At 47.4% G+C, this 71,801-nt stretch overlaps 1 protein-coding gene and 1 non-coding gene across 2 annotated transcripts; both read left to right on the top strand.

Moving 5' to 3' along the window:
- The first annotated feature begins 18,162 nt into the window (after window positions 1-18,162).
- RNF180 (ring finger protein 180) lies at window positions 18,163-71,521 on the top strand. Its single transcript, XM_038765742.1, has 5 exons — window positions 18,163-18,187; window positions 20,556-21,518; window positions 57,459-57,684; window positions 60,490-60,615; window positions 71,162-71,521. The coding sequence occupies exons 1-5, from the start codon at window positions 18,179-18,181 to the stop codon at window positions 71,359-71,361; spliced, it is 1,524 nt and encodes a 507-aa protein (XP_038621670.1). The 5' UTR covers window positions 18,163-18,178; the 3' UTR covers window positions 71,362-71,521.
- TRNAL-CAA lies at window positions 26,119-26,225 on the top strand. Its single transcript has 2 exons — window positions 26,119-26,156; window positions 26,180-26,225. It is a non-coding gene; the product is annotated as a tRNA-Leu (tRNA).
- Window positions 71,522-71,801: the final 280 nt, after the last annotated feature.

The raw sequence follows: 71,801 nt of genomic DNA, 5'->3' as shown, positions 1-71,801 counted from the left end.
TTGGGCTTCCCTTGGACTGAGCCCAGGCCAGAACTCTCTACTGACTCTGTTTTCGTAACCTTCCTCATCTTCCCGGCCCTCATATCTCTCTGTGAGGTAGCATGGCCTAGGGGAGAGAGCAAGGGCATCTGAGTCATAAGGACCTGCTTCTAATCCCAGCTCCACTTCCAATTTTTTTTTGAAGTTATTTAACCGGTTACAATGTGCCAGGCACTGTACTAAGTACTGGGGTTGATACAAGCTAATAATAATGATGGTATTTGTTAAGCTAGCTCTCTTCCTCCCTTCAAGGCCCTACTGAGAGCTCACCTCCTCCAGGAGGCCTTCCCAGGCTGAGCCCCCTCCTTCCTCTCCCCCTTCTCCCCCCTTCATCCCCCCCACCTTACCTCCTTCCCTTCCCCACAGCACCTGTATATATGTATATATGTTTGTACGTATTTATTACTCTATTCATTTTACTTGTACATATCTATTCTATTTATTTTATTTTGTTAATATGCTTTGTTTTGTTCTCTGTCTCCCCCTTCTAGACTGTGAGCCCACAGTTGGGTAGGGACCATCTCTATATGTTGCCAACTTGTACTTCCCAAGCGCTTTGTACAGTGCTCTGCACACAGTAAGCGCTCAGTAAATACAATTGATTGATTGATTGATTACGATTGATTAAGTGCTTACTATGTACCAAGCACTATTCTAAGTGCTTAGAACAGTGCCCAGCGTGTAGAACAGTGTTTTGCACATAGTAAGCGCTTAATAAATGCCATTGTTATTATTATTCTAAGCTCTGGATCAGGTTGGACCTAATCCATGTCCCTCCTGGGGCTCACAGTTTTAATCTCCATTTGACGGATGAGGTAACTGAGGCACAGAGAAGTGAAGCAGCTGTCTCATGGCAGACAATTGGAGCTGGGATTAGAACCCACATCCTTCCGACTCTCAGGCCCATGCTATACCCACTAGGCCATGCTGCTTCTTTCTGCTTTGTGACTTTGGGCAAGTCACTTAACTTCCCTGTGCCCATTGCCTCATCTGTAAAATGGGGATTAAGCCTGTGAGCCCCAAGTGGGACGTGGACTATGTCCAACCTGATTTGCTTGGATCTATCCCAGCAGTTAGTACAGTGCTTGGCACCTAGTGAATACTTAACAAATGCTAATAAAAAAGGAGAAAGACGAGGAGAGCTGTCAACTTGTCTGTCAAAATCTGGAGCCTCACGCTCAGATGCTTGGTGAAAACTCCGTTCACAGCTCCATTTGAGGGCCCCAGTCAGTGCCCCCTCCATCATCATCATCAATCATATTTATTGAGCGCTTACTATGTGCAGAGCATTGTACTAAGCGCTTGGGAAGTACAAATTTGCAACATATAGAGACAGTCCCTACCCAACAGTGGGCTCACAGTCTAAAAGGGCAGCTCCTGAGCTCCACCCCAGAGCTCAGGAGCTGCCCACCTTCCCTGAGTCCTCCAAACTCCGGCTTGGCAGTTTCCTGCAGGGTCTGACCAATCCTGGGACCATCGACAGGGTAGGGAGGGGTTACCCTCTCAGTGATGGGACTGTCACTGCCAGACGTGCCAGCAGCCCGTGTGTTTGTGTTTCCCTTCTAGACTGTGAGCCCGTTGTTGGGTAGGGACCGTCTCTATATGTTGCCAACTTGTACTTCCCAAGCGCTTAGTACAGTGCTCTGCACACAGTAAGCGCTCAATAAACACGATTAAATGAATGAACGAATGGAGGGTCAGGCAAAGAAAGCCCGTCAGTGGTATTTGAGAAGCAGCGTGGCCTAGTGGATACAGCATGGGCTTGGGAGTCAGAAGGATCTGAGTTCTAATCCCGGCTCCGCCACTTGTCTGCTGTGGGACCTTGGGTAAGTCACTTCACTTCTCTGGGCCTCAGTTACCTTATCTGTAAAATGGGGATTAAGACTGTGAGACCCATGTGGGACAGGGCCTGTGTCCAACCTGATTACTTTGTATCTACCCCAGCACTTAGTACAGTGCTTGCCACACAGTAAGCACTTTATAAAATAATTACCAAGTACGACCCCCGGCCCACGTCATCCCCCGGGCCTGGAATGCCCTCCCTCTGCTCATCCGCCAAGCTAGCTCACTTCCTCCCTTCAAGGCCCTATTGAGAGCTCACCTCCTCCAGGAGGCCTTCCCAGACTTAGCCCCTTCCTTCCTCTCCCCTTCATCCCCCTCTCCATCCCCCCCATCTTACCTCCTTCCCTTCCCCACAGCACCTGTATATATGTATATATGTTTGTACATATTTATTACTCTATTTATTTATTTATTTTACTTGTACCTATCTATTTATTTTATTTTGTTAGTATGTTTGGTTTTGTTCTCTGTCTCCCCCTTTTAGACTGTGAGCCCACTGTTGGGTAGGCACTGTCTCTATGTGTTGCCAATTTGTGCTTCCCAAGCACTTAGTACAGTGCTCTACACACAGTAAGCACTCAATAATAATAATAATAATAATAATAATGGCATTTGTTAAGCGCTTACTATGTGCAAAGCACTGTTCTAAGCGCCGAGCACTGTTCAAATACGAGTGATGATGATGATGATGACTGAATGTTTGGGAGAGAACCACAGAAGTAAATACGATTGATTGGTTGATTGATTGATTGAAGGAGAATACCCGTCCTGCCCCATGGAGGCAGGGATCTCCTACTTGGCCGGCCAGTCAGCTGCCAAAATCCCAAGATGGTGCTTCAGAGGGGCTGCTTCCAGAACCGTGGTGGGTTACTAACAAAGATCCGGAGGCCACTCGTCTCACCCCTTCCCACTTCCACTGGTCTTCCCCCGTCCCCTCTCCTCCAAGTCCCCCAGAAGGGAGCCTCCTCCCAGATAGATGGCTCTCTGGGCCCTTTTGTACCTGCTTCCCTCCGCCCTTTCGTGGGCACCGAACATGAGCAGAAAACCCTTTTATCTTCCCCTTCTTGACGGTTCTTTGATGCACTCCAGAGGTATAGCCGAGGGTTCCCAGGACTCTCCTCCCCTGCTGGGCCTCCACCCAGGCTTCCCCATCCACTCAATCTATGTGGTCCTTCTGGCTCCCCTGCCCTGGGCCCCCCAAAAGTCATGTGACCGCAGGACCAGGGTCGTCCAGCTAACCCTCAGGACCTGCTATTCTTGTGCTTACTTCCCCCCGAGTAGCATCTTCACATGGAAAGCTCTCCCAGTGGAAAGGATGCCTTGCCCAGTGATGTGTGATTGGGAGATTGGGCCTAGTCATGGTGATGATGATGATGATGATGGTATTTGTTAAGCGCTTACTACGTGTCAAGCACTGTACTAGACACTGGGGTAGATACAAGCTAATCAAGTTGGACAGTCCCGGTCCCACATGGGGCTCACAGTCTTCATCCCCATTTTACCGATGAGGTAACTGAGGCATAGAGAAGTTAAGTGACTTGTCCAAGGTCACACAGCAGACAAGCGGGATAGAACCCACATCCTTCTGACTCCCAGGCCCGTGATAATAATAATAATAATAATGGCATTTATTAAGCGCTTACTATGTGCAAAGCACTGTTCTAAGCACTGGGGAGGTTACAAGGTGCCCAGGTTGTCCCACGGGGGACTCACAGTCTTCATCCCCATTTTACAGATGAGGGAACCGAGGCCCAGAGAAGGTAAGTGACTTGCCCTAAGTCATACAGCTGACAATTGGCGGAGCCGGGATTTGAACCCATGACCTCTGACTCCAAAGCCCGGGCTCTGTCCACTAGGCAACACTGCTTCTTATGATTAGTCATAAAATTTATCGAGTGTCCATTTGGTACAGTACACTGTACCAGGGGCTTGAAAAGTAGAAAATAAAGGGTGACACATTTCCTGCTCTCCTGGAGCTTAAACTCTGATGAGATCGTGATCTGTTACATCTGCTAAATGGTAAACTCCTTGAGGACAGGGATCATTATAATAATAATAATGGTATTGTTAGGTGCTTACTATGTGCAAAGCATTGTACTAAACACTGGGGTGGGTACAAGGTATTCAGGTTGGACATAGCCCCTGTTTCTGGTCATACTTGTGCCTAGCACATACTAAGTGCTTAACAAATACCACAGTCATCATCATCATCATTATTATTATTACTATTATTATTATCAGAGTTGGTAGGACTGTTCCGTGCCCACAAGGAGGTTGCAGTCTAGACAGGGAGGCAGACATTAAATAAATTATGGATAGGTACGTTAGTGCTGTGGGGCTGAGGGTGAGCTGAATAAAGGTTGCAAATCCAAGTTCAAGGGTGACACAGAAAGGAGTGGGAGAGGAGGAAATGAGGGCTTAGAGGAGGAGATTCATTAATTCATTCAATCATATTTACTGTGTGCAGAGCACTGCACTAAGCACTTGGGAAAGTACAATGCAGTAATAAAGAGAGACAATCCCTGCCCACAACAAGCTCACAGTCTAGAGGGGCTGTTCTCCTAACAAGGCTTTGAAGGTGGGAAGAGTGATGTTCTCTTGGATATGAAGGGGGAGGGAGGTCCAGGCCAGAGGCAGGGCGTAGGCAAGGGGTTGGCAGCAAGATAGATGAGATTGAGGTACAATGAGCAGTTTGGCATTAGAGGATTGAAGTATATGGACTGGGCTGTAGTAGGAAATCAGAGAGGGAAGGTGGGAGGGAGCAAGGAGAAGCTGCATGGTTTAGTGGAAAGAACACAGGCTTGGGAGTCAGAGGACATGGATTCTAATTTTGGCTCCATCACTTGTCTGCTGTGTGACCTTGGGCAAATTGCTTAACTGCTCTGTGCCTCAGTTACCTCATCTGTAAAATGGGGATTAAGAGTGTGAGCCCCACATTGCACAACCTGATTACCTTGTATCTGTCCCAGTGCTTAGAACATTGCTTGACATGTAGCAAGCGCTTAACAAATACCATAATTATTGTTATTGTTATTAAGGTGACTCAGTGCTTTAAAGCCAATGGTAAGGAGGTCCTGCTTGATGTGGCGGTGGATGGGCAACCACTGGCAGTCCTTGAGGAGTGGGGAAACATGGATTTGAATGGTTTTGTAGAAAAATGATCTGGGTAGCAGAGTGAACTATGGCCTGAAGTGGGGAGAGACAGGAGGCAAGGAGGTCAGCAAGGAAACTCGTGTGATAGTCGAGGCAGGTTAGGATAAATGCTTGGACTAACTTGGTAACAGTTTGGATGGAGAGGAAAGGGCAGATTCTAGAGATGTTTTGAAGGTAGAACTGAATAAGGTTTCATGACAGATTGAATATGTGGGTTGAATGAGAGAGATGAATTGAGGGTAATGCCAAGGAAAAGGGCTTGTGAGACTGAGGATGGTGGCTGTTCACAGTGATGGGAAAGTCAGGGGGTGGACAGGGTGGGAAGATGAGGAGTTTTGTTTTGGACATGTTAAGTTTGAGGTGTTGACAGGATATCTACGTAGAAATGTCCTGAAGGCAGAAGAAATGTGAGACAGCAGAGGAGGAGGAGAGAGATCAGGGCTGGAGATGTAGATTTGGGAATCATCTGCAGAGAGATGGTGGTTGAACTCGTGGGAGTGAATGAGTTCTCCAAGGGAGAAAATGTAGTTAGAGAATAGAAGGGGAACCAGAACTGAGCCCTGAGGGACTCCCACAGTGAGAAGCAGAGGAGGATCCCGTGAAAGAGACTTCAGGAAAGGTACTATAGAATAGGAAGAATAATATCCGCTCTTCTGTTCCTCACAGGGATGTCATGAAGGAATGATCTCCTCTAGACTGTAAGCTCATTACAGGCCAGAAGGTGTCTTAATTCTGTTGTATTGCACTCTCCCAAGTGCACAGTAAAGTGCTCTACTCATAGTAAGCACTCAATAAATACCATCGATTGATTGATTCATCATCACCGTGAAAGCACTTCAGAAAAACAGAATGGGTTCAAATGCAAGGTATTATTGCTATTGCTAGAATAGTATTGTTCTATTGTGCTCTCCTGAGCATTTAGTACGGTGCTCTGCACAAGGTACGTGCTCAGTAAATTCGATTGATTGCTATTTCTACAGGGGAATTGGGTTGTTCATAAGGAAGGAGTACACTGGCTTCTGAGTGGTTAAGCACTTCAGAGACCTCTCAAAGAAGCTCGTTTGTCCTTGAGGAAAGAAGAGACAACCATTTGCCCTGAGTTGTTTGAGTGTCCTTGTCCTGAAGGTTTGGGTCTGGACCGGCTGACCTTTCAAAATCCCTTTTAGTTCTATGAATTTAACACTAAAGGATAGGATGTTAGGATTGGTTTTCTCTCCAAATTAAGAAAACTACCCCTTGGGTTGGGACCGGCTACTTGCCGTGCTGCCCAGGCTAACGAGGGTCGTATTAGTGGGGTTAATGGGAAGAGGAGCAAAAAGTGCATTGCACTCGTGGCTCAGAGGAAAGAGCATGGGCTTGGGAGTCAGAGGTCATCATCATCATCATCATCAATCGTATTAATTGAGCGCTTACTTTGTGCAGAGCACTGTACTAAGCGCTTGGGAAGTACAAGTTGGCAACATATAGAGACAGTCCCTACCCGACAGTGGGCTCACAGTCTAGGTCATGGTTTCTAATCCTGGCTCTGCCACTTGTCTGCTGTGTGACTTCGGGCAAGTCACTTAGCTTCTCTGTGCCTCAGTTCCCTCATCTGGAAAATGGGGATTAAGTCTGTGAGCCCCATGTGGGACAACCTGATTACCTTGTATCCCCCAGTGCTTAGAACAGTGCTTGGCACATAGTAAGCACTTAACCAGTGCCATTATTATTATTATTATTATTATTACCATCCATTGTGCTTAGACAAGTGCCCAGTGAACACCATTATGACCACTCTAGGTGCTCACCTGCTCCTCACCAGCTTTGATTAGCCCCCTCCTCCAGCCAAGTTCCCCAGTGGGTGGTAAGCAAGCCGTCCAGAGGGCAGTGGGGACTGAGCCCTAGAGTGTACCGTGGGCTGACTGGGAGTGAGGGAGAGAAGATGTGGGGTGGATGGGAGGTGGGGGGGACCCTGCTGTGAAGAGGTTCTGGGTTCAGTTGGCTACCTAGGGAAGTTTCCCCTAGATCCAGGTAAGTGTAGTTAGTGCCAGGGAGACTTCCCCTAATAATAATGAAGGTATTTGTTAAGTGCTTACTATGCGCCAGGCACTGTAGTAAGCACTGGGGTAGATACAAGCAAATCGGGTTGGACACAGTCCCTGTCCCATGAGGGGCTCACAGTCTTAATCCCCATTTTACAGATGAGGGAACTGAAGCACAGTGAAGTGACTTGCCCATGGTCACACAGCAGACCAGTGGCAGAGTGGGATTCAAATCCATGACCTTCTGACTCGCAGGCCTGTGCTCTAACCACTACACCATGCTGCTTCTCCAGCCCTAGAAATGCTCAGGACCATTGGTGCCCTGCAGATGTGTCTGAAGGGCAATTCCCTTCCTCCTCCCCTCTCTCCTCCTGCTCTCCCTTCCTCCTTTATTCCCCTAGACCAGCCCTGCAGGACCATTTCTGAGCCATTCCTCTATTGCCTGCCTTGAGGCATGCCTGAGCAGCAGGAGCTGAGCTAAATGCCCCTTGAGAGATCAGGCTGTGGGTGAGATTCCACAATGCCCTGTAGTGTCCAGGGGCAGCCCAAGGCAGAACTAGGCAGAGGGAGGCTTCACACTGCCCAGTTCCCAGCTTCGAGGCACCCTGAGATCCATCCCAGATGGAGAGGCCGCAGGCCAGTCGGGCAAGGAGGTGTCTTCCTTCCCTACCGGGCTTCTAGCCGGCCAGCCAGTCAGTCCATCCAGGGGTGAGCTATTAAGCAGGTTCTCAAGTATCGCGGGCCACCCTCCTGACCCAAGAGTGTGGATGAGATCTGCGGCCACAGAGATTTTAAAGCTGTTGGAAAGTTAATAATAATAACAATGATGGCATTTGTTAAGCGCTTACTATGTGCAAAGCACTGTTCTCAGCGCTGGGGAGGATACAAGGCGATCAGGTTATCCCACGGGAGGCTCACAGTCTTCATCCCCATTTTACAGATGAGGGAACTGGGGCTCGGAGAAGTTAAGTGACTTGCCCAAGGTCACACAGCAGACATGTGGTGGAGCCAGGATTCGAACCCATGACCTCTGACTCCAAAGTCCGTGCTCTTTCCACTGAGCCACGCTGTTCCTCTCTGGACGCGTCAGTGACTGCGCATTTCTTCCACAGAAGGGAGATGTGCGGGAAAATGAGAACCTCTTTATTAATGGGCACGAACCACCCTGCCAGGAGAGAGAGAGCTGGGGGTGGCGGGGGCACAGGTGTTTCCACTCCAAAAAAGCAAATTGATAATTTGCCCAAATGTGTGTGGTGCTTTGCTAGGCTCTCATCATTAGTCATCAGGGGATAGGTTTAGATGTGTTAGGGCTGAAGAGGCAGCATTTGAAAGGGTATACTTAAAGTGTTCCAAGTGCAGTTGTGGGGGATCTCACCTGGGGGGACCAATCCGTCATATTTGTTGAGCATTGATTGTGTACAGAGCACAGTACTAAATGCGTGGGAAGTCTCTATCGTTGACAAAGCGACTTCCAACCACACACTCCCTACACCCAGGCCCTGGTTGCATGGAAGTGCTGGATAATAATAATAATTATGGTTTGTTAGGCACTTACTATGTGTCAGGCACTGTTCTAAGCACTGGAGTAGATAAAAGCAAATTGGGTTGGACACAGTCAATCAATCAATCTCATATTTATTGAGCGCTTACTGTGTGCAGAGCACTGTACTAAGCACTTGGGAAGTACAAGCTGGCAACATATAGAGACAGTCCCTGTCCCACATAGGGCTCACAGTCTCAATCCCCATTTTACAGATAGGGAACTGTGGCACAGTGAAGTGACTTGCTCAAGGTCATACAGCAGTTAAGTGCCAGAGCGGAGATTAGAACCCATGACCTTCAGACTCCCAGACCTGTGTTCTGTCCACTCTGCATGCTGCTTAATAATAATAATGATATCATTTGTTAAGCACTTACTATGTGCAAAGCACTGTTCTAGTTATTTTATTTTGTTAATATGTTTTGTTTTGTTCTCTGTCTCCCCCTTCTAGACTGTGAGCCCACTGTTGGGTAGGGACCATCTCTATATGTTGCCAACTTGTACTTCCCAAGCGCTTAGTACAGTGCTCTGCACACAGTAAGCGCTCAATAAATATGATTGAATGAATAAGCGCTGGAGGGGGATACAAGGTGATCAGGTTGTCCCACGTGGGACTCACCCTCTTAATCCCCATTTTACAGATGAGGTAACTGAGGCACAGAGAAGTTAAGTGACTTGCCCAAGGTCACACAGCTGACAATTGGTGGAGCGGGGATTTGAACCCATGACCTCTGACTCCCAAGCCCGTGCTCTTTCCATTGAGCCATGCTGCTTCTTAAGGGTCTCTCTTTCCCACAGGTAAAAGGAGTGTTCGTACCAGGTGGTAGATGCCAAACCAAGGAGAGGCAGCTGTTCTTCAGTGCAGGAAATGTGGACAATGTGTTGCAGGTCCTGGTTGCAGCCCGCAGTGTTTTGGAAGCCACTTGGTTGCGGTAAGGATGGCTGTGTTGGACAAAGTCAGTATTGGGTGAAATTGAGGAACTTGTGACCTAATGCAGCAGTTACCTCATCCGTAAAATGGGGATTGAGATTGTGAGCCCCATGTGGGATGGGGACTATGCCCAACCAGATTAGCTTGTATCTACCCCAGTGCATACTGCAGTGCTTGGCGCATAGTAAGCGCTTAACAAATGTCATTAAAAACACCAAAAACCCATAAGCTTCATGACCTAACGAAGCAACTCCCCAGGAAGTCTTTGAGTTCGGACCTTGGGAGTAACCTCAGGGACCTAGTGTCCTTTCCTATTTTTAGGTGTGACAGGGAGCTGTCTGGGGTCTAGTCTAATTGTGCATCCCAAAAGTGGCCTAGTAGCCTCTGCCACCATCCCGTGGCTCTTGGATTGCCATATGGGGTGCAATCCTGAAAGACCCGGAAACCCCTAGGAGCAGCGTGGCTCAGTGGAAAGAGCACGGGCTTTGGAGGCTGAGGTCATGGGTTCAAATCCCGGCTCCGCCAACTGTCAGCTGTGTGACCTTGGGCAAGTCAGTTCACTTCTCTGTGCCTCAGTTACCTCATCTGTAAAATGGGGATTGAGACTGTGAGCCCAGCGTGGGACAAAGACTGTGTCCAACCTGATTTGCTTGTATCCACCCCAGCGCTTAGTATAGTGTCTGGCACGTAACGCTTAACAAATGCCATAATTATTATCTTGCTGGCCCTACCCATCCCGGACTGGCTGCCGATGTTGGTTTGGAGCAACACCAAGAGCCCACTCCTCCATGTCTTAGAGGGTCTCCAATAAACAGGGTCCACACAAACAGTCCATGCTGGCACAGTTTGGTTCAGTCAGTCAATTGTATTTATTGAATACTTACTGTGTGAGAGTTCTGTACTGAGCACTTGGGAGAGTACAGTATAACAATATAACAGACACATTCCCTGCCTACAACGAGCTTACAGTCTAGTGGGGGAGAGAGGCATTAATATAAATAAATAAATTACAGGTATATACATAAGTGCTGTGGGGCTGGGAGGGGGGATGAATAAAGGGAGCAAGTCAGGGCGACACAGAAAGGAGTTGAAGGAAAGGAAAAGAGGGAAGGCGGAAGAAGTGTGTCTTCAATAAGGTTTTGAAAGAGGGAGAATAATTGTCTGTTGGGTTTGAGGAGGGAGGGCGTTCCCGGCCAGAGGCAGCACGTGGACAAGAAGTCAGCAATAAGATAGAAGAGACTGAGGTACAGTGAGTAGGTTAGCATTAGAGAAGCCAATTGTGTGGGCTGGTTGTAGTGGGAGAGCAGCAAGGTGCAGTAGGAGGTTTCATCAGTCAATTGAGCAATGGTATTTATTGAGTGTTTACTGGGTGCAGAACACTGTACGAAGCAGTTGGGAGAGTTCAGCCGGGTTGGTATACACTCTCCATGCCCACAAAGAACTTACAGTCTAAAGGGGGAGACAGATATTCAAATTATAGATATGTACACAAGAGCTGGGGGCTGAGGGTGGAGTGAATATCAGGTGCTTAAATGGTTCAGATTCCAAGTACAAGGGTGACATGGAAGAACTGATTTCTAATCTCCTGTTTTCAGCATTTCTGGGACACTTTTTTTTTAATAGTATTTGTTAAGAGCTTACTATATGCCAGGTACTGTTCTAATTGCTGGAGAAGATACAAGCGAAGCAGGTTGGACACAGTCTGTGTTCCACATTAATTAATTAATTCATTCAGTCGTATTTATTGAGCACTTACTGTTTGCAGAGAACTGTACTAAGCGCTTGGGAAGTAGAAAACATCAACATATAGAGACGGTCCCCTACCCAACAATGGGCTCACAGTCTAGAGACTCCTAGACTGTGAGCCCGTTGTTGGGTAGGGACCATCTCTATATGTTGCTGACTTGTACTTCCCAAGTGCTTAGTACAGTGCTCTGCACACAGTAAGCGCTCAATAAATATGATTGAATGAATGAATGAGACAGACAACAGAACAAAACAAGTAGGCAGGTGTCAATACCATTGGAATAAATAGAATTATAGCTATATACACATCATTAAGAAAATAAGTAGAGTAATATGTACAAATATATACATGTGTTGTGGGGAGGGGGGAGGTTGGGGGGGTGATGGGGAGGAGGAGGAGGAGAGGAAAAAGGGCGGCTCAGTCTGGAAAGGCCTGGAGGAGGTGAACTCTCAGTAGGGCTTTGAAGGGAGGAAGAGAGCTAGTTTGGCAGATGTGTGAAGGGAGGACATTCCAGGTCAGAGGTAGGAGGTGGGTTAGGGGTCAACGGCGGGATAACAAGGCACAGTGAGGAGGTGAGTGGTGGCAGAGGAACGGAGTATGCGGGCTGGACTGTAGAAGGAGAAAAGGGAGGTGAGGTAGGAGGGTACGAGGTGATGGAAAGCCTTGAAGCCGAGAGTGAGGAGTTTTTGCTTGATTTGAAGGTTGATAGGCAACGACTGGAGATTTTTGAGGAGGGGAGTGACATGCCCAGAGTGTTTCTGTAGAAAGATAATCCGGGCAGCAGAGTGAAGTATAGACTGAAGTGGGGAGAGACAGGAGGATGGGAGGTCAGAAAGGGGGCTGATGCAGTCATCCAGTCGGGATAGGATGAGAAACTGAACCAGCAAGGTAGTGGTTTGGATGGAGAGGAAAAGGCGGATCTTGGCGACGTTGCGGAGGTGAGACCAGCAGGTTTTGGTGACGGTTTGGATGTGTGGGGTGAATGAGAGAGTGGAGTCGAGGATGACACAAAGGTTGTGGGCTTGTGAGACGGGAAGGATGGTAGTGCCATCCACAGTGATGGGAAAGTCAGGGAGTGGACAGGGTTTGGGAGGGAAGATAAGGAGTTCTGTCTTGGACATGTTGAGTTTTAGATGGCGGGTGGACATCCAGATGGAGATGTCCTGAAGGCAGGAGGAGATGAGAGCCTGGAGGGAGGGAGAGAGAGCAGGGGCAGAGATGTAGATTTGGGCGTCATCAGCGTAGAGATGATAGTTGAAGCTGTGGGAGCGAATGAGGTCACCAAGGGAGTGAGTATAGATGGAAAACAGAAGGGGACCAAGAACTGACCCTTGAGGACCCTTACAGTAAGAGGATAGGAGGGGGAGGAGGAGCCCATGAAGGAGACTGAGAATGAACAGCCCGAGAGATGAGGAGAACCAGGAGAGGATGGAGTCTGTGAAGCCAAGGTTGGATAGCGTGTTGAGGAGAAGGGGGTGATCCACAGTGTCAAAGGCAGCTGAGAGGTCGAGGAGCATTAGGATAGAGTAGGAGCCATTGGATTTGGGAAGAAGGAGGTCATTGGTGACCTTTGAGAGGGCAGTTTTGGTGGAGTGTAGGGAGTGGAAGCCAGATTGGAGGGGGTCTAGGAGAGAGTTGGAGTTGAGGAATTCGAGGTAGCGAGTGTAGATGACTCATTCTAGGAGTTTGGAAAGGAAAGTTATGAGGGAGATAGGGTGATAACTAGAAGGGGCAGTGGTGTCAAGAGAGGGTTTTTTTAGGAAGAGGGACACGTGGGTATGTTTGAAGGCAGAGGGGAAGGAACCAGTGGAGAGTGAGCCGTTGAAGATGGAAGTTAAGGAGGGGAGGAGGGAAGGGGCGAGAGTTTTCATAAAATGAGAGGGAATGGGGTCCAAAGTACAGGTGGATGGTGTGGCACTTGAGAGAAGGGAGGAGATCTCATCTGAAGATACTGCTGGGAAGGATGGGAAAGTAGTGGAGAGGGTTGAGAGCAGGGGGGGATGGAAAAGGGGGAGGGGTGACTTTGGGGAGCTCAGACCTGATGGTGTTAATTTTACTAATGAAGTAGGAGGCCCGACCTTTGGGGGTGAGGGATGGAGGAGGGGGAGGAACAGGGGAGTTAAATGTCCAGAACAGCTGACGGGGATGATAGGCATGGGTGTCAATAAGGGAAGAAAAATAGTTTTGCCTGGCAGAGGAGAGGGCAGAGTTAAGGCAGGAAAGGATACATTTAAAGTGAACAAGGTTGGCTTGGTGTTTAGACTTTCGCCACCAGCATTCAGCAGCTCGAGCATAAGAGCGAAGGAGGGGGACAGTGGCAGTGATCCAGGGCTGTGTGTTAGTGGTACAAGAGTGACGAAGGGAAAGGGGAGCGAGTGAGTTGAGTTAAGTAGAGAGGGTGGAGTTGAGAGCAGTAATCTAGTTATCAAGATTGGGTAGAGAGGATAGGGAGGCGAGGTGGGGTGTGAGGCGCTCAGAAAGATGGATGGGGTCGAGAGAGCAGAGATCTCTGTGGGGTAGTAATACAGATTTACCGGGGGAGGAGTGTGAGTGAGAAGGTTGTGATCAGAGAGAGGGATTTCAGAGTTGGTGAGGGTGGAGATAGTGCAGTGGTAGGAGATGAAGAGGTCGAGGGTCACAGTCTTAATCCCCATTTTACAGGTGAGGTAACTGAGGCATAGAGAAGCCAAGTGACTTGCCCAAGGTCATACAGCAGATAAGTGGTGGAGTGGGGATTAGAACCCAGGTCCTTCAGACTCCCAGGCTTGTGCTCTATCCACTAAGCCACACTGCTTTGCTAAGCACTTGGGAGAGTAGACTACAACAGAGTTGGCAGATGCATTCCCTGCCATCCACGGGGTCTCCCCTGGTAATAATAATAATAATAATGATGGCATTTGTTAAGTGCTTATTATGTGCCAGGCACTGTTCATTCATTCATTCATTCAATTGTATTTATTGAGTGCTTGCTGTGTGCAGAGAACTGTACTAAGCGCTTGGGAAGTACAAGTCGGCAACATATAGAGACGGTCCCTACCCAACAACAGCCTCACAGTCACTGTTCTAAGCGCTGAGGGGGATACAAGGTAATCAAGTTGTCCCACATGGGGCTCACAGTCTTAATCCCCATTTTACAGATGAGGCAACTGAGGCACAGAGAAGTTAAGTGACTTGCCCAAAGTCACACAGCTGACAGTTGGCGGAGCTGGGATTTGAACCCATGACCTCTGACTCCAAAGCCCATGCTCTTTCCACTGAGCCACACTGGTTCTAGCCCATGACCTCTGACTCCCAAGCCCAAGCTCTTTCCACTGAGCCATGCTGCTTCTCTAGCTGTCCCGCTGACCCAAGATGGAGGTGGGCTTTTTTCCCACTAACCCGGCCCCCTCCTCTTGGTTTCTCACCTGTAATTGGCTGTGCTCCCACTGCTGTCATCTGGTGGATGACGGATAGCCCATGAAAACCCACATTCCCTTTGTAGGGGTCATGTGGAGTGAGCAGTTTTCTGTGCTGTAGAAACTTCTGAGCCTTTTCCCCTGGTCTCTGGGCCAGAACCGCCCCACTCAGAGCCAAAAAGGATGTTCTGCACCAGCTGTGTGCCTGACTCTTGTGTCTGCTCTGCCCCTGCTTAGACATGTCTCATGTTAGCCCATGCCAAGGCATCTGGTCTAGGCAGCAGGCTGCCACATGGCCCGTTGTCCCTCGGGGGTGGGAGCTGACTTGGCTTCCTAGAAGAACTGAAAAGCAGCCTGGCTTAGTGGATAGAGCAAACGCCTGGGAGTCAGAAGGACCTGGGTTCTAATTCTGGGTTCACCACTTGTCTGCTATGTGATCTTAGGGAAGTCACTCAACTTCTCTGTACCTCAGTTACCACAACTGTAAAATGGGGATGAAGACTGAGCCCCATGTGGGACAGGGACTGCACCCAGCCGTATTAGCTTGTATCTACCCCAGGGCTTAGAACAGTGCTTGGCACAGAGGGCTTAAAAAGTACCATAATTATTATTATTACTTTCATTGCCTGTATATCATCTGTAAAATGGGGATTAAGACTGTGGGCCCCTTGTGGGACATAGACTGTGTCCAATCTGATTAGCTTCTGTCTACTCATTCATCCATTCATTCAATTGTATTTATTGAGCGCTTACTGTGTGCAGAGCACTGTACTAAGCACTTGGGAAGTACAACCCTGTAACCTCCCCAGCACTTAGAACAGTGCTTTGCACATAGTAAGCGCTAATAAATGCCATTATTGTTATTATTATTATTACTACTACAAGTTGGCAACATATAGAGACGGTCCCTACGCAACAATGGGCTCACAGTCTAGAAGGGGAAGACAGACAACAAAACAAAACATGTGGACAGGTGTCAAGTCATCAGAACAAATAGAATTAAAGCTAAATTCACATCATTAACAAAATAAATAGAATAGTAAATATGTACAAGTAAAATAGAGTGATAAATCTGTACAAACATATATACAGGTGCTGTGGGGAGGGGAAAGAGGTCAGGCGGGGGGATGGGGAGGAGGAAAGGAAAAAGGAGTCTCAGTCTGGGCAGGCCTCTTGGAGGAGGTGAGCTCTCAGTAGGGCTTTGAAGGGAGGAAGAGAGCTAGCTTGGTGGATGTGCGGAGGGAGGGCATTCCAGGCCAGGAGGATGACGTGGGCCGGGGGTCGATGGCGGGACAGGCGAGAACGAGGCCCAGTGAGGAGGAGAGCGGCAGAGGAGCGGAGGGTGCAGGTTGGGCTGGAGAAGGAGAGAAGGGACGGGAGGTAGGAGGGGGCGAGGGGATGGACAGCCTTGAAGCCGAGAGTGAGGAGTTTTTGTGTCTGGTACTTAGTGTAGTGCTTAACGAATGCCATCCAAAAAAAATCCAAAAAACTGAGACCCCACAGAAAGCAATTCACATTTCATCTGCAGCACTATAAAGCCCTTGTGTAGGATTGCATTCTGGGTTCTGGAATGGGGTGGTACGAGGGGTCCTGTTAGTAGCTATCCCTGGAGTCGGGCTGCTGCCAGCTTATAGCCTGTAGCCCCAGCCTGGCCAACATGCTCCAGCATGTGGCCTTTAATGACTTGGCTTAGGACCCACTTTTCTAGTTGCCTTTTTATTGTCTCTGGCACCACAGCGTTCTCAAAAATGAACATCTGGGCCACCTGGTTTGGTCCCCTCAAGGTGTGGCTTAAAAAATCAGGAAGTGTCTTCCCATAATTATAGATGTGGAACTAGGAAAAGCACCCGATGGAGTCCCCTTACTTAACAAGTGAGACTTCTGTTCTAGAGGAGTTCACAGTGCATTCATTCAGTAGTGTTGATTGAGTGCCTGCTGTGAGTTTGGTTTTCTTGCCCAACTGATTAGGAGTTTCTCAAGGGCAGGGCCTTTATTTCTGAATGTTCTGGTTTTCTCCCAGGCCCCCAGGTCATGGCACTGCTTGCTGTGTGTAGGGGTCTGGTGCCATGCTCTGCATGCAGCACAGAGAGAACTATGCAGAAGTAATGTCAGTCAGGAAAAAGTGGGCTGCCCCTTACCTCCCAAGAAATGTTCTCAGAGATGTGAGAATAATAAATTACAATCAATTGTCAGCCTAGGGAGAAAAGTCTGGGAAAATCCTGGCGAGGAGAGATCTGCATGACCCTTCCAGGATCTGAGAGTGGAGGAAGACGGGGCAGGGAGGAAGAGAGAGGAGGAGGGGGAGGGAACATAGAGGGGGAGAGAGGAAGAGGGGAAGGGAACAGAGAGGAGGAGGGCGAGGGAAGAGGGAGGGGAGGGAAGAGGAGGGGGAGAGGAGAAGGAAAGGGGGGAGGAGTAGGAGGAAGAGAGGAGGTGGAGGAAAGAGAGAAGGAGGAGGAAGATGGTCATCTCCAACCTTAGGGCCATTTCTCAGGTGGAGCAGCAGGGGCCCATGGGGCAAGAGGGCACCCTTCCAGCCACACTTTGACAGAGCCCCTTTGACAGAGACTTGAAGCCTGCAGGAATTCAAAATATTGGCTGAGCTTCCGATCTGCTAAGCTCCCAGGAAAATTTGATTGAGTCTAAAAAGCAGTCCCCCTGTGCAACTAGTTATTCAGGTCATCCTGCTGAGCAGTGCTGGTTCAGACTTATCCTGGGTGAAACTGGAGCAAATAAGGCCCCCTGCCCCAACTTCCCCTGCAAATTTCTCAGTTTGGAAGAAAAGAAAGAAATGGAATTTGTTTGCCAGCTGATTTGGAAAATGCACATTCATTCAATCGTATTTATTAAGCACTTACTGTGTGCAGAGCACTGTACTAAGCACAATACACCTTTGTTGCACTTAAACATATGATGTTGGGACTCCTTCAGTAAAGCATGGGTACTGAGTAATCAACCCACTGATGGTATTCTGCCATGCTGCGTACTTGGAAGTACACAAGGAAAGTGGGAAGCGTGGTCCCTGCCCACCAAAGAACCTACAAACATTAATCTAGGTTAAAGAGCGGGAGCCAGAGAAAGACCCAGAGAGGCCTGGTGAGAGCAGGAAGGTGGTAGAGAAGCAGCGTTGCTCAGTGGAAAAGAGCACGGGCTTTGGAGTCAAAGCTCATGGGTTCAAACCCTGGCTCTTCCAATTGTTGGCTGTGTGACTTTGGACAAGCCGCTTAACTTCTCTGTGCCTCAGTTACCTCATCTGTAAGATGGGGATTAAGATTGTGAGCCCCCCATGGGACAACCTGATCCCCTTGTAACCTCCCCAATGCTTAGAACAGTACTTTGCACATAGTAAGGGCTTAATAAATGCCATCATTATTATTATTATTAATGGGTGGACTGATGACATGATGTTTTCCGGTTCCGCAGAGTGGTCCCAACCCTGCTGCTTCTCGGAGGGTTTGGAACCAGTGGCATCTGAAAGCAGAAGCGCTTCCACCGTGGATAAACTGCTTAATGGAGAAGGTGAGCCCTGATTTGGCCCTTTGGTTTCCACCACTGATCAAGGGCTCTTCTGGAGCAGAGGTCTCAGGCGACTGACCATTTGGACTCTGGTCACGTAGTCTTCTTTCCTGGTAGCCATGGTGGGGGAGTTATTTTCTCAGTTTGGCAGAGACTCCAAAGGCTGTGCTTTCTGGGGGTTCTAAAGCCAAAAATTGTGCTGGGGGTGGTGGTTCGGGGTGGAACTTCTGGCCCAGACTCCACCAATGAGTGCGCATACTCCCTCTCTTCATTTTTCATGTTTTTAGAGCACAAGTAATTAGGCCACATTCATTCATCCATTCATTCAATCGTATTTATTGAGCGCTTACTATGTGCAGAGCACTGTACTAAGCGGTTGGGAAAGTGCAAGTCGGCAACATATAGAGACGGTCCCTACCCAACAACGGGCTTACAGTCTAGAAGGGGGAGACAGACAACAAAACAAAACATAGAGACAGGTATCAAAATCATCAGAACAAATAGAATTAAAGCTAAATGTACACCATTAACAAAATAAATAAAATAGTAAATACATACAGTCATATTTATTGAGCTCTTACTGTGGGCAATGCACTGTACTCAGCACCACAGCCTCTCCAGTCTTGGGGCATAGTAATAATTCTGGAATTTATTAAGCCCTTCCAGAGTACCAAGCACCATGCTAAACGCTGGGTTTGATACAGGAAACAAGATAGATACAAGCTCAGACACAGTCCTTGGGCCCCATAGACCTCACAGTTGAAGAGGTAAGGGAGTGGAAGAATTTTACAGAGGAGGAAACTGAGCGTCATAGAGCGTAAGTGGCATGTCCAAGTTCACCCAGCAGACTGATGCCAGAGGTGGGATTAGAACCCTGGTCTCCCAGTTAATAATAATAATAACAATAATAATAATTATGGTACTTGTTAAGTGCTTATTATTTGTCAAGCGCTGTTCAAAGTGCTGGGGTAGGTATGAATTAATCAGGGTGGACACAGTCCCTGTCCTACATGGGGCTCACACTCTTAATCCACACTTTATGGATGAGGTAAGTGAGGCACAGAGAAGTTAAATGACTTGCCCAGGGTCACACAGCAGAAAAGTGGCAGAACCAGGATTAGATCCCAGGTCCTTCTGATTCCCAGGCCTATGCTCTATCTACTAAGCCACGCCGCTTCTCTAAGCCTCACTGCTTCGCTAGCTCCATGCTACTTTCCCAGGCCCTGTTCTTGTGGGGCTGTTGTGTGCCTGCTTGAGGGACGTGGTGTCCATCAGAGAGCAGCATTAATCTCCCAGAGTTTCAGCTGGAGGACTAGCCTATGCTGGGTGTGCTAGGAAATGGAAGGATTGAGGTCTCAGAGTCCTTCTCTGACACCCTTCCTGAGTAGTGCAGTGGTCAGTGTTGGAGACGGTTCCTGGAGGAGGGAAAATGATCTGGGAAGAACTGCTGACAACGAAGAGGGGCAGAGCACCATTTTTCATAAAGAACCAGGATCCTCTGATCCGGCTTTTTGGGGTTCCCTGTTAGAACAAGAAGGTGCTTGTTAGAGCACAAGTGGACTTTTCAATGGATTTTCTTTTTATGTATTTGGAAATAGGTGATGCATTGTTTACAGGTTTTTGTTAGAGTCATTTTTTTCACCCCAAATCTTCATGAATTCATGTCTTTGAATGTTCCCCTGGGAAGTTTATGCTTCACTCTTTAGAGGTGAACCCAAACTGCAAGTGGCCTCTGAATGCTACATAATGGCCCCTATCCCTCCAACCCACAACCTAGTAATTTCAGAATTTAAGTTGGATACAGGTTGCTCCTTAACATATAAACCTCCCTCTGTCTCCTAGGCCACCCCTTCCTCCCCCACACCATTCCCCGCACATGAGCTCCATGTCAGAGGTAGGGCAAAAGACGCATTTTGGGTTGAAGTTGGGGGAGCTCCTGCTGGCTTAGTATGCAGGAAGTGTAACAATCGGGAAACTTTACTGGAAAATTTTACTTGCAAATTAAGTTCTGTAGACTGATTTATTTCTTAGTTCTAAAGTGGTCAGTTTTTCCCCCTTCCCCTTCTTTCATTAGCACACACTGTAACCACACACAGTCCTTTGTTGACGAACAATTCTGTTGAGGAATACTTAAGAGTATTGTTAAACAGTTTCACTTTGACAGTCCCATTTTATCTTTCCAGACCTTTGGAATTGTTTGCAGGCTGTTTACTAGCTAACAGTTGAGAAAGTTCTGTTTTGATGTACCATCCTGCTTACCAATCACGTTGCAGGAAGTTCGCCTTTTCTGTGGGAAAACGCGGTTTGGCTGCCTCTTTTGTCGGGTCACAATGGTGCGATTGTCCAATGCTTTTGCTGTCATTACCTGTAGGCACATTGGATGGTTGGTGGCGAGCTGAAATGCCCCTCCTGTGGGGCCTGCTTAGGGAGCTATGACTTAGTCGGCGCCGGAGAGGGTTCCCGGGGGCAGCTTGTAGCCGTGCGTCAGGGCGAGGATTGGCCCGACCACCCCCCTTCACCAGCATTTCGACCTCTAGGACGGCCAGTATCATCCGTGACCCCCTTTGAAGCCGGGGCTGGCCTGAGGCGGGACAGGATGCCCAGGGGGCCTGGGGTGGCCCCGAGGCTCCAGGCCACGGCCGACAGTGACGATGTTCCCGGGAGACTGATGGAGGCTCTGTGTTTGGAGGCACCATCCTCATCCCGCCGGCAGTGGACTAGAAAGTGGCAGCGGTGGAAAGGCTCTCGGCCAATATGCGGCCTCCCTGCTTGCCCAGGAGCTGCCGAGAGATGCCCCGGCAGATCTTTTCACAGGAAGTCCCGGAGCTGGGATCTAGATGGTGGAACGAGGTGGTTTTTATTGCCCGCACCCTCAGAGACCTGCGGGGCTCTCTGCCTGCAACCGGGTCACCTTCGGCAGTGGGGAGCCCAGCCTTCAGAGCCTCCTTGTGGCCTACAACTGAGCCCCAGTGGCAACGGTCACTGTTCCTTGTGGGGATCGTCCAAGGTGGACAGCAGCATGCCGTCGGAAAGGCTCTCAGGGGCTCCTTGTGGACCCCAAACTCCCAGAATGGGAGAGCTTGAGTGGAGCTTTGATGCTGCCAGGCGGCATCCAGACGGCGGTCCAGTGGGGGAACTGCCCTTTCTGATAGACGTCCCGTCCACTGGTGGGGCCGGGAGCTCCCTGCAGGAGGAAGTCATCCCGGCCAGTGTCCTGAGGTCAGACGGGTGTCCCTTGGGGGCTATGAGCCAGAGGCTGAGTAAGAGAGATAAGAACAAGTGGAAGAGTCTGAGACGGAAGCGGCAGCGGCAGGAGAGTTGGCTTGAGAAGCAGGTAAGTTTGCTTTGAAATCTGCCATTTGGGACTGGGGCCTTCTGAGACTCTGAGGAGTTTCTTTTGAGAAACTTGAGTCCCGCATGTGCAAAATATAGCAACTGTGATATTTGTTAGGCCCTTACTATATGCTAAGCCTTGTACTAAGCGCTAGGGTAGATACAAGACAAATTGGGTCCTCTGTGGGGCTCGTGGTCTAAGTAGGAGGAATAGTAGGTATTGAATCCCCATTTTTCAGGTGAGGGAAGAGTGGCACAGAAAAGTTAAGTGACTTGCCATAGCTTACAACAGCTCGCAAGTGGCAGAGTCTGGATTAGAACCCAGGTCCTCTGACTCCCATGCTTATGCTGTTTCTACTTGGCCACACTTGCTTCTGGCCTTTCCTGAGGTCAGTCCTTAATTTAAGTCATCATTCCTTCTTTGGTGTACTGGGTAATTTGGAAGTCCATCACCAGTTGGGAGTAGTTGCAATTGTATTTATTGAGTACCCGCTGCTTGCAGCACTCTTCCAAACCCTTGGATAGTACAAGGCAACGAAGTGACACATTCCCTGCCCACAAGGAGCTTTCACTCTATTGGGTAACTCTCTTATATAACTGCCAGGAGAGAGAATATATCCGTCCAGGGAAGAAAGTTGAGAGTTGGTGGAGTCATAGGGGAGGTAGCACAACCCATTAGAGAGCGCAGGGCCAGCATTAGGAGATCCACACCCTAGTTTCAGCTCAGCCATTGGGCTGCTGTGTGACCTCCGGCAAATCACTTAACCACTCTTGGTCTCAATTTCCCCACCTATAAAATGGATATAAAATGCCTGCTCTCCCTCTCTCTTAGTCAGGGGAACAGGAAAGGTGTCTGATTACCTAGTAATTACTCCAGCGCTAAGCCCAAGGCCTGGATCATAGTAAACACTGAATCAGTTGTGTAATTATTGTTATTAATGGGGCAAAAGACTCACTCGGGGATGAAAAGGAGAGAGCCTCATGACTACCGTGATTCATTTTGGTTCAGACTTTCCAGAGAAAGACGTTAAACGGATTCCCGCACGCCGATTGTGATTTTGGAGTTGACTTAGAGGAACCAAATCAAACTGTGGTGACATCCTAGGATGCTGCTTCAGACCTAACTGATAAACTAGAGGAATTAAAAAGGACTCGAATCCATCAGGGGTATAGGGCATCAGCTTAAAATTCCCCAAGGGCCTCCGAGGCGAAGTTGTGAACTCCTGGCTAATCAATCAGTCAGTAGAGTTTATTGAGTGCCAGTTGTATGTGAAGCCCTGTTCTAAGCCAGAAGGTACAACTTATAATTACCAATGGCCCCTGGACCACTGGATTGGAAGCCCCCATGATATCTCCCAGGCATCAATAAGGGACATTCCAGGGACGATCCTAGGGGATATACTTTCCAAGCGCTTAGCAAAGTGCTCTGCACACAGTAAGTGCTCAATAAATACACTGAATGGATGAATGAGATATAGACCAGATATTGTCACTTCTACCCTTGGGAAATCGGTAGGTTCAGCAATCAAATTTAGGATCTGGGATCACATAGAAACTCCACCTGTCATTGGAAAGGCACTGGGAATTCTGTCAGGGGAAACCAGGCCTCACTACTCTGCTGGATAGAGTGATGGGAAAAGGCCTGGGGAGAGGGGAGCCAGTTACCTCAGTAGCCTTTGGCCAGGTCCCGCACCAGAAGTTTTTATAAGATGGAGTCACAGTGGTTTTCATCTGCCTGGGGAAGAAACTGGCTACAAGAATGAGGTAAGCGGAAGGGGATTCATTCATTCAGTTGTATTTATTGAGCACTTACTGTGTGCAGAGCACTGTACTAAGCACTTGGAAAGTACAATTGGGCAACAGATAGAGACAATCCCTACCTAACAACGGACTCACAGTCTGGAAGGATGGGATGGGGGCGGCCACTTCAGGTTGGATAAGGGGATAAAGGACTTACAAAGGAGCCCCGGAAACCATGCTAATCAATCAGTCAATCCTCCAGTGGTATTTATTGAGCAGTTACTGTGTGCTGAGCACTGTGCTAAGCTCTTGGGAGAGTACAATGCTACAGAGTTGGTAGACACGTTCCCTGCCCACACAACAAGCTTTAGTCGAGAGGGGAACTAGTGCGGGTTTTGTTTAGCAGCCTCTTCCCCCTGGAAGAGGTCGTGCACGGGGAGGGCTTCAGTTTGTGTGGGGACACCAAGGCCTTCCCGCGGAGCCGGGCTGGGTGGACGGACAAGACAAACTGCGGGAAACGCCACGGGTCTGGGCTGAGGGGTGGCGGATCAGCAGCGTGGCTCAGTAGAAAGAGCCCGGGCTTTGGAGTCAGAGGTCATGGGTTCGAATCCCGGCTCTGCCACATGTCTGCTGTGTGACCTTGTGCAAGTCACTTCACTTCTCTGAGCCTCAGTTCTCTCAACTGGAAAATGGGAATTAAGACTGTGAGCCCCACGTGTATCCCCCCAGCACTTAGAACAGTACTTTGCACATAGTAAGCGCTTAACAAATGCTATTATTATTATTATTATTATTATTATTATTATCAGCACCGGTGGGAGCTAATGCTGGGGATGGGCTGGGGGAAGAGAGCCTGGGGGCCCACTGGAAAATGGAGGGGAGAACACGGAGTCATCGGTGGTTGGGGTAATAGTGTTTGCTCAACACCACCGGGATGCAAAGCACTGTGAGTACAGTGATTCACACTAAGAAGCAGCGTGGCTCAGTGGAAAGAGCCCGGGCTTTGGAGTCAGAGTTCATGGGTTCAAATCCTGGCTCCACCAATTGTCAGCTGTGTGACATTGGGCAAGTCACTTAACTTCTCTGTGCCTGTTACCTCATCTGTAAAATGGGGATTAAGACTGTGAGCCCCCTGTGGGACAACCTGGTAAACTTGTAGCCTCCCCAGCGCTTAGAACAGTGCTTTGTACCTAGTAAGCGCTTAATAAATGCCATCATTATTATTAAGTGATGTGTTTCTGCCCGCAAATCACTGACTCTCGTGGCTTAGTGGAAAAACAAGGTCTTGGGAGCCAGAGGTCACGGGTTCTAATTCCACCTCTGCCACTTGTCAGCTGTGTGACTTTGGGCAAGTCACTTAACTTCTCTGGGCCTCAGTTACCTTATCTGGAAAATGGGGATCAAGACTGTGAGCCCCACGTGGGACAACCTGATAACCAAACAAGTAGTTGAATCTGCAGTTGTGTAACATTTGTATAAACCTGCTCAGGATGGGGATAATGAGGGCTGGAAGTTGCTGGGAGGTTTGGATGACTGGATTGTTCTTTTACATCGCTGTTCTTTTCACTCTTCTGTGGGTAGCAGGGGCTGAAAGGCCAACCCCGTGCTGGGCCTCATCAGGAAGAGGCTAGAAAGCAAACCAAAAGGTCACGTAATCCACCATTGTCTCCACCCCAAATATCCCTAAATTGGGCTCTGGGGTGCAGTTCTGGAGATGGATGGAGGAGGCTCACCAGGATGGTCAGGCCCTGCAGGACAAAGACTTTGTGCTGTGGAGAGATGGAGGCCGAGAGGGGCAGGGATTGAAGGGAACAGAATCCCCGAGGGTGAAGATAGGGCAAGCACGAGAAACAGCGTGGCCTATGAGGAGCAGCATGGCCTAGTGGAAAGAGCATGGGCCTGGGAAGCAGAAGATCTGGGTTCGAAGTCCGGCTCTGCCATTTGTCTGCTGCATGACCTTGGGCAAGTCACTTAAATGGGAGTTAAGACTGTGAGCCCCACGTGGGACTTGGATTGTGTCCAACCTGATTAACTTGTCACTTAAATGTGTGACCCTGAGCAAGTCACTTCACTTCTCTGGGCCTCAGTTGGCTCATCTGTAAAATGGGGATTAAAACTGCAAGCCTCATCTGGGACATGGACTGTGTCCAACTTGATGAGCTTGTATCTACCCCAGTGCCTAGCACAGAGCCTGACACATAATAAGCGCTTGACAAATACAATTTTTTTTTAAAAAGCTTGGAATTGTTATCCCCCAGGCTTCACCCCAGCAGGATGGAGGGCAGCTGTGACACTTGTTTGAGGGAGGGCAGGTTTAGCACAGTCCAAAGAAATGCCAGTGGGTGGGAAGCAGATGGGATTCGTCCCCCCCATTGGCGGGCAAAAAGTATCAAAGTGTTGTGAAGCAGTGTGGCTTAGTGGAAAGAACATGGGCCCAGGAGTCAGAGGACCTAGGTTCTAATCTTGGCTCCACCAACCGTCTGAAGTGTGACCCTGGGCAAGTCACTTCACTTCCCCGTGTCTGTTTCCTTAACTGTAAAATGGGAATTCAATACCTGTTCCACTTCCTACTTAGACTGTGAGCCCCAATTGGGACAAGGACTGTGTCTGACCTGATTAATTTGCATCTGCCCCAGGGCTTAGAACAGTGCTTGACACATAGTAAGTGCTTAACAAATAATAATAATAATGGTATTAGAGAAGCAGCGTGGCTCAACGGAAAAAGCACGGGCTTGGGAGTCAGAGGTTATGGGTTTAAATCCCAGCTCTGCCAATTGTCAGCTGTGTGACTTTGGGCAAGTCACTTAACTTCTCTGTGCCTCAGTTACCTCATCTGTAAAATAGGTGTCAGGATCGTAGGTGTCAGGATGGCCGAGTGGTCTAAGGCACCAGACTCAAGTTAACACTTCCCTTACTTGGGGCTTCTGGTCTCTGAATGGAGGCGTGGGTTCGAATCCCACTTCTGACACTCCCTTTTCCCCTCGTCCCACTCTCCATCCCCCTCATCTTACCTTCTTCCCTTCCCCACAGCACCTGTATATATGTATATATGTTTGTACATATTTATTACTATATTTATTTATTTTACTTGTATGTATCTATTCTATTTATTTTATTTTGATAGTATGTTTGGTTTTGTTCTCTGTCTCCCCCTTTTAGACTGTGAGCCCACTGTTGGGTAGGGACTGTCTCTATATGTTGCCAACTTGTACTTCCCAAGCGCTTAGTACAGTACTCTGCACATAGTAAGCGCTCAATAAATACGATTGATGATGATGATGATAATAAAAATAATAAGAAGAAAAATAATACGGTATTTGTTCAGCGTTGCTATGTGTTAAGCATTATATTAAGTGCTGGGGTAGCTATAAAATAATCAGGTCCCACATGGAGCTCACATCCTAAGTAGGAGGAGGAGGAGGGAGAATGTGTTTTGAATCCCCATATTTTGCAATGAGGGAACAGAGGCCCATATGTTGCTAACTTGTACTTCCCAAGCTCTTAGTACAGTGCTCTGCACACAGTAAGCGCTCAATAAATACGATTGATGATGATGATGATGTAAAATGGGGATGAAGACTGTGAGTTCCATGTGGGACAATCTGATCACCTTGTATCCTTCCCAGTGCTTAGAACAGTGCTTGGCACATAGTAAGTGCTTAACAGATGCTATTATTATTGTTATTTGTTAAGCAATTACTATGTGCCAAGTACTGCACTATGTGCTGGGATCGATACAAGGTCATCAGGTTGTCCCACATAGGGCTCACCATTGTAAAGCTGGTTGGGGGGCTGGGGAGGGTTGATCCATGGGTGGGTGGCCTACAGTGCCTCATTGGAGGGGAGAGGAGAGTTTAGAGGTATTGGATGGGCCATTCTGAAGCATCAGGATGGGTGTCCAGGAAAGAAATCAGCCTGCAGTTCTTTTGAGCATACTATCAGTTAATCAGATGTATTTATTGAGCACCAACTGTGTGCAGAGCAACATACTAAGCCCTTGGAAGAGCACAGTAGAGTTAGCAGACGTGATTCTTGCCCTCAAGGATTTTTCACTCTAATGGGAAAGACAGATACTAAAATAAATATTTATATTAATGTCTGTCTCCGCTTCTAGACTGTACACTCATTGTGAGCAGAGAGATGTCTACAAACTCTGTATTGTATTCTTCCAAGCACTTAGTACAGTGATCTGCACACAGTAAGCACTCAAATACCACTGAGTCTGAGACAGGGTGCTGGCCTGAAGAGTGCCTTGATATGACCCCTGTAATAATAATAATAATAGCATTTGTTAAGCACTTACTGTGTGCCAAGCACTGTTTTATGCCCTGGGTTAGATACAAGGTAATCAGGTTGTCCCACGTGGGGCTCACAGTCTTAATCCTCATTTTACAGATGAGGTAACTTGAGGCCCAGAGAAGTTAAGTGACCTGCCCAAAGTCACACAGCTGATAAGTGGCGGAGCTGGGATTAGAACCCGTGACCAGCCTGGCAGAGGGCCTTACAAAGAAAATATTTGGATAGTTTTCACTAGAAGATGTGAAAACAACCTCATTGGATGGCTCCAGAGCTGATCGTCCATGGATTAACCCTGCCAGTGCTTCCTCGCCTTCCCTCAGATTTATTGACTCGCCAGGCATTTACTCCCTCATTGTATAGGTCCTTCAAGGAGAAATGCAGTTTAGAAAAACAGACAGTTTGTGGATCCCACGTGTTTCTCAGTAGCAAAGACATTAGCAGATTCATTTTCAAGGATTTCTTTTCTTCCTTACTTGCCGGATTGGGCTGTATGTGGTGCTGGGGAAATAGTTTAAAATGCTGGTGCTTCTTCAAAATGAGGAGAACACAGACTGTTTCTTTGCTCTTTTTCATCTCTCAACCACTCAGTAGTATTTATTGAGCACCTAAATCGTTGGGAGAGCACAATAGAGTTAGAAGATACAGGAGACAGGCTGTGATATCATTTACAGGTAAAAGAGAGAAAAGAAATGGATATGTACATGAGTAAGTGCTTAAATGGTAGGGTATGTAAGTTGATACAAACCAAAGAGCTCTGGATGGGGGGAGAGTGCATAAACTCACTGATAGTCAAGATGTGCTGTGGTGTTAAGTGGGGGACATGAAGCAGGGAGAAGGAAAAACTATCCAGGAAGGACTTCTGGAGGAGATTTAATTCCAGAATAATTTTCAATATGGGGATAAAAGATCTGTTGAATGTGAAAAGGGAGGGAGATAAACGGGGAGGGTTAGAGCAAGGGGTAATAATAATAATAATAGTTATAGTATTTGCTAAGTGCTTACTAGGTGCCAGACACTGTACTAAGTGCTGGGGTGGACACAGGCAAATTCGGTTAGACACAGTCCCTGTCCCACATGGGGCTCACAGTCTTAATCCCCATTTTACAGATGAGGTAACTGAGGTGAAGTGAAATGACTTTCCAAAGGTCACATAGCAGACAAGTGGCAGAGCAAACAAGTGACTCCCAGAACTACGCTATATCTACTGGATCATATTGCTTCCTGCAGTATGGGTGGGAAGCAAGAGAGAAGAGAGCAAAGTTTATTGAGCGCTTATCGTGTGCAAAGCAGTGTGCTAAGTACTTGAGAAAGTACAGTACAACAAGACACATTCCCTGCCCATAACAAGCTCACAGTCTAGAGGGAGAGACAGATATTAATAAACATAAATAAATTACAGATATATACACATGAGTTGTGGGGATGGGAAGGAGATTGAATGAAAGAAGGAAGTCAGGGCGACACAGAAGGGAGTGGGAGAAGAGGACAGTAGGGTTTAGACAGGGAAGGCTTCTTGGAGGAAATGTGCCTTCAATAAGATTAGCATGAGAGGAGCAAAGTGGACAAGCTGGGGTGTAGTGGGAGAAGAGTGGATAAGTCAAGGCAGAAAGCTGATGGCCTGCTTTGAATCCAGTGGTCATGAGTTTCTGCTTGATGAAGCTGACTCAACACCTGGGCATATTTAGCCGACTGCAAAGGAGCCACAGCTGAAATAGAAAGAGAAATCACTTGCACTTGTGTTTATGGAAATCGAGGCCCAGTCGTGATCTGGAACATTCGTCTGGGTCTTACAGTTTGCCATCACTGAACCAGCTTATTCATTTAGGCTTATTCTCTGCTGAGATCACTTGCCACGGGAAATGCGTGGGAAGTGAGTTGGGAGCTGCATTGTTTAGAAGGAATGGGCCTGATCCAAAGGAGACAAACCCAAGTTCATGGCCCAAAGACAAGAGAATATTGACCTGACTTTTCCCCCATCAGAGGCTCCCCCCATCCTTGTCCAATCCCTTCCTGAGGGCAGCCATCCTTCCCTGGGAGTCATGGAAGGGTTACTCCCTGCCTCCTATCCTCCACCCTCAAACCTTCCAGGCTGCTGTGGACCCCGATCCATGTTCAGTTTATGCTCACTTCAGTCATGATTTCAGAGGAGGTTTGGGCTTTCTGAGTTTACGCGCACAAGAAGGAAGCCCTATTTAGTATTCATCAGCAGGTAGGTGCCCAGCAGTCGGTTAGCCTGTAGCACACCATTATTCGTGAATATTCGTTACTCAAGTCGCTCCTTAGAAGGATCAGTCAGGCCAAGCATTGTAACAGTGCGGATCAGTCAGGCCAAGCATTGTAACAGTGCCGTCCTGCCCTCTCCATTGGTTCAGTCGAAAGGGTGTTGTTCTTGGAAACATTGTGGCCTAGTGGAAAGAGCTTGGGAGTGGGAGCGAAGGACCTGAGTTCTGATCTCACCTCTGCCATTGATCTGCTGTGTGACCTTGAACAAGTCACTTAACTGCTCTGTGTCTTAGTTTCCCCATAGGAAAAATGGGGATTTAAACCCTATTTTCTCCTACTGAGACTGTGAGCCCCTTGTGGGACAGGGACTGTGTCCAACAGGATTATCTTGTATCTGTTCAATGCTTAGTACAGCATTTGGCACCAAGTTAGCATTTAAAATGTACCATTAAAAAACAAACCAAAGGAGACCTGGGTTCTAGTCCTAGATCTGCCAGCAGCTGGCTAATTCATTCAATTGTATTTATTGAGCGCTTACTGTGTGCAGAGCACTGTACTAAATGCTTGGGAAGTACAAGTTGGCAACATATAGAGACGGTCCCTACCCAACAACAGGCTCACAGGGTGCTGCCCCTCCACCCAACTCTCTTGTTGAACGCCCTGTGACCCGATAGGCACCAAAGGGGCACCTGATGGGCAGGGGTGAAAAAGTGTGAATGGGGCTGCACAAACCACCAGCATTTGAATCAATTTCTCCACACAATCTCAGTCCTCAAGTATCAGATGGAGGCTTCTCTGTCCTGACAGGAGAGTCTATCAAACAGTTTTCCCAGGACCTTGATCAAGCATTTGTTGAGTGCTTACTGTATGCAGAACACTGTTCTAAAGCACCTGAGACAGTAAATATAACAGAGTTGGCAGACACGTGCCTTGCCCAAAGTGAGCTTTGTCTAGAGAAGCAGAGAAGCAGCATGGCTCAGTGGAAAGAGCAGGGGCTTTGGAGTCAGAGATCATGGGTTCAAATCCCGGCTCCGCTACTTGTTAGCTGTGTGACTTTGGGTAAGTCACTTCTCTGGGCCTTAGTTCCCTCATCTGTAAAATGGGGATTAAGACTGTGAGCCCCCCGTGGGACAACCTCATCACCTTGTAACCTCCCCAGCACTTAGAACAGTGCTTTGCACATAGTAAGCGCTTAATAAATGCTATCATTATAATTATTATTAGAAGGGGAGACAGAGATTACTATAAACTATGGATATGTACCTAAGTACTGTGGGACTGAAGAAGGAATGAAAGTGTAAGAGTTATTCAGAAGGCAGTGGGAGAAAAGGAAATGAGGGCTTAGTTGGGGAAAGTCTTTTGAGTTGCTTTTAAGAAGACTTTGAAGGTGGGGAGAGTGATGGTATGTTGGATAGGAAAGGGGGAGGGAGTTCCAGGCCAGAGGCAAGACGTGAGTGAGAAGTCAGCAGTAAGAAATATGAGACTGAGGTATAGTGAGTAGATTAAAGTGTGTGGTTGGGTTTATCAGGAAATCAGGAAAGTAAGGTAGGAGAGAGCAGGGTGACTGAATGTTTTAAATACGTTGACCTCAATTCATCATCGTCATCATCATCAATAGTATTTATTGAGCGCTTACTGTGTGCAGAGCACTGTACTAAGCACTTGGGAAGTACAAGTTGGCAACATATAGAGACGGTCCCTACCCAACAGTGGGCTCACAGTCTAAAAGGGGGAGACAGAGAACAAAACCAAACATACTAACAAAATAAAATAAAGAGAATAGATATGTACAAGTAAAACAAATAAATAGAGTAATAAATATGTACAAACATATATACATATATACACGTGCTGTGGGGAAGGGAAGGAGGTAAGATGGGGGTGATGGAGAGGGGGAGGAGGGGGAGAGGAAGGAAGGGCTCAGTCTGGGAAGGCCTCCTGGAGTAGGTGAGCTCTCAGTAGGGCCTTGAAGGGAGGAAGAGAGCTAGCTTGGCGGGTGGGCAGAGGGAGGGCATTCCAGGCCCGGGGGATGACATGGACCAATTGACAATGATGATCATGATGATGGCATTTATTAAGCGCTTACTATGTGCAAAGCACCGTTCTAAGCACTGGGGAGGTTACAAGGTGATCAGGTTGTCCCATCGGGGGTTCACAGTCTTAATCCGCATTTTACAGATGAGGTAACTGAGGCCCAGAGAATTGAAATGACTTGCCCAAAGTCACACAGCTGACAATTGGTGGAGCTGGGATTTGAACCTATGACCTCTGACTCCTCCAGGAGGCCTTCCCCCACTGAGCTCCCTCCTTCCTCTCCCCCTCCTTCTCCTCTCCATCCCCCCCGCCTTACCTCCTTCCCCTCCCCACAGCACCTGTATATATGTATATATGTTTGTATGTATTTATTACTCTATTTACTTATTTTATTTGTACATATTTATTCTATTTATTTTATTTTGTTAATATGTTTTGTTTTGTTCTCCATCTCCCCCTTCTAGACTGTGAGCCCACTGTTGGGTAGGGACCATCTCTATATGTTGCCAACTTGTACTTCCCATGCTCTTAGTACAGTGCTCTGCACACAGTAAGCGCTCAATAAAGACGATTGAATGAATGAATGACTCCAAAGACCTCTGGCTCTTTCCACCGAGCCACCTGCTTCTCTAATTGGTCATCATATTAATTAAGTACTTAAATTAAGCGTTGAGTAAGCCCAGGTGAAACAAACAGTGCAGACACCGACTTGGAGCCAGCCAGGATGCTTCCAAGACTGTAAGAGTGGTGAAGTTTGGACAACAATCCCAGCTCATTTCTTATGTCCAGCTTCTCACTGGAGGTATGTAATAATAATGATGGCATTTATTAAGCGCTTACAATGTGCAAAGGACTGTTCTAAGCGCTGGGTAGGTTACAAGGTGATCACAGGGGGTTCACAGTCAATCCTCATTTTGCAGATGAGGTAAGTGAGGCACAGAGAAGTGAAGTGACTCACCCAAAGTCACACAGCTGATAATTGGTGGAGGCAGGATTTGAACCCATGACCTCTGACTCCAAAGCCCGGGCTCTTTTCCACGAGCCACGTTGCTTCTCTAACTCTCTTTGTAAACAGCAGAGGGCGACAGCTTACCTTCAGCTGCAGCACGCAGGGAGCAGTGTATTTTTAGGCTCAGGACAGAGCCAGAGTGACAGTATTGCCATCGATCGAATTGGGATTTTAAGAGAATTTTAATCTGAGAGAATTTTTAAGAGAATGTTAATGGGGGATTTTAAGAGAACGTTGATTTGAGAGAGTTTTGAAGAGAATTTAAAGTTGGGATTTTAAGAGAAGCAGCGCGGCTCGGTGGAAAGAGCCCGGGCTTTGGAGTCAGAGGTCAGGGGTTCAAATCCCGGCTCCAATTGTCAGCTGTGTGACTTTAGGCAAGTCACTTAACTTCTCTGGGCCTCAGTTACCTCATCTGTAAAATGGGGATTGAGACTGGAGCCCCCCATGGGACAACCTGATCACCTTGTAACCTCCCCAGCGCTTAGAACAGTGCTTTGCACATAGTAAGCACTTAATAAATGCCATTATTATTATTAATAGCAGTGGCCCCTACCCCTGTAGCCATCAGCCAATAACCTACTAGTGTTTCTGCATGACTCTTTTTGGGTGGGGGGATTCATTTATTCCGATGACGTGACACCTGTCCACGTTTTATTTTGTTGTCCCGTCTCCCCCTTCTAGACTGTGAGCCCGTTGTTGGGTAGGGACCGTCTCAGTATGTTACCAACTTGTACTTCCCGAGCACTTAGTACAGTGCTCTGCACACAGTAAGCGCTCAATAGATATGACTGAATGAATGATTTGAATGAATTTGGCCTTCCCTGGAAGGAAATCCACTCCACCCTCCGTCCTGGCCGAGAGGGGTCAGCGCAATGATGGACTTCGGACCTCCAGCCGCAGGGTTGGCGTTTGATTTCCTGAAATTAAATCACACCCGTGGGGAACTGGAAGATCTGCCGGGGTTCAAGAGAAGCTCTCCAGATCCCAGAGTGTGGAATGTTCCCCTGGAGTCTCAAAGCAGAGCACACCTTTCAGTCAGTAAGTTATTATATTGATTAGAACCATTGGGCTGTGTTGGAGAAAATTACATCAGACACGGTCCCTGTGCCATCCAGGGCTCTCAGTCCTTGAGAGGGTATCTTCTCCACATTTTACAAGTGAGGAACCTGAAGCTCAAATACGTTAATCAGTCAATTAGACAATTGTATTTATTGAGCGCTTACTGTTTTGTAGAGCAGTGTATTAAGCAGTTGGGAGAATACAATATCACAATGTAACAGACATGTTCCCTAACCACACGAATTTACAGTCTAGAGAGGATACACATTAAAATAAATAAATTACAGATATATACACAAGTGCTGTGGGGCTGGGAGGGAGGATGACTAAAGGGAGCAAATCAGGGTGATGCAGAAGGGAATGGGAGAAGAGGAAAGGAGGGGTTAGTTTGGGAAGGCCTCTTGGAAGAGATGTGCCTTCAGTAAAGCTTTGAAAGTGGGGAGAGTAATTGTCTGTCTGCTTTGAAGAGGGGAGGGAATTCCAGGCCAGTGGCAGGACTTAGGCAAGAGGTCAGTGGTGAGAAAGAAGAGATCGAGGTACAGTGAGTAGGTTAGCATTAGAAGAGCTACGAGTGCAGGCTGGATTGTAGTAGGAGAGTAGTGAAGTGAGGTAGGAAGGGGCAAGGCAATTGAATAAGGTGGGTGGTAAAGAGTTTTTGTTTGAAGTGGAGGTGAATGGACAACCACTGGGGGTTCTTGAGGAGCGGAGAAACGTGGACTGAACATTTATGTAGAAAAATGATCCGGGCAGCAAAGTGAAGTATGGACTGGAGTAGGGCAAGACACGAGGCTGGGACGTCAGCAACGAGGCCGATGCTGTGATCAAGGTGAGATAGGATGCTTGTCTGAGGTCATCCGACAGGTTGATGATGGCAACTGGTGACGGACATGTTTCTGTCCTCCAATGCTCTAGATTTCTGGCAATTCCTGAGGTGGCATTGTCGCAGGGAAGAGCAGTGGTCCCGGGCCCCAAGGGCTGCATGTTCTATTTTGGTTTTGTGGGCACCCACCATGGAGGTTGGAGGGTGAGACTGAAAGTCACCAGGGAGGAGGTGATTGTAATTACCTTGGAGCAGTGTGGTAATTATAGCAGACACATCGGGGTGGATTCAGTTCCTTGGTGGTGGCTCCCAGCTCCCAGGAATTGAAATGGGAATTTGGGTGGGTGGCCAAGACATGGAGGTGGTTCCCTTCAGAGGGCTTGTTGGGTATGGAGTGGTCTACAGAGAACTCTGGGAAGCCAATGCCAGGTTACATTGGAGACCAAGAAACAGTGATTGTTCAAGAGAAACCCAGGGGATCAGATTATCATCATGGATTCGGACATAAGTCCCTTGGTCCTTGTCCTCCTCACCCTCATCTTCCTCCTCCAATTTTTCCTCCTCCCCTTCAGCTCTGGTACAAGATAAACTTCAGGAGTCTGGTGGCTCCAGATATAAGCAGGCATTCCAAAGTCGGGTTATTTGTTTACTAAATTCCATAGTCATGTGATTTTTACCACTTCTAGCATCAGCCTCAAGAGGAATACCTTCAGTTTTTCAACTCCTAAAATCTCCCAAGACAGGCTATTTTCCTACTGGGAAGGCATATTCCCGGGTGGGCTTTCCAGTAACCTGTGTTAGGTGACCTGGATTCTGTCACCAGAAGAGTGGGTAGTCCTGGTTGGAGTTTGGCACTTTTTGGGAAGGTCACTTTTTTTATTTATGCTTAAGAGGTCTGATGATCTACTTGGACATTTCTGAGTTAATTTGAAAAACTCTTTCTGTTTGGAGGACAAGTTATGATTTGCAGCACTTTGTACCAAGCACTGTGCTCCATCATCATCATCATCATCAATCGTATTTATTGAGCGCTTACTATGTGCAGAGCACTGTACTAAGCGCTTGGGAAGTACAAATTGGCAACACATAGAGACAGTCCCTACCCAACAGTGGGCTCACAGTCTAAAAGGGGGAGACAGAGAACAAAACCAAACATACTAACAAAATAAAATAAATATGCTGGGATACATATGGATACATATCCATGCTGGGATACATGCCAAATAATCAGTGCAGAGTCCATCTCTGTCCTATCCAGGGCTCACCATCTAAGAGGGATGGAGAAGAGACCTGGGCTGTGTCCAACATGCCCGTTGTTGGTTAGGGACCGTCTCTGTTGCCGACTTGTACTTCCCAAGCGCTTAGTACAGTGCTCTGCACGCAGTAAGCGCTCAATAAATACGATTGATTGAATGAATGAATGATAAACTTGTATTTACACCAGTGCTTAGTACAGTGCTTGTCACATAGTAAGCAGTTAACAAATACCATCAAACAAAATAGGAGTTAACAACCCTTCTGGGCCTCAGTTTCTCCACTGCAAATAGGGATAAGCGACTTGCCCCGGGTCTCACAATAGGCCAGTGGTAGAGCTGGGACTAGGATCGGGTTTTCTGACTCTAATCCCACACACAGTGAAAGAAGAACATTATTTTTTTTATTCATTAAATATTTTTATTCCTGCTAATGCAGAATCAAGTTGTACAAAAGAGTAAGGAACCCTTGTGCTTCTAATAACAATAATAATAATTGCAGAATTTAAGTACTTGCCCTATCCTAAGTGCTGAGGTGGATACAAGATATCCAGGTTGTACATCGTCCCTGCCCCACATGGGGCTCACAGTCTAGGTAGACGGGAGTAGGAGTGTAGAGTCCTGAGCCCAGAGCTCAGTGCTCTGCTCCAGCCAGCGCCCAATAAATGCTATTGTTTGATTCTCTGTGATTGCGGAGGACACTTAAATGTGTTCCCAAGAAATTTGCTCTTTCTGTCAAGAAGCCCCAAATTGACCTTGAGCTGTTAGAGTGATATCACCCCCACCGCCCCTGCCCAATATACTGTTGCTATGGTTACAAAGTAGTTGCTGTTCTTGTTCCAGTTAGTTCAAGGACGCGGACTGTTGGGACTCTCATCACTCATCCTTCTTAAGCCGCCTCCAAGGTTCACCGCATTCATTCATTCATTCATTTGGTTGATCAGTCAATGAGCATTTGCTGTGCGCAAAGCACTTTACTATGTGCTTGGGAAAGCACGATGCAAGAGAGTTGGTAGACCCAAGGCTGGGCTTGGAGTGTCCACTTGGCTCATATTCCTTGGATGTAAGGCCCCTGTCCATTTCAAAACTGGAAGTTTTGAATAAGAGAAATGGCCTGGGCCAAAGGATGACCTGAGAGGGTTTCAATCTGATTTTACCGGTAGAATAAGGTCTTTTGGAGCAGTGAGATACCCTGAGAAATTCCATTCTGCCGTGGCAAACAGCACCCACCACTGAGGGGACCAACGTGGCATAGTGCTTAATAACAATAATAATGATGGCTTTATTAAGCACTTACCATGTGCAAAACACTGTTCTAAGCACTGGGGAGGATACGAGGTGATCAGGTTGTCCCACGTGGGGCTCACAGTCTTAATCCCCATTTTACAGATGAGGTAACTGAGGCCCAGTGAAGTGACTTGCCCAAAGTCACGCAGCGGACTAGTGGCAGAGCTGGGATTTGAACCCACGACCTCTGACTCCTAAGCCTGTGCTCTTTCCACTGAGCCACGAGAGCCCGGGCCTGGGAGACCGACAGTTCTGGGTTATAATTCCAGCTCCACCACTTGTCTGCTGTGTGACCTTGGGCAAGTCACTTCACTTTAATGGGCTTCAGTTACCTCATCTGTAAAATGGGGGTTGAGACTGTGAGCCCCACATGGGACAGGGACTGTGTCCAACCTGACTTGCTTGTCTCCATGCCAGCACTTAGTACAGTGCCTGGCACCTAGTAAGCACTTAACAAATACCACAATTATTATCACCATTATAATTAAGCTGAGGGGCCAAAGAACCTCAGCTGTCCGCAGCCCAGCATGGGCTTCTCTTATCCGTGGGCCCAGCTTAGGAGCCCGAGGCGACTTTGGGGCCTGGGGAGAGTCCAGTCTACTGTTGTAACCATGGAAACCATGAGGGACGGGCATCGGTTTAAGCAGCCTGGCTCCACAAAGCCAGCCAACTGAAGAACCAGGGAGGCGGAGAGACATTTGAGATAACCCACAGCCCCCGAGAAGGAAGACGTTTGACAGTGAACCCCAGGCCTGGATCTTGAATCTTAGCCACACTGAGGAAATGAAACCTGTGAGTGAACTGTAGATTTTATGGGAAGCAGCGTGGCTCAGTGGAAAGAGCCCGGGCTTTGGAGTCAGAGTTCATGGGTTCGAATCCCGGCTCTACCAATTGTCAGCTGTGTGACTTTGGGCAAGACACTTCACTTCTCTGTTTCTCAGTTCCCTCATCTGTAAAATGGGGAATAGGATTGTGAGCCCCCGTGGGACAAGCTGATCATCTTGTAACCTCCCCAGCGCTTTGAACAGTGCTCTGCACATAGTAAGCGCTTAATAAATGCCATTATTATTATTATTATTATTTATGGGTCAGGTTAGTCGCGAAGGACACTACTAGGGCTTTAAACAGTGTTAATGAAAATAGAATAGGAATCTTAAAGGCAAAGTGCCATAGTAGGACTCTGAGGTTGAAAGTTGGATAAGAATCAAAGGGACTCCATCATCGTCATCATCATCAAAATAGAAAATATTTGTGGTATTACAGTGCTGTGCACACAGTAGGCGATTGATACATACCATTGATTTTGATAAGCATATACTGTGTGCCAAGCACTGTACTAAATATTGGAATAGGTACGGGACAATTAGGGTGGAGCTCACTGTCTAAGTTGTGATAATAACAATATTAATAATGGTATTTGTTAAGCGCTTACTATGTGCCAATCACTGTCCTAAGCACTGGGGTGCATAAAAGCAAAGCCCACTGTTGGGTAGGGACTGTCTCTATGTGATGCCAATTTGTACTTCCCAAGCGCTTAGTACAGTGCTCTGCACATAGTAAGCGCTCAATAAATACGATTGATTGATTGATTGATTGGACACAGTCTATGTCGCATGTGGGGCTCACAGCCTCAATCTCCATTTTACAAATGAGTTAACTGAGGCATTGAGAAGTGAAATGACTTGCCCAAGGTCACACAGCAGACCAGTGGTGGAGCCGGGATTAGAACCCATGACATTCCGACTTCCAGTCCCATGCTCTATCCACTAAACAATCCTTCTTCTGTATTTGAGATGTTGCTTCATTGTGGCTTCAAGTCGTTTGTTCTGCTTTCCCTTCTTGTATGTGCCACCTGTCAACCTCATTGTCCAGCAGCTACTTGGGTGTCCTGCTGTCATCCGTTCTCTGCACGTGGCTTGCCTGGCAGAGTTGGGTTGCTATAGAGAAGCAGCGTGGCTCAGTGGAAAGAGCCCGGGCTTTGGAGTCAGAGGTCATGGGTTCAAATCCCAGCTCCGCCACTTGTCAGCTGTGTGACTTTGGGCAAGTCACTTCATTTCTCTGTGCCTCAGTTACCTCATCTGTAAAATGGGGATTAAGACTGTGAGCCCCCCGTGGGACAACCTGATCACCTTGTAACCTCCCCAGCGCTTAGAACAGTGCTTTGCACATAGTAAGCGCTTAACAAATGCCATCATTACTATTATAAACTCTGATGACTAGTGGTTGGAGACCCTTTCCTGCCATTGAATGTGGAGAATGGTCCTTAGGGTCGTGCTGATTTAGCTGCGCCAGGTCTTGGGTTGTGTATTCTGGGGCAGGTTTAGAACACTCATCAGTCAGTTGTATTTACTGAGCTCTTACTGTGTGCAGAGCACTGTACTAAGTGCTTGGGAGAGTACAATATAACAGAGTTGGTAGTCACAATTCTAGACTGTGAGCCCGTTGTTGGGTAGGGACCGTCTCTATATGTTGCCGACTTGTACTTCCCAAGTGCTTAGTACAGTGCTCTGCACACAGTAAGCGCTCAATAAATACGATTGAATGAATGAATACCAGCCCACAACGAGCTTGTTCTGGTCCTCTCAGCCATGTAGCAATTATCAGTAAATATGATTGATAACAGGTTGGACACCCACACCAACCTAATTTCAAGAACGACATCTTTTGAAAAATTGCTCTTGGAGTCACGCGAATGGGCCGTGGTAACCAGAACCTTAGGCTTTGTATTTATTGGCTAATTGGAAGCCTTGAAAAACTTTTGAAGAATTATAACGTCCAAGGCAGAAAATCAGCATGATGTAGGAAGGATTACTGTTTTGTAGCATGAATGAAAAAGTGCAGTGCATAAATCTCCTGAAAAATCCATTGCCTACAAATTATTGATTGGCTGAATGACATGGGCTGCTGGAACCTCTGCTTATATTCTAGGCTCATATAAAATCAATCATTTGATCAATGGTATTTATTGAGTGCTTACTACATACCACATACATACATACATACTTCATACATACTACATGCCTCAGTGGATCAGTGATACATCGGCTGGTCCTGGCCCACAAAGGCAGGGTACAATGAAGGGGCCTTTTCCCCACTGATCCGGCCTCTGCCTGCAGGATCTTCACGTATAAAAATCATTAAGACATTTTATTAAGTTTCTATTGAACAGATCCATTGCTGGAAACATTTAAAGTAGGTCAGGCCTGACAGGAACAAATGACTTGGAAATTCTCAACAGGAAGCGTCGGCCTTCCTTAGAGAGTAAATAATGGCTGGAATTGAAGGGTGGGGAGCCAGGCCTCAAGGGAGCTTCTAGAAGCTTTAAAGGGAGAGGAGGAAAGAAAGGATCAGACCCCCGCTCTCCCTGTAGTGTTAAACATAGTAGTAGTCAGACACCACTTTGTGCACAAAGTCATTTCACACAACAGTCTTCCTTCTAGACTGTAATCTCACTGTGGGCAGGAGTGTGCCTACAACATATTGTTATATTGTACTCTCCCAAGCACTTAGTACTGTGCTTTGTACACAGTAAGCGCTCAATATATGTGATTGATAGTAGTGGTCTTTGTACTAGGATTTGAGCACCATTTAGTGCCATTCACTGTACTTGGGAAGTTTGGAACAAGCAAGTGACATTCCCTGCCCACAGGGAGCTTTCCCTCCAAGGGAGATGATCATGAAAATGTATACTAATGGAGTAATAAAAGGAAGTCATTGAATGGACAGTGAATGAGCATATATATATACCCAGTGCTCAAGATGGTTTCAAATAAGCGGACAGGTGCTGGAAACTGTTAGGTGGATTGTGTGGTTTGGGGTGCTGAGAACTAGTTGGAGGAAAGCTTGTTGTTAGAATGGGATTTTAAGAGGACATTGAAGTAGAGAGGAAGGCTTGCTCTCCCAAACCCAATTCTGGGAATAATGATGATGGTATTTGTTAAGCGCTTACTAGGTGCCAAGCACTTTTCTAAGTGCTGGGGGAGATACAAGATAATCAGGTTGTCCCACGGGGGGCTCACAGTCTTCATCTTCTAGACTGTGAGCCCACTGTTGGGTAGGGACTGTCTCTATATGTTGCCAACTTGTACTTCCCAAGTGCTTAGTACAGTGCTCTGCACACAGTTTAAGTGCTCAATAAATACAATTGATTGATTGATCCCCATTTTACAGATGAGGGAACTGAGGCCCAGAGAAGTTAAGTGACTTGCCCAAGGTCACACAGCTAAGTGGCAGAGCTGGGATTAGAACCCACGACCTCTGGCTCCCCAGCCCGTCCTCCCCAGCCACTGAGCCACACTGCTTCTCACTGAGCCACACTGCTTCTCGCTGCTGCCTATGGGGTAGAGAGTCAGTTTGGGGGAACTTTCATCACCATCGCCACCATCATCAATAATGGTATTTATTGAGCGCTTACTGTGCAGAGCACTGTACTAAGCACTTGGGAGAGTCCAACACAACCGAGTTGGCTAAGTTCCCTGCCCACAATGAGCTTACACCGTCCTTGCCATCTGAAACCGCGGGGCATTTGAGGGGACACCTCAGCAGCAGCCCCTCAGAACGTGCCGGGATGAGTCTCTTAGGTGGGAATGCTGCCTTTGGAAATTGAAATATTTGTGGATAGTTCCGGGAATTTTAATTTCCGGAACCCACTGCCCTGCCTTGCCGTGTGGATTGATATCTCTCAAGCTTGTTTATCCCCTGTCCCCTGGGACACACCACTAGAAAATTCACCAGCATCTCCAGCATGGATCATGTCGTCTGTTTCTGCTCTTTGCTTTCTCTCAGGGCCGGCAGTTGGATTATTCTCAGCTCAGTCAGCCACTCAGCGTTCTTGCCCCATGTGGGGCAGACAGTCAAAGAGGGAAGGAGAGCAGGGGCTGATGGGCAGTGGTTTTTCTATAAAATCCAGCCCTGGCTTTCTCCTGCCTTGATTGGTCTTGGGTTTAAAATTCATCCGAGCGGTGCGGTACTGTCTTATGTCTGCCCAGAACATCGTGAATGTGTGTATGTGTGTGTAAATGTTTATAAGTATTTGTACCTGTGCGTGTGCATGCCTGCACTGGGCTCTTGTTGCTGGCATGGGATGGGCTCTCAGTCCAGGCTTAGGGACATCTCACTCTTCCAAGAGCCTTGGTTCACATCCACCATTGCCTTTTTCTCTGCTCTGGGTGGACCTTTCTGAGTATAAGCTCACTCTTCTATATGGTCCGGGGCAAAACAAGAGTGGAAATGGGCTTATTAAATATTATTCTTCAGTGGAGTTAAAAGCTGTTGTATCGATTGTGGCATTTGAGAGCAACCTGAATTATTCACTTGGCTTCACTGGACAGGTAAAAATATTTCTTAATCATTGATATCCTAAAACCCAGTACCCCCCCCCCCCTTTTGAGGAGCTTTTGGGGACCTGGAGTGGGGGAGGCTATCTGTTTTTAAGATACAATGGGGTTAATAACTATTTTGTGACCTGCCTTCTTTGTTATCTACAAATGACTTGGGCTTAGGACCCATTGACTTGAAGGAAAAGACTGGATATGGCTCCACTCCCAAAATTTCATTCTCCAAGGAACGTCTCAACAAATTCCTCCACAGCAAAGATATCCCCTTCCCCTCCCCTCAATCAGTCAATCAGTGGTATTTATTGAGCACTTGCGTGCAGAGCACTGTGCTAAGCACTTGGGAGAATACAGTTCAAGAGAGTCATATACATGTTCCCTGCCGACCAGGAGCTTAGGGTCTAAAGGGGTGTTAACTGTCTCCCCTCTTTTCCTACTTTTGCTGGATGTCAGTCTGGAGCAAGTCCAGTTTTACTGTATTTACTCACATAATTGCCCCTCTTTTTGCAACCCAAAACTGAGGAGGAGCTATTGCTAAGGGAATGGAAGGCTAACAATAAGGGGAGCAGTAGACAAAACATAAGAAACAAAAGGAGAAAAGGAGGGGAGGAGGAAGAGAAAGGTAAGTGGATACTTGAGGCTATGTCTCTGACTTCAGTTAGACTCTCCAAGTGCTGCACGTACTAGGCTCTCAGTGAATTTTGGTAACATCTCTCCCTTCTCCTCTTCCTGTCCCAGAATTTGCACATCTCTGGGAGCTTCTAACTGCAGCGTTCAGACCATACTCCTCTTTATACCCTTGTGTGTTTGTGCCCGTTTCAAAGGAGAAACCGTCTCAGCGTGAGCCCATCTGTATCAGCTGGCTTCCTCACTCTACTCCAACACACGTCTCTATCTCTGCTTACAAAAATCATCTATTTTCTCCTCAGAAACCGGTGAGAGGGAAATTATGTAATGGAGGCAATTATGTATGTGAATATGGGATTTAGAAAACCCACTGGAAGTTTTCATGTGAAACTGGTTTTGAATTTGACTCAGACAGAACAGGGGGCTTGGGCTTCCAGAAACGAAAACCCCTCCAAGAGCTTATGTTCGAAGGGATAAAAGCAGGTCTTGGTTCACAGACTGCCTGCTCAGAGGCTCATCTGCTGCTCTCCCCCTCGCCCCCCTCACCTCCCCCAGCCTTGTTCCCCCAAGACCCTGATGCGTTGTGGGTGGTGTTAGCTGCTGTCTGCCTGTCCAAGGCTCCCCAAGAAGCCTCTAAAATGCAGTAAGTGGTGAAACAACCTGCGTCCAGAGGGTAGTTCAAAATGCCTTATGGGTCTTTCTGAACAAATCCAGTCATTAATAAGAAAACCTGACTCCCGCGGTTTCTAGGATTCATGGTCATCCCCAAAGCACGTGATTCCCCTCTCCCCTCCTTCCTGCTCCAAGTCAGTGAAGAGTTGGCGGGATCACAGTGGCCGAAAACCAAACCCCTCAAGGTCAGCTGTTCCTTGGAAGTCATGAGGCAGAGCCTCGGTCTAGGCCTGGAAGCTCTGGGAACAAAATTCTGCACGAAGGAGTCGATGGCGGTGGGTGCGGCCCCATTCCCACACTCTCGTCCCCGCCGCCCAGGTTCCCCCGGGGAAAGTGGGCTCACTAAACGGACAGGAGAGCGGCACAATATTTGGAACCCATTTATGGCCAAGGCAGCTGCAGTCCAGTGCCACTGCTGGGCCATATTTCATTCATTCATTCATTCATTCAGTTGTATTGAGCGCTTACTGTGTGCAGAGCACTGTACTAATCGTTTGGGAAGTACAAGTTTGCAACATATAGAGATGGTCCCTACCCAACAGTGGGCTCACAGTCTAGAAGGGGGAGACAGACAACAAAACAAAACATATAAACCAAATAAAATAAATAGATTAAACATATACAAGTAAAATAAATAAATAAATAGAATAATAAATATGTACAAACATATATACAGGTGATATACATATATACAGGTATATTTCCATGAACCGACGTGGTTGCTGGGGTGGCTGCCTCAATATCCATGGTGGGCTTTGATTTTTTTTTTTTTAATGGTAACTCATATGTGCTTACTATGTGCCCGGCACTGTTTTAAACACTGGGGTACATACTAGCTAATCAGGGCGAATACAGTGTGGACCACTGTTCTACAAAAATGTTCAGGATATGTTTCCACACTCCTCAAGAAACTCCAGTAGTTGCCCATCTACCTCCTCATCAAACAAAAACTCACGCTTGGCTTTAAACTACTCAATCACCTTGCCCCCTCCTACTTCATCTCGCTACCTCCTACTACAGCCCAGCCCGCACACTTTGCTCCTTTAATGGTAACCTTCTCACTGTACCTCAATCTTGCCTATCTTGCCACCAACCCCTCGCCCATTCTTGTCTCTGGCCTGGAACATCCTCCAATCCTACAGAGAATTATTCTCCCCGCCCTCAAAACCCTATTGAGGGCACATCTCCTCCAAGAGGCCTTCCCTGACTAACCCTCCATTCCTCTTCTCCCACTCACTTCTTTGTCGCCCTGACTTGCTCCCTTTATTCATCCCCCGTCCCAGCCCCGTGGCACTTATGTACATATCTGTAATTTATTTATATTAATGTTTGTCTTCCCCTCTATACTGTAAGTTCATTGTGGGCAGGGAATGTGTCTGTTTATTGTTATATTGTACCTCCTCAAGTGCTTAGCACAGTGCTTTGTAGACAGTAAGTGCTCAATAAATACGGTTGAAGGAATGAATGAATGTCCCACATGGAGTTCTCAGTATTAATCCCCATTTTGCAGATAACTGAGGCACAGAGAATAATAATAATAATAATGGCATTTATTAAAGTGCTTACTATGTGCAAAGCACTGTTCTAAGTGCCGGGCAGGTTACAAGGTGATCATGTTGTCCCATGGGGGGCTCACAGTCTTAATCCCCACTTTACAGAAGAGGTAACTGAGGCACAGAGAAGTTAAGTGACTTGCCCAAAGTCACACACTGACAATTGGCAGAGCCTGGATTCGAACCCATGACCTCTGACTCCAAAGCCCGGGCTCTGTCCACTGAGCCACGCTGCTGCCCAGGTTAACCAAATGAGAGAGTGCTGTAAGAAATACCGGCATTAAAATTCAGTAACTGTTGTGGAAGGGCACTAAAGAAAGAGCTTTGTCTCTGAGGTTCCCCCAGCCCTGTACCCTTTGCTGTCATGTGATGTATGCCTCCAGGACACCTGACTTTATTTACACCTGTGGAAAATAGGAAAGACACCAGGGATTATCTTGACACCCTTGAACAGAAACCGTGATTCCCTTCTGTGCAATTTGAGTTAGGCTACTGTTAAGCATCGTCGGGCAGTGGAAACCTCAAGGTGTCCTCCAACCTCTGGGCCAGGCTACAGCAAGGGCAGAGCTGAGGTGAACCCCTTACGCAGTGAGCTTCGGGCAGGGCACCGACAGTGTCTGATCTGATCATCTGCTATATACCCAAAGCTAAATGTGGTGCTTGGCACATAGTACATGTTTAACAAATACCACAATTATTATTATTATTATTATTATTGGCCAGGCCCAACAGACAGTAAATTCCATGGCCTGTCCCAGTTCCTCTGACCTCAAACTCTATGCCCTCTAAGTGGCCTCTTTCCTACCTAACTTCCCTGCTGAGGAGGCACCAGGCCATTGTAGGTGTGGGCTAGTTCGGGAATGGTCCCTAAGTCATTCATTCATTGTCATATTTATTGAGCACTTACTGCATGCAAAGCACCCAAGAGCGGGCTCACATTCATTCATTCAATCGTATTTATTGAGCGCTTACTGTGTGCAGAGCACTGTACTAAGCGCTTGGGAAGTACAAGTTGGCAACATATAGAGACGGTCCCTACCCAGCAGTGGGCACCCGGCTTTCCCCTCCTAACAGGGGTCAGTCACCCCAACTTGGAGCCATGGGGTCTGGGCCTTGGAGAAGTAGCGTGCCTCAGTGGAAAGAGCATGGGCTTTGGAGTCAGAGGTCATGGGTTCAAATCATGCCACCGCCACTTGTCAGCTGTGTGACTTTGGGCAAGGCACTTAACTTCTCTGGGCCTCAGTTACCTCATCTGTAAAATGGGGATTAAGACTCTGAGCCCCCCATGGGACAAACTGATCACCTTGTAATTTCCCCAGCGCATAGAACAGTGCCTTGCACATAGTAGGTGCTTAAAAAAATGCCATCATTAAGTAATCCCAGATCAGGCTCCATGAATGGGTTCCTGATGAGTGAATGTTCTCTTTGGGAGGGGATCTTCTGGCAATGCTTGAGTCATCAAGCCCTCCATTCTTGATGGAAATTAGAGTTATGGTTGTATTATACTCTCCCAAGCACTGAGTACAAAGCTCTGCTCATAGTAAGCACTCAGTAAATAATAATAATAATAATAGTGATGGCATTTATTAAGCGCTTACTATGTGCCAAGCACCATTCTAAGTGCTGGGGTAATAATAATAATAATAATGATGGTATTTGTTAAGCACTTACTATGTGCAAAGCACTGTTCTAAGCACTGGGGAGATACGAGGTGATCAGGTTTTCCCACATGGGGCTCACAGTCTTAATCCCCATTTTACAGATGAGGTAACTGAGACACAGAGAATTTAAGTCACACAGCTGACAATTGGTGGAGCCGGGATTTGAATCCATGATCTCCGACTCCAAAGCCCAGGCTCTTTCCACTGAGCCATGCTGCTTCACTATTGAAGCACTATTGGTAAATACTGTTGATTCAGAAGCAGCCTGTATGTTCGTTCTCTCTCTCTCTCTCTCTCTCTCTCTCTCTCTCTCTCTCTCTCTCACACACACACACACACACACACACACACTTTCTACAGACAGTTGATTTGACCCAGATAATTTTTGGCTGTGGTACAAAGACAATGAACACTTTTCTTCTTCAAAGCTTTAAAACCAAAGCGTGCTCTGGACTGGAGGGCAGTTGAGGCCCAGCGGAAAGCTTCTGACTGCCGTTGTCCGAGCTTGTTGATTCTAATACACTAAGGATGGCTCAGAGCAAACTGTGCCCCTGATCGGTCCCTGCCCAGTTCCCGGAGACAGCAGAGGGAGGGGACTCTAGGACTCCAGAAGCCCACCAGGCTATGGGGCTCCACCTGGGCAGGGAGCACAGTAGGTTGGAGAGGAGTTTGGGAGTGCCCCCTCATCTACATGTCATCCCAGAGGGAGGTCCGGCGCTCTTCTCCTGTCTTGTCTTATGCCGTTGGGTTATTTCCTAACCCATAGTTATTTCCTAACCCATAGTGACACCACGGACACATCTCTCCCAGAATACCCCCCCCGCCCCCCACTCCATCTGCAATCGTTCTGGTAGTGTCTCGTAGAGTTTTCTTGGTAAAGATATGGAAGTGGTTTACCATTGCCTCCTTTCACGCAGTAAACTTGAGTCTCCGCCCTTGACTTTCTAACATGCCGCTGCTGCGCAGCATGGGTGAGTTTTGACTTGTAGCAGATTGTCTTCCACTCGCTAGCCACTGGCCAAGCTAGGAATATAATGAGTAGGCCTCTGCTTGACTCTCCCTCCCGTAGCCAAGACTTGTAGAGTACTGAAACTTTCCAGGTGCGACCCCGAGAGGGGCTGTTCTCCTAAGGCACTGGATAAACTCAGGCTTTGGAGGCAGGGACTCTGCACACAGTAAGCGCTCAATAAATACGATTGAATGAAGAGACATGTGGTCTCCCCACTCTGTTTCCAGGGGTCAAATCTCCCAGTCGGGGAGGGGAGACCGAGCCTGAATATATCTCCTGCAGAATTTTTCAACACCTCAGAGGTACATCTCCTGGCTTTGTTCAGGAATGATTTCCCTCTTACAAATCACCAAATAGACTATCTGAAGCTCTTTCTCTTCTAGTCAGGATTGAAAGTGTCTCTTCCCTTGTGAACGGGGCTTTCGCCCTGAATCTCGGCTGCCATGATGTTCTGTTCATTTGTACTCCTTGTAATTAATATTTCCTGTGACACTGAATAATGCCTCTGGTTTGAGAGTGAACCCACTGACCCTCTTCAGCATCACGCTTCTTTCTGAGAACATCATTATCTGATGGGCGCCGGGAAGCAGTGACACACTTCGTAGCTCATAGGTCTTGCTTTGTCTTTGCTGCCTGCCACCTGCACAGTGACCCAAATTATCACACCTCAAAACACGACTAAGCTGCCCACACACCTAACAACCTGGCAGCAATGGCCATCTTGTCCGGTAGTTCAGCATCCCTGGAACCAGGAAGCCAGTTCCAAAACACTACCACGTTTGGCCATCTGATTCCATTAGTCACAATTGTACCGTTGGCTTGAGGGGCATCTGCCGGAACCCCACACTCTTGCTGTTGACTCCTTTGAGGGCATGTGCTCTGTTGCATCCTTCTTTTTTTTTACCTTTCAACTCCCAGTTTGAACGAATTCAGCCTCCCACGGGGCTCAGCAACCTGTCGGTACTTGCTGAATGCTGTAGGTGGTTGTTAATTTTAGTGCCAGTTAAGGGATTTCTGGAGCCCCTACTCTGGGCCCAGGGCTGCACCGGAGATGAGAGAGTCCGGTGGAAGACAGTGATGGTGATGGGCTCATCAGCCACACTTGCATAAGCCAACAAAGACCTTACGGTCAGTGACGCCGTCTCTGAACCCGAAAGGCAGCTGGGTTTTTAGGTACAGTAAAAGCTGCATGGAGACAGAGCAGGAGTCTTGATGGAAATTGCCAATGTGGTTAAGTGCACGTTTTCAAAGTGTTCATTGAAAAGGAACCAATTGAATTAGAGAGATACACACAGTGGGCTTAGTCAACCAAAGGCTCCACTCCTCCTGTGACACTGCTGACCGCTGCGATGGCTAACACACACTTGGTGTGCAGAGGCGAGAGAGATCATTTAAAGGGTTTGGGTTCCTTCCCATCTCCAACAGCTTCACCATCTCTGGTTGGGAAGGGAACCCGGGTTGCAAGGAGTATGCCCAGTTATTGTCACCTTGAATGTGATGGTGGTGATTGTGTTCTCTCTTAAAAAAGTAGTTTGAGCTCAGGAAGAACACTACCACCACAAGGCAGTTTTAGTCACCTCCCCCCAGTGATAATTATGATGTTTATTAAGCACTCATTATGTGTTAAGCAAGGGAGTCACTACAAGAGAGTCAGATCAGTTAGTGTCCCTGTCCGATATGGGGCTCCCAATGTAAGATGGAGGGAGAACAGTTGTCTTACCCCCATTTTACAGATGAGAAAGATGAGGCCCAGAGAAGTTAAGTGACTTGCCCTGGGTCACCCAGCAGGCCAGGGCAGAGCTGGGGCTAGAATCTAGGTCTCCTGACTCCCACCCCTGTGCTCTTTCTATTAATAATAATAATAATAATAATTGCATTTATTAAGCACTTACTATGTGCAAAGCACTTTTCTAAGCACCAGGGAGGTTACAAGGTGATGAGGTCCCACGGGGGGCTCACAGTCTTCATCCCCATTTTACAGATGAGGGAATTGAGGCCCAGAGAAATGAAGTGACTTACCCAAAGTCACACAACTGGTAAGTGGCAAAGCTGGGATTTGAACCCATGACTTCTGACTCCAAAGCCCGGGCTCTTTCCACTGAGCCACTCTGCTTCTCTTAAGCAGAGAGGCTTAAGCTATTAGGTGAGGCAGCATGGCATAGTGGGTAGAGCACGGGCCTGGGAATCGGAGGGTCACGGGTTCTAATTCCAGCTCCTCTGCTTGTCTCCTGTGTGAGCTTGAGCAAGTCACTTGACTTCTCCTCGCCTCAGTTACCTCATCTGTAAAATGGGGATAAAGACTGTGAACCCCATGTGGGGCAACCTGATTACCCTGCATCTACCCCAGGGTGTAGAACATTGCTTGGCACATAGTAAGTGCTTAACAAATACTATAATTATTATTATTATTACCTCTTTGGCTCTCCATATCTTTCAGGCCCTCCTGAAAACCCCCCCTGCCCCAGTGAGCCCTACCCAATTAAGCTCCACCCTCCAGGGGCCACCCCCTCATGGCTCTGTGAGGTTAGTAATAATAATCATGGCTCTGTGAGACTAGTAATAATAATAATAATAATGATGATGGCATTTATTAAGTGCTTACTGTGTGTAAAGCACTGTTCTAAGCGCTGGGGAGGTTACAAGGTGATCAGGTTGTCCCACGGGGGGCTCACAGTCTTCATCCCCATTTTACAGATGAGGTAACTGAGGCATAGAGAAGTTAAGTGACTTGCCCGCAGCATGGGGATTTGAACCCATGACCTCTGACTCCAAAGCCCATGCTCTCTCCACTGAGCCACACTGCTTCTCTAGTAGCTGCCCTTCACCTTCTTGCCCCCTGGAATGCCGAGCGGGGAAAAGGCCATCACCTTTGGGAAATCTGATGCAGCCATGCGGCCTAGGCAGTGGCTACCAATCAATCTGCGCATCAGGCAGAAACTCCTCACCCTGGGCTTCAAGGCTGTCCATCACCTCGCCCCCTCCTACCTCCCCTCCCTTCTGTCCTTCTCCGGCCCAGCCCGCACCCTCCGCTCCTCCGCCACTAATCTCCTCACCGGGCCTCGTTCTCGCCTGTCCCGCCGTCGACCCCCGGCCCACGTCATCCCCCGGGCCTGGAATGCCCTCCCTCTGCCCATCTGCCAAGCTAGCTCTCTTCCTCCTTTCAAGGCCCTACTGAGAGCTCACCTCCTCTAGGAGGCCTTCCCAGACTGAGCCCCTTCCTTCCTCTCCCACTCGTGCCCCTCTCCATCCCCCCATCTTACCTCCTTCCCTTCCCCACAGCACCTGTATATATGTATATATGTTTCTACATATTTGTTACTCTATTTATTTTACTTGTACATATCTATTCTATTTATTTTATTTTGTTAGTATGTTTGGTTTTGTTCTCTGTCTCCCCCTTTTAGACTGTGAGCCCACTGTTGGGTAGGGACTGTCTCTATATGTTGCCAACTTGTACTTCCCAAGTGCTTAGTACAGTGCTCTGCACACAGTAAGCGCTCAATAAATACGATTGATGATGATGATGATAGGCAGCTCCTTCATTGGAGATCTGGGGCACTTTGCCCTGTTCTACCCACCACCACTGGGACAAGGCCCCTCTTCCCTGCCCGAAAGAAGGGTGGGCAGACAGTTGTGGCTGCCCAGATCAGGGCAGACCCCCAGGGGAGCAGGGAGGAGCTGGGAAGATTCCTCCCAGCTCTGAGGCACCATAACCACTCTGGTCGTAGGGGTCTTCGGTCAGCATCTGCGGCACCTGCGCTTGCCTTGTCAGTCCTCTCCTGGTGGGTCTCTTCCCTCTCCCTCCTGCTCTCCACTTCTCCCCACCCTTCAGACTGGGAACCCGTGAGCTGTGGTCTGATCCAGCAATGTCCCCATTGCTCTCTCCAGCGCTCCGCATGGTGCCCCACACGGGATCAGCTCCCCACTGGGGAAGGAGTGATAATGATGCGCGTGTGTGGTGTTATAATAATGATGGCATTTGTTAAGCGCTTACTGTGTGCGAAGCACTGTTCTTAGTTATGTGTGGTGGTCCTGGTGGGAGGCCCCATCGCCAGTAATGCTGGCAGTTTAGAAAAGAGCAAAATTGGAGATTTAATTCCTGTTGAGACCCTCCTCTCTCCCACCCATGGAGAGCAACATGGCCAGCAGGACGGCATTGAGGGTGGCCTCCTTCTCCTCCTCCTCTCCTCAGATAAGGGCTTCATGCTGGATGCCCTGTACAGGCTCATAGGGAAGGTGGTGCTCAATAGTACCCACGCTGACACCACAAGGTTTCTCTTGCCCACTGAAAGTTTGAAAATTCACGGTTTGTATTTGGAATACCATTTTGGTTTCCATATTATAAAGTATTGAGCACTGGAGGCTGACTATGTGACTGGAACTGACTATTCATTCATTCATTCATTCAGTCATATTTATTAAGTGCTTACTGTGTGCAGAGCACTGTACTAAGCACTTGGGAAGTACAAGTTGGCAACATATAGAAACGGTCCCTACCCAACAACGGGCTCACAGTCTGGAAGGGGGAGACAGACAACAAAACAAAACATATTAACAAAATAAAATAAATAGAATAGTAAATATGTACAAGTAAAATAGAGTAATCTGTACAAACATATATACAGGTGCTGTGGGGAAGGGAAGGAGGTAGGGCGGGGGGAAGGGGGAGAGGAAGGAAGGCCTGGGAAGGCCTCCTGGAGGAGGTGAGCTTTCAGTAGGGCTTTGAAGGGAGGAAGAGAGCTAGCCTGGTGGATGTGTGGAGGGAGGGCATTTCAGGCCAGGGGGAGGACATGGGCCGGGTATCGATGGTGGGACAGGCGAGAACGAGGCACAGTGAGGAGGTTAGCGGCAGAGGAGTGGAGGGTGCGGGCTGGGCTGTAGAAGGAGAGAAGGGAGGTGAGGTAGGAGGGGGCGAGGGGATGGACAGCCTTGAAGCCGAGAGTGAGGAATTTTTGCCTGATGCGTAGGTTGACTGGTAGCCACTGGAGACTTTTGAGGAGGGGAGTAACGTGCCCAGAGCGTTTCTGCACAAAGATGATCTGGGCAGCAGCGTGTAGAGTGTTGTTCTGGGTGTGGAGAACTGTAATAACAGTGATAATTTTGGCATTTGTTAAGCACTTACTATATGTCAAGCACTATACTAAGTGCTGGGGTAGATACAAGATAATCAGGCCCCACCTGGGGCTCACAGTCTAAGTATTCATTCATTCTTGTACTTCTTGGGAAGTACAAGTTGGCAACATATAGAGACGGTCCCTACCCAACCACGGGCTCAGTCTAGAAGGGACTAAGTAGGAGGGAGAACAAGCACTGAGTCCCATTCAGTGTTTAGGGAGAACAGGTCTTTAATCCCCATTTTGCAGATGAAAGAATTGAGGCACAGAAAAGTTAAGTGACTTGCCCAAGGTCATAGATGGAGCTGGGATTAGAACCCAAGTCCTCTGAGTCCCAGGCCGTGCTCTTCCCACTAGGCCACACTGCTACACTGAGTGCCTACTGGTTGTAGAGTTCAGTACTGAGCGCTTACTGGATGCAGATCACAGTACTTAACACCTACTGGGAACACACAGAATCAATCAATCAATCGTATTTATTGAGTGCTTACTGTGTGCAGAGCACAGAAGCAGTGAGGATACTGTAAGCTCATATTGGGCAGGGAATTTATATACCAACTCAGTCATATTGTACTCTCCCAAGCCTTTAATAATAATAATAACGATGGTGTTTGTTAAGCGCTTACTATGTGCAAAGCACTGTTCTAAGTGCTGGGGAGGTTACAAGGTGATCAGGTTGTCCCATGCGGGGGCTCACAGTTTTAATCCCCATTTTACAGATGAGGTACCTGAGGCCCAGAGAAGTTAAGTGACTTGCCCAAAGTCACACAGCTGACAGTTGGAGGAGCCGGGATTTGAACCCATGACCTCTGATTCCAAAGCCCACGCTCTTTCCACTGAGCCACGCTGCTTCTCAGCGCGCTTAACACAGTAAGCGCTCAATAAATACAATTGATTGATGGATTAATGAAGAGCTTCTGCTTCTTGATCTTTCTGATTCCTGCCCATGTAGGTTTCTGGGGACACCAAGTGCAGAAACAAGAGTGAATGCCTTTGATTTCTTCTCATGATGTGTGCTTTGCCCTCTAAAGGGCATATTTTGGATCCAACTTAATGAATTAATTTTCATGTTCTAAACTTAAGTAAAAGGTGTAAATTTAAATTTATTTCAGGGAGACTAGTCATGGCCTTGGCATCTATTTTCATGAAAAGAAATTAGCATGCTAATGAGGCACAGTCAACTGATACTTTAAATACAGTTTTTCTGAAACAGATCATTGAGGTTAACATATTTTCTGCAGCTCCGATAAGCCCTGAAGCTTTTGAAACTCTTTTTCCTCAGATAGTTCCAGGCGGATGCTTCGATAGGAGGGGTCAGAGATCAGCTCTTTAACCTTTGTGCTGGAGCTCTGCACATAGTAAGCGCTCAATAAATATGATTGATGATGGTGAGAAAATAGAAGGCGCTTCAGGGTTTGGAGGTTTTGGGGTGTAAGAGAGCATGAAGGAAGTGGAGAGGATTGAGCCGGGTGCCCCTGTCGCTGCCGGATCGATCCAAACTCCCAACGGTGGTCGCTGGGATGCAGGAGGGTGGCTAATGGTATTTATTAAGAGTCTACTACTTAATACTGCTTTCTGCCCCAAAGGCTGGAGAAAAATACGTCTAAGCAGTTCAGACGATTCTTGTCTCCCACGGAACTTACGGTCATTTGGTGGAGGTCTCTGGGATGCAGGAGGGTGGCTAATGGTATTTATTAAGAGTCTACTACTTAATACTGCTTCCTGCCCCGAAGGCTGGAGAAAAATACGTCTAAGCAGTTCAGACGATTCTTGTCTCCCACGGAACTTACGGTCATTTGGTGGAGGTCAGATCCTAGGGAAATGGGACGGTCAGGGAGTTATTGAGAAATGGTCACTTGAGACATAGTCAGGGAAAAGAGTCTGTGGAGCTAGCTACATGTTCTGGTGCCGCCCTGCGCCCAGCCATCAATGGCTGCAGCGTCCCACGACACCTGCAGAGGAAGAAGATGGGGGGTGTCCCCAACCAAGGGAAAGACTGTGAAGACTGTAAAGACTGTAAAGCCACCCACCCCCTCCTACCTCACCTCCCTTCTCTCCTTCTACAGCCCAACCTGCACCATCTGCTCCTCTGCCGCTAACTCCTCACTGTGCCTCGTTCTCGCCTGTCCCACCATCGATCCCCGGCCCACGTCCTCCCCCTGGCCTGGAATGCCCTCCCTCCACACATCCACCAAGATAGCTCTCTTCCTCCCTTCAAAGCCCTACTGAGAGCTCACCTCCTCCAAGAGGCCTTCCCAGACTGAGCCCCCTTTTTCATCTCCTCCTCTCCATCCCCCGCCCTACCTCTTTCCCCTCCCCACAGCACCTGTATATATGTTTGTACAGATTTATTACTCTATTTATTTTACTTGTACATATTTACTATTCTGTTAATAGTGTGCATCAAACTTTAATTCTATTTGTTCTGACAACTTGACACCTGTCCACATATTTTGTTTTGTTGTCTGTCTCCTCCTTCTAGACTGTGAGCCCGTTGTTGGGTAGGGCCCATCTCTATATGTTACCAACCTGTACTTCCCAAGCACTTAGTACAGTGCTCTGCACACAGTAAGTGCTCAATAAATATGATTGAATGAATGAAAGACAAAAATCTTCTGGTCATCACCTTGACTGCAGTTTCCTGTCAGTAAGTCAATCAGTCAATCATATTTATTGAGTGCTCACTGTGTGCAGAGCACTGTACTAAGCGCTTGGGAGAGGTGTGTCAAAGCTACAGAGCACACCAGTTTAGAAGCAGGAGGAGCCGGGTTCCAGTGTGAGCTGTGCCGTTAGCCTGCCATGTGACCATGGGCAAATCACTTAACTTCTCTGAACCTCAGTTCCCCTTCTGTAAAATGGGAATAATAATACCTGCCTTGTCTCCCTACCTCACAGTGTCGTTGTGAGGGTTGAAATGAACTAATTAATGTGAGGGGGCGCTTTGATAATAAAAGCACTACAGCTTCTCCCCTCTAGACTGTAAGTTCATTGTGGGAAGAGAATGTGTCTGTTTTTCATTGTACTATCGTAATTATAGTATTTGTTAAGCGCTTATTATGTCTCAAGCATTGTTCTAAGCGCTGGGGTAGATACAAGGTAATCAGGTTGTCCCACGTTGGGGCTCACCATCTTAATCCCCATTTTACAGATGAGGCAACAGAAGCACAGATAAGTTAAGTGGCTTGCCCCAGGTCACACAGCAGACAAGTGGCAGAGGTAGGATTAGCATTAGTATTGTACTATCCCAAGCACTTGGTATAGGGCTTTGCACACAATGAGCGCTCAATAAATGCAATTGAATGAACGAACAATATAACAGACACATTCCCTGCCCACAAGGAACTTACAGTCTAGAGGAGGAGACAGACGCCAATATAAATAAATAAATTACAGATAATAATAATAATAATAGTATTTGTTAAGTGCTTGCTATGTGCCATGCACTGTTCTAAGCACTAGGATAGATACAAGGTAATCAGGTTGTCCAATGTGGGGCTCATGCTCTTAATTCCCATTTTACAGATGAGGTAACAGAGGCACAGAGAACTTAAATAATAATAATTTTGGTATTTGTTAAGCACTTAGTATGTGCCAAGCACTGTTCTAAGGCTGGGGAGGATACAAGGTGATCAAGTTTTCCCATGTGGGGCTCACAATCTTAATCCCCATTTTACAGATGAGGTAACTGAAGCACAGAGAAGTTAAGTGATTTGCCCAAAGTCACCCAGCTGACAAGTGGCGGAGGTGGGATTAGAACCCACGACCTCTGACTCCCAAGCCCGTGCTTTTTCCACTAAGCTACGCTGCTTCTCTGAATCATATGTACAGATATGTACATAAGTGCTGTGGGACTGGGAGGGGGGATGAATAAAGGGAGCAAGTCAGGGCATCGCAGAAGGGAGTTGAAGAAAAGGAAAAGAGGACTAAATCAGGGAAGGCTTCTTGGAGGAGATGTGTCTTTAGTGTGTCTTCAATGTTTCTCCCCCTTTTCTTGCAGCGAGGGCCTTTCTGCTCTTTCTGCTGTTTCAGTTGTGAGGGCAGATTTGTTGTTGACGCTTGAGGCCACTGGAGTCTAAGTGCCACGTAAGCAGGGACTATGTCTTGTGATTCTGCTGTACCCTTCCCATTTGCCCTATACAATGCCCAGCACCCACTGGGCGCTTCAGTCCACTCACTTCTTGTGAATTCAGTCCCGACTGGCCCCAACCAGTCCAAACCGAAAACATCTCCTTATCTTTTGTTCCGTAGACATCGAATGAGGACGCAAGCCTGGACGAAGACCACGAGTGCACGGAGGAAAAAGAGAGCTACATGTGTGCAGTCTGCCTGGACGTCTACTTCAACCCCTACATGTGCTCTCCTTGCCAGCACATCTTCTGCGAGCCCTGCCTCCGGACCCTGGCCAAGGACAATGCCACCAGCACACCCTGCCCTCTGTGCCGCACCATCATCAGCAGGGTCTTTTTCCAGACAGGTGGCCATCTCATACTTCTCCCCCTCTTACAGACCCTTAGGTCACGGCTCTACCTCCTCACCCACTCCCCATGCAAAAAAAATTCCATCGTGGCCTCGGGCAAGTTGTAAAAATTGTTGAAGGCAATCCCCCGCGTGTGGCCTTGCTTGCCCATTTCTCGTGGTCGGAGTCCAGTTTACTCAATATAAATGTCACCTTTTCCCCGCCCCGCACCGAACCGCTCTTCAGTTCCAAGGTGACGCTGTTAACGGGGAGGTTGAACCCACGAGTGCACGTGTCTCGGAAGAGAATTTCTTGCACATAGCAGCCTGTGAAATGTAGTCGTCACCTTTCTTGGCCTCTTGCCCCTCGGGGTGAGCTTCAGTATCCATCGGGAGATCAGGTAGTAATTCCCAGGTGTCCTAGGACTCCTGTTTAGGGTTGGGACGAGATAAGGAGGGAGAAGGGATGGCCCAATGCCAGCAAGATGGGTGCCTGAGTTGTTTTTGCAGTAGTGGGGATGGTTGGCACTGAACCATCCATACTCTCCGTTCCCCCAGAGCAATTTAGGATTTTACATTCAGTCCCATCATCCCTCGGACCAGAAATGATTTGAAAGATCAGCTCCCCAGGACCCACTCACAATGGGTTTTCCTGTTTGGCACTGAGCAAGCAAACCACTTCACTGGCTCCTGACCCACCTCAGCGAAGGAACTGGTGATCTCTGCAGCCAAAACAGATGAGGGAGGTCAGACATTTCCGGGCAAGCTTTCAGATATAGGAGAGCCACATTGAATGGTGTGTTTGGAAACAGTTGATGAAGTCTTTACTCTTTATTTCCTAAAGCTTTTAGACCTGATTTGTTAAACCCCTTCCTGGGATGAGATGTTGGGGTACTCAGACCCAAGTTCCAGCTTGCCCGATCTTATGAGGAAATGGAACATCAAATTATTGTTATTACTAATGGTATTTAAGTGCTTATATGTACCAGACACTGTTCTAAGTGCTGGGGTAGATACAAAGTAATCAGATTGGACACAGTTCCTGTCCCACAGAAGGCTTACAGACTTAACCTCCATTTTACAGATGAGGTAACTGAGGCCCGGAGAAGTGAAGTGATTTGCCCAAGGTCAAACAAGTGGCAGAGCTGGGATTAGCCAGGTTCTTCAGACTCCCAGGCCTGTGCTCTATCCACTAGGCTACTCTGCTTCTCATTGTGTCAGGCACCCTGCCGGCCTCTTTGCGAGAGAAACTTTAGGCGAGAGCTCTGAGCTCCTCCGTGAGGTAACAGGGACCGGCTTTCCTGGCGTTTGATCCCAGCACAGCTGTCTGAGCTGATCCTTTTTCTGGAGAATCTGTCCCGCCCGTGCCATTTCCCTTATTGTCGCCCTCCGCTCCCATCTCATCGGCTACTCTGGCTCACACATTCCCCACTCCCCCTGAAGCATCCTCGGGGACATCTGTGATCACTCACAGCAGGGCAGACCCACAGATTCAGCTGCTTCCTGGGCATGTTCTTCCCCCAGCAGGGCACGTGGTTAGGAGACTGCGGCTGGAGGGGGATGTACCTGTTACGTTGATTCCCTTCCACCTCCCTGTGAGGCAACAAGGCAAATGAGCTGCTCGCCCGGATCTCGAGCTGGAATTTCACATCTTGTGAGGGATCATCGGTGGCCAACTAATTTGGAAGAAAACAGGCAGCGAGGCGGTGGCCAATTCAGACGAGACACCCAACGCTTTGGTGCTCCCCAAAATTAGAACGGTGCTTCGCACATAGTAAGCGCTTAACAAATACCATCACTATAACTGAAGCAGCGTGGCTCAGTGGAAAGAGCAGGAGCTTGGGAGTCAGAGGTCATAGGTTCTAATCCCAGCTCCGCCACTTGTCAGCTGTGTGACTTTGGGCCAGTCACTTCATCAATCAATCAATCGTATTTTTTGAGCACTTACTGTGTGCTGAGCACTGTACTGAGTGCTTGGGAAGTACAAGTTGGCAACATATAGAGACAGTCCCTACCCAACAGTGGGTTCACAGTCTAAAAGGGGGAGACAGAGAACAAAGCCAAACATACTAACAAAATAAAATAAATAGAATAGATATGTACAAGTAAAATAGAGTAATAAATATGTACAAACATATATACATATATATATATACTTCTCTGTGCCTCAGTTACCTCATCTGTAAAATGGGGATTAAGACTGTGAGCCCCATGTGGGTCAACCTGATCACCCTGTAACCCCCCCAGCACTTAGAACAGTGCTTTGCACATAGTAAGCGCTTAACAAATACCATCGTCATCAAGAAACCCGGGACAAAGACGTAACCCTGTAACTCCCTCCAAACCGCAGGCCTCTCTTTCCTCCCCTCTGTCGCTAAGAAACACGCTCCCCACCCTCCTTCGCAGGCACTGGTCTTGCAGAGGTTCCCCCAGTGCTAGATATTGTGACAGCTCATCGGGCAGCCAACAGTGAGTGCCAGGAGGACCAGTGCTCCAGAAGCTGTCCATTCTTTAGAAACATCCACCCCCTCACCACCTGTGAGCAGGTGAGAGAGCCGACAGCCAATTCCCTGTGGTGGTGTTCTGCTTGACTCTCAGCAAGCTGTGTGGGACAGTGGAGGCCCTGTACTCTCTGACCTAGAAAAGGCTGGCCTTAACGGAGTCTTCATGAGCTTGAGCCAGCAGAGTGTCTAGTATTAATGAGGGACAGATGGTAACACGCAGGGCTTGTCACGAGGAGTTAGCCTTGATTTCTCCCCTGTCTAAGCCTCTTGTGTGGAAGGAATTCGTGCTGTAATCCTGGTGCGTTTGGCTTTCCCTTTAGATCTGAACAATGCAACCAAAGCAGTCTTCCCAGAGGAGTATTCAAAGATCAAGCAGAGCTTTCAGAAGTCAAACTTAGCAAAATGGCCACTCCCCAGCTGCCGGAAGACGTTTCATCTGTTTGGAGGTAAGGAGCCCCGCTCGGATCCCCCGCCCAGATCCTTTATCCATTGCTCTGCAGGCCCTGGTCAAATGGGTCACATCTGGTCAGGATGCCGTATAGCTTGGGTCGGATCTCAGGGACTGGCAGGGGCTGGCACAGTGCCCATGGAGCTCATTTGGAGAAAGTACAGAATGCCGGGGGCATCGCCTAGCAAGACAGTGCCCAGACGGTGCCAGCACTCCACCACCTTGCCCCTCCTACCTCACCTTGCTTCTCTCCTACAACCCACCCCGCACACTTGGCATCTCTAGTGCTAAACTGTGCCTTGATCTCTCCTGTCATTCATTCAATCGTATTTATGGAGCGCTTACTGTGTACGGAGCACTGTACTAAGCACTTGGCAAGTACAATTCAACAATTCTCATCGCTGACCCCTGGCCCATGTCCTACCTCTGGCCTGGAACGCCCTCCCTCCTCAAATCCACCAAACAATTACTCGCCCCCCGTTCAAAACCCTACTGAAGTCACATCTCCTCCAAGAGGCCTGCCAAGACTAAGTCCCGCTTTTCCTCATCTCCCACTCCCTTCTGTGTCACCCTGACTTGCTCTCTTTGCTCTCTCCCTTCCCCCCTGTAGCACTTATGTATATATCTGTAATTTTATTTATTTATATTGATGTCTGTTCATTTGTATTGATGCCTATCACCCCCCGCCCAGACTGTGAGCTTAGTGTGGGCAGCGGTTGTCACTCTTTATTGCTGTATTGTATTTTCCCAAGTCCTTAATACAGTGCTCTGCACACAGTAAGTGCTTAATAAATACGATTAAATGAATGAGTGAATGGATGAAAGGATAGACCCTGAGCCAGGTGGGGGCCTAGTAAGCAGTGAATCACCATTTTGCCCAACCCCCAGCTTATTCAGGGCTCAGCCTAGGCTCAATTCATTTTCCTCTCTCTCCTGAGCATGGGTTCATTTTCCATGTCTTGGTGATTCCCCCAGCCTGCCTATACCCTGGTTTGGACTCAAGCCAAGCTGAGAGTTGTACAGGGGTGTGGCAGTCCATTTTAGGATTTCGGTGCCAATCTTCTCTTAGTGGAAATACTGTTATCTGCTATCAATCTTAGAGCCACACCATCTTAGAGCTGTTTCCACGCACTGTTCGTTGTCTTTCTCCTCTCCTGACTGTGGGAAACACCCACATGTTCCAATAGGAGCAGAGCATCAGTAGGCTCCCCTGGCCACCAGAGCCATGGGCATGGCTCCCTGGGGCACACAGGGAGGTGGCTGGGGACCGAAGGGTGGGTAAACATCTCAGTGACTCTGTGTGACACCCCCTTTTCCCTTTCCCAAGCCTGTCGAAAAGTTTTCTCTGCTCTAACTCCTGCCTTTTGGCACCTTCTTCTTTTCCTCATCCAAGGCTCCCCTGACCTTTCCCCCCAACACCCGATTTCTGATGAGTGTGTGGTGTGCTGCCTCTTTCCTTTCATATTTCAGTCTTTTGCCTCAGTTTCTGAGAGATAAGTTTTTGCTCCCAATGTCCTCCTTGGACTGGAACCTGTAAATATATTTTTTCCAGCTGATGTCATGACTATTAGCTTCTCCTCTCTTCCTGTCATTCATTCATTCATTCCATCGGATTTATTGAGTGCTTAGTGTGTGCAGAGCACTGTACTAAGCACTTGGGAAGTACAAGTCGGTAACATATAGAGACAGTCCCTACCCAACAACGGGCTCACAGTCTAGAAGGGGGAGACAGACAACAAAACAAAACATGTAGACAGGTGTCAAAATCGTCATAACAAATAGAATTAAAGCTATATATGCACATCATTAACAAAATAAATAGTACATATATACAAGTAATAAATAGAGTAATAAATCCATACAAATACATGTACAGGTGCTGTGGAGAGGGGAAGGAGGTAGGGTGGGGGAGATGGGGAGGAGGAGAGGAAAAAGGGGGTCATTCATTCAATTCATTCATTTCATTCATTCAATTCATTCATTCAATCATATTTATTGAGCACTTACTGTGTGCAGAGCACTGTACTAAGTACTTAGAAAGTACAATTCAGCAATAAAGAGACAATCCCTGCCCACAACGGGCTTACAGTCTAGAAGTCTTGTTCCCTGGAAGTTAAGTTCACTCTTAAACATTTTGCAAAGATGGACTGGTCCAGATCATCTGACTTCACTGTGGCAAAGCGCGTTGAAATCCTCCAGGCCATCAGCTCTGGAGCCTCGACACTGATGTGGGCTTGGAATAGCCATTCTTTGGTGGGGAAAGAATTCCTAGCTGCCCTGGCCATATCAGATATTTTCAAGGCTCCTTCTAGACTGTGAGCCCGTTGTTGGGTAGGGAACATCTCTATATGTTGCCAACTTGTACTTCCCAAGAGCTTAGTACAGTGTTCTGCACACAGTAAGTGCTCAATAAATACGACTGAATGAATGAATGCTGTTATTATTATGACACTCGTCAAGCGCTTACCGTGTGCCAAGCACTATACTAAGCACTGGAGAAAATACAGGGTAATCAGGTTGGACACGGTGTCAATCCCACATGGAGCTCAAAATAGGAGGAATTAGGATTTAATCCCTGTTTTTACAGATGAGGAAGCTGAGGCGTGGTTAAGTGACTTGCTCAAGGTCACACAGCAGACAAGTGGCAGGGTCAGGATTAGAGCCTGGGTCCTCTGACTCTTAGGCCCGGGCTCTATTCTGTAGGCCACACTCCTTCCCATCTCTAGGGCCATTGGTCAGTTGGGCAGTGGTCAGGATAAATGAGTAGAGATTCAATATTGAGTAGATTCAGGTTCTGAAAAATCTCGATCTACACCACAGCCAAGTCTCTGTCTTGATCCAGGCCCCGATAGTGGGCCTAGCTGCGCCTCTCTTCCCATCCTCCTTCCCCTCACACTGAACTTTGAGCTCCACAAGGAGTGCTGGGAAACTGGAATGAGCCAAATGGGAAGACAGCTTTCCTGGGGCATCACCCGGTGTGGAAGCAAAGAAACATTTCCTTTGGCCCTCGACCTTCCCACGGCCTCCGAGAGCACAGTCGTGTGGTCTTTCAGAAACTGTTCTCTAGAGGCCCAGGAGTCTGCGCTTTTGACAGTCTTCGCACTTGTCAGCTGTGTGACTTTGGACAGGTCACTTGGCTTCTCTGTGCCTCAGTTGCCTCATCTGTGGAATGGATATTGGGACTGTGAGCCCCACGTGGGACAACCTGATCACCTTGTAACCTCCCAAGCGCTTATAACAGGGTTCGGCACATAGTAACCACTTAATGCATGCCATTCTTATTATTATAAATACCATTGATTAAATGATTGATTTTTGGGCAACTACTGCTCTGAAAAAAGGAAAGTCCCCATGCTGAGATACCTAGCATGCATATCCAGAAAACTGGGTTACCAAATTTTTGGTTGTGATAAACATTTAGAGGGGTGTGCTATTTATATTCAAGTCACTATGTATATATGTTTGTACGTATTTATTACTCTATTTTACTTGTACATATTTATTCTATTTATTTTATTTTGTTAATATGTTTTGTTTTGTTGTCTGTCTTCCCCTTCTAGACTGTGAACTCGCTGTTGGGTAGGGACCATCTCTATATGTTGCCAACTTGTACTTCCCAAGTGCTTAGTACAGTGCTCTGCACACAGGAAGTGCTCAATAAATACAATTGAATGAATGAATGAATGAAGAAACCTCATCCTATGGAAAGTGCACTGTAAGTGACACCACCTGCATGTGCTTACAGCTCTCTCTTCCAACACCCGCGGGGTTGACAGGACACTCCCTAGTGCAGAGTGGCGACTCACCCGGCTGTAGCCGAACTGGACTGTAATGAGGGGAAGCGTTCCTTACTCCACACCACTGACTCTACTGATCAAAAGAATGGAAGATTTCAGTGGCGGGAGGTTCTCCAGGATGAGAGGGTTGGGGCAGGGGGAAAGAGATTTTGAGACAGACATAGTATAATACTGAGCTTTTATTTTCTCCATATAAACCTTTTTATGGAAATGTAGTGCAGTGTATCAGCTGATGAAAGCAGGTAGTTGGATCAGCTCTTGAGTTCAGCTGGTCTTCACCCAAAACCCGAAATAATGTATTGGGAATAGAAAGCTCACAAAGGAAAGGAGAATTAGTTCCTTTCTTGAAAAAAAATCTCCATAAAAAATGATATTTCTTAACGCTGTGTTCCTCAGTGAACAGATCCCTTCAGTGGCTAGTTGTGCCTGAAATACTTCATGACTTTAGTGCAAAAAACATTATTTTAGACTGTGAGCCCACTCTTTTAGACTGTGAGCCCACTCTTTTAGACTGTGAGCCCACTGTTGGGTAGGGACTGTCTCTATATGTTGCCAACTTGTACTTCCCAAGCGCTTAGTACAGTGCTCTGCACACAGTAAGTGCTCAATAAATACGATTGATGATGATGATGATTATTAGGCATATTTTCTAATAAATTGTCAGTCAAGTCCATTCTGAGGTGCAGGGCCAAGCCAATTGCAGTTTGTGACATCGATCGTCGTTGTTTAAACCAAGCTGAACTGTTCGCTGGCCCAGTCACTTGGGCTAAGCTAATGGCCTGCCGGTGGAAACATTTATAGATTCCTTGGGGGGCTTATCGGCGGCTGTGGGGTCTGCCTTTGAAGTGGCTACATTTGAGAGCATTTTACACTGGCCATAGTCAGTGTGGAAGGGCTGAAAGAGTTATGTTGAGGCCTTGCAATCAGAAATTTTTTTTACCGCAAGATGCACCTACCATTTCTTCATTGGCCAGGACACTGCCCTTGCCACAGGACTCTGACTGTGTTGAGCTCTGTGTGGCCAGTGCCAATTGTGGGTTGTGTGTATGGTTTCCCTAGGTTCCCTAGATATATCTTCAGCCTGTGACACCAGGGTGAGTCGGTGAAACCGTTACTACAATCTTTTACATGGTTTCCTAGGGCTGTGCCAGTAAGGTGCTCAGAGCAATTCTTGAACAGTTTCCTCTGTGGCTTTGGATGAGGCTGTGTTTAGGTCTCTCTTATTGCATCTTCCCCCCTTTTCTGGGGGGGACGAGGGGAGGAGACATGTGATGGAGCTGTGAGGTTGTTTACTTCTAGTCGTTCCCGGTTGGAGCGAAGCCCAGAGCAGCAGAGGCTTGATGGCCTCCCTCCCCAGAACATCTTGCCTTGCTTCCCCACAGAGTCTTCCTCAGATTCACGGCCTTCATTCGGAAACCCAGAAAACTGTTTTTTGGGGAACACGGGCGACAGCGACATCGTTCCCCAACAACCATTTAGCCCCCGAGTGCCTGTTTCCAGTCCAACTTTTCTTCCACCGGATTCCTTTTACACAACTGCTTGATGCTATAATGGAAAAGATCGATCTTCAGCAGGAGATCCCGGAAGGACTTTTACAGAGTGTGGCTATATTAAAAAAAAAATCAATGGCAAGTAGCCGCTCCGACACCTTTTCAGCCATTAACCAGAGCCACCGGAGCCAGATTCGTTAGGCTGGCGGAGTCCAAGGTCTGTGCCGTGCCCGAGGGGATGTGGCTTCAGCCAGTCACCTCATAGCATAGCGCTCGCTGGATTTTACCAGCTCAGAAATTTCTGGTCACCCAGTTCCGCCTGGCTCTGACTCAGTTCTCTAACTAGGAGTGATGCTCTTGAAGAAAGAAAATTTGGAGCATGCACGCCTTTACTGACAGGGCATGCATGGGCACAACCATTTCTTCCGACACTGGAGCGTGCTGTACCAAGGCAGATACAGGCTGTGGGCAAAGTGCCCCCTCGTTTCCCACTAATGTAGAAAAACAGATAGTGAGGATATGCTGAGAGAGGTCTGAGGGTATTTCAAGTACTTTAGTACAGTGGATGATCAATAAATAGTACTACTACTATTGTCTGTTATAAATTTAATTGCCAAACTGAAAACTGGCTTCCTCCACTGTGATTTCTTGTGCTTGAATGATTTAACATTTGCTATTAAGTTTCATCTTAGATGGATAATAATAATGTTAATTATGTAGCACTGACTAATTACCAAGCATCAGGTTTGGCACCAGGGTAGACAACAAGGAAACCAGAACACACAAAGGGGTTGCAATGTGTTGAGAGAGCAGGTATCTTATCCCCATTTTAAGAAGAGACTGTGAGCCCATTGTTGGGTAGGGACTGTCTCTATATGTTGCCAACTTGTACTTCCCAAGCGCTTAGTACAGTGCTGTGCACACAGTAAGCACTCAATAAATACGATTGAATGAATGAATGAGAAAAATGAGACCCAGAGAGATTAAGTGGCTGGCCCATACTTCAGATCTCAGCTGCACAGCCTGCCTGCTATGTGCCCTCCTTTGTGCCTCAGTTTCTTCTTCTATAAGATGGGCATGATACCTTTTCTCCCTCCCCCCTTCAGCTATTAGTGCTATGAGAGACAGGCACTATGTCTGACCTGATTATCCTCTCTCTACCCCAATGCTTAATTTGTACAGTGCTTAGCACTTAGTAAGCATTTAACAAATACCACAGTCATTATTTTTACGCTGCAGTCCTGTGGCAGAGCTGGGTTCAGAAGATCCCAGGTCCAAACTCTTTCCACTAGGCCATGTTGCATGAGAAGCAGCGTGGCTCAGTGGGAAAAGCCCGGGCTTTGGAGTCAGAGGCCATGGGTTCAAATCCCAGCTCCGCCAATTGTCAGCTTTGTGACTCTGAGCAAGTCACATCACTTCTCTGTGCCTCAGTTACCTCGTCTGTAAAATGGGGATTAAGACTGTGAGCCCTCTGTGGGACAACCTGATCACCTTGTAACCTCCCAAGTGCTTAAAACAGTGCTTTTCACATAGCAAGCTCTTAATAAATGCCATTATTATTATTATTTAGTTTAATTGTTGACTTTTTATCTATAAATCCGGAGTTTCTGATTACTCTCTTTCTCTCTCCGGAGGAACCTAATCCAGACTGTTATGTGTGATTTAGTTTTATTTATTTCCCCGCCTGTGATAAATAGATGGGAAAAAAAACCACCAGAAGGCTATTTTTGCCTCTACCACTTGGCATCATCATTTAATCAGAGCCCAATTATGCAAACATTTAGTGGCATTAGTTATGATTGGATAGTCGCTGAAGCCTAGAAGATTTAGACAAATAAATACAATCCCTGATTTTGTCTGTCTATGAGATTTACTTTAAGCAAGCCGACATTAAACATATCTTAAATTAGACTTTATAATGTAATCACTCTGCATTCTCAAAGAGCAGTTTTTAGATAGCACATCCAATTCCACAATGACTCTTGCCTTGGAAATACAAAGTGTGCTTCCCTATTTCAGATAGGCAATCACCCTGAATCTTCCGCTGTGTCTGGTGTCAGCTTTCCTTTCCTGTTCCTGCGTGATGAGTCTGTTAGTTACCCTGCGCGTGTCCATTGATTAAACTTCAGACAGAAAGAGGTCGCAAATCTGGCCTAAAGAGCCTAGGCTGTGAATTTAGCGCAATGTATGTATTAGACACTCTGAAAGGCAGCTCCTTGCCGTGAAATGCACTGCTGCTCTTCTCCTCTCTGGAGCTGGACTTGGTGCCGAGAAGAATGTGTTGCATGGAGCATTTGGTGCTCCTTGGCATTCTGGTGTTTGTCCATGGAGGAAATGGAGAGACCCAAGTGGATTCTCTCGTTCTGACTCTACTGATCACAAGTGCCAATTCTTGCATACAATAGACAGAACAGAGGCACTACCTATCATTTTGGTGGTGACGCACAAGATGTTTTAGACCAGATTGGTGGCTAGACTCTGAGGTGGGATAGCAAGAGTGTGTAACCTATCATGACAAATGTCCACAAATGAAACAAAAGGGTCAGCAGCAGTCCCAAGGACAGGGCCACAATATTACAAAAGCCCATGGACCAGCTTCCACTGGGAAGCTTTGTTAAAAACCAAATAATCGTGGGATTGAGAGAGCTATCTGTTATGGATTGAACACTGGCTAAAAGATAGGCATCAAAAGGATAGGATAAGTAGCCAGGTTGGGGGATGGGTAAGTTTAAATAGTGCATTCTGCAGGGAACACAGTTGGATGTGGAAGAGGGAGTGCTCAGTGAAATATTCATTCATTCATTCAATCATATTTATTGAGCGCTTACTGTGTGCAGAGCACCGTACTAAGCTCTTGGGAAGTACAAGTTTGCAACATATACAGACAGTCCCTACCCAACAGTGGGCTCACAGTCTAGAAATATCCCAAGATGGCATTTAATAATGATAATAATAGTTATTATGGTATTTGTTAAGCGGTTACTATGTGTCCCAATTAAGAGCTAGGGTAAATACAAGTTAGTCATGTCAGAAACAGTCCCTGTCCCACATGGGGCTCACAAGTCCAAAGTGGAAGGAGAACAGGTACTAAATCCCCATTATTGTGGAATTGTACCTTCCAAGCACTTTATTGAGGGAGCGCTCAATAAATATGATTGAATGAATGAATTTTACAGATGTGGAAACTGAGGCACAGAGAAGTTGAGTGACATGCCCAAGGTCACACAGCAAGCAATTGATGGAGCCAGGATTAGAACCCAGGTCCCGTGACACTAAACGCTTCCAGTTGCTCTTCCAGGTGATTAAAGAATGTGCACAGAATAGTATCAGGAATGGTGGGTACCAGAACCCTCTGAGTGTAACACCCTGTATTATGCTCTCGGTAGAGCACACCAGAAGCAGAAGATGTGTTCCCCCTTGGCCACAGGCGGTTGGAATATGGAGATAAATTGCAGAAAAACCTCTTAAAACCGAGTGGGTAGGAAAGTAGCAGATGAAGGGCAATATGAGTGAGTATCGACTAAATCATCTAGGAAACAATCACTGAAATTGTAGCTTCATCATCATCATCAATCGTATTTATTGAGCGCTTACTATGTGCAGAGCACTGTACTAAGCACTTGGGAAGTACAAATTGGCAACATATAGAGACAGTCCCTACCCAACAGTGGGCTCACAGTCTAAAAGACTGTAGCTTCCTGATGGTATAACTGGTAGACTGTATGAAAGAGATCTTTCTGTCACTTCCAGTTTGCCTTTGAAGACCAGTGGGTTGGTTGGTCTCTCCCTGTTAGGACAGATATTCAGGAAGGAGGTCACCACCTGACTATTCCCCCAAGCATCCTGATGCCACCCTTGCTGACAGTGGAATGGAGAGAACACTAGCCTGACCCAATAATGGTGTTTACTTCCTCAGGTCTGGTGAAACATAGACTCATCACATCCCACAGGTACTAACACGTGCACAGTCGCCCTGAACTGTGGGCACATGCCAGCATTTAGTTCTCTGCACACTGTAAGCTCTTAATAAATGCTATTACTAATACTCAGAGGTCGCAAACTGGGGCAATCCAAGTGGAACCCATCCAGGGATACAAGCACAAACCCACATGTGTCTACCAGGCCAAGAGTGAGGAAGACAGAGCACCGGGCCAGACCGGGCTGCGGCAGAGCAAGAGCACTTGCGGAGAGCAGGAGGAGGAAATTCACTCATTCATTCATTCAATTGTATTTATTGAGCGCTTACTGTGTGCAGAGCACTGTACTAACCGCTTGGGAAGTACAAGTTGGCAACATGTAGAGATGCTCCCTACCCAACAACGGGCTCACAGTCTAGAAGGGGGAGACAGACAACAAAACAAAACATGTGGTCAGGTGTCAAGTCATCAGAATAAATAGAAGTAAAGCTAGATGGACATCATTGACAAAATAAATAGAATATAAACATGTACAAGAAATCCATTGTTTTTCCTGATCAGAGGCTAAGACTTCCTTCAATCAATCTGTAGTATTTCTTGAGCATCAATCAATCAATCAATCAATCAATCAATCATATTTATTGAGTGCTTACTGTGTGCAAAGCACTGTACTAAGCACTTGGGAAGTACAAGTTGGCAACATATAGAGACGGTCCCTACCCAACAGCGGGCTCACAGTCTAGAAGAGCATCTATCATGATGCAGAACAGTGTACTAAGCGCTTGAGAGAGCAGACTAGAGTTAGTCAAGGAACTTACAGTTCTAGCATGTTGCCAACTTGTACTTCCCAAGTGCTTAGTACAGTGCTCTGCACACAGTAAGCGCTCAATACATACGATTGATGTTGATGATGTTGCTTATGAGAGTCTATTTTTTGCTCGTCGGCCTTGCTGGCTGTCCATACACATCCTAGGCTCCGGTTGGGCTCCTTCTTCTTCAGGGAGGTACTGGTCAACCAATCCCGTCTTGGGCCAGGGAAAGGTCAGTCTTCTGCCGAGCAGATCATTCACCGGTTGAAATATATAGACTGTTAGCTTGTCGTGAGAGGGGAACAGGTCTAACAACTCTGTTGTACACTGCTTAGTACAGTGCTTTGCATACAATAAGCGCTCAATAAATACCATTGATTGATTGATTGATGCTCATAGCAGGCAAGGTCCTCTCCCAGCCGGCCCCCTCATATTCAGGCACTTGGGGTTCTGTATGGAGGGCCCACTGTGTGCTTAACACTGCTTTCTGCTCCCGGTTTATTTAACGTGTGCATCTCTGCTTTGTTCCAGAATTCCCCGGGCAGGCAGACCCGATCACGAGGAGACAGTTCCCGCATGGGGCCCACCGGATGGACTACTTGCACTTTGAGGAGGACGGCCGAGGCTGGAGGCTTGACATGGACATGGTCATCATCTACATCTACTCCGTGAACTGGGCCCTTGGGTTCGTGGTCTTCTGTTTGCTCTGCTACTTCTTCTTTCCCTTCTAGGATCCTGCCCGTCCCTGGGCATGTGCGAGCAGCCAGCTAGAGCCAAGGGGTTGGAGGAGTGAGCTTTGACTTAATGAGAGCCATTTTGCCATTGGGGCTGGGGTTTTTGTAGAGCAGAGAGCAAAGTGTGTCGTGGTTTACCAGGAAGGAGGAGAGAGAGAGAGAGAGAGAGAGAGAGAGAGCGCGAATGCCCGCCATTCTTACAAGGGTGGTTCATTTCTGAAGTATTTAGGGCCCCGTTTGGACCCAAACCTGTTACTATTAAGTGTGTTTCTTTGCCAGGTCTGCTTTTCTGTGGGATAGATGGTTTTTCCCAAGTTTTAAGTGGCTCGTACCACAGTGAAGCAACATCATGTGCAGCTCTGGTGATGACGACATTGGCGGTCAGGTTTGGCTCTGCTGTCTCCCCGCAGTGGAAGTGGCCCGAACCATTGGCCACC

Source organism: Tachyglossus aculeatus, chromosome 23 (genome assembly GCF_015852505.1).
Source record: "Tachyglossus aculeatus isolate mTacAcu1 chromosome 23, mTacAcu1.pri, whole genome shotgun sequence".
NCBI lineage: Eukaryota > Metazoa > Chordata > Mammalia > Monotremata > Tachyglossidae > Tachyglossus > Tachyglossus aculeatus.
This window is presented reverse-complemented; position numbering and strand designations above follow the sequence as displayed.

Bases quoted from the DNA above. Each gene is read 5' to 3' on its own strand.
- RNF180 (XM_038765742.1), top strand. The intron at 21,519-57,458 runs GTAAGTTTGCTT...TTTGTTCCGTAG, and splicing joins AGAGTTGGCTTGAGAAGCAG to ACATCGAATGAGGACGCAAG. The intron at 57,685-60,489 runs GTGGCCATCTCA...CTTTCCCTTTAG, and splicing joins CAGGGTCTTTTTCCAGACAG to ATCTGAACAATGCAACCAAA.